Here is a 72,089-nt window from a genome sequence, read left to right on the forward strand (position 1 = left end):
AAGCTTTTTAAAGGGAAACAAGAAATCAATGTATTTAATTTTAAAGCAGCCATAATAAAAGTAGACTTGATAAATAAAACCCAAAACTACTTCTTTGAAAAGACCGTTAAAATAAAAAAACCTCTGGGAAGTCAAGCAAAAGAGAAAGAAAAGCCACAAATTTTAAAACATTAGAGGTAGAAAAATGGCATAATAACTGATGTGGAGAAGCTGCTTCAAATTAAGGAGACAGGAGACCAGCTTCATTCCACGGAAGGCCAGCTGCATTCCAGTAGGTTCTGTTTCACCTGTGACATGGATCAGTGGGAATCTCCTCACTGTCATTGACTCTACATTTCCCCAAAGCAGGCTGGGGCCTATATGGTAAACCAAATTAAGGGTACCATGGACTGAACTGGAATGTTCACATAGGATCAAAAGTTTCCTTACATAATAACCCAAATCTCCAGAATATATTTGAAATTATTTGTCATATCAGGAAACATAAAAAGCAACTTGAAGCCAGGTGAGGGGGCTCACACCTGTAATTCCAGCACTTCGGAAGGTCAATCAGGAGGATGGCTTGAGCCCAGGAGTTTGAGATCAGCCTGGGCAACACAGCATGACCCTGTCTCTACAAAAAATTTAAAAATTAGCCAGCTGTGGTGGCACACACCTGTGGTGCCGGCTACTTAGGAGGCTGAAGCAGGAGGATCGCTTGAGCCCAGCAGTTTGAGGCTGCAGTGAGCCGAGATCATGCTACTGTACTCCAGTCTGAGCAACAGAGTAAGACTCTGTCTCAAAAACATAACAGAACAAACAAAAAAACAACTTAAATAGCAAAATAAGATTAACCAAGACAAATCAGATGTTGGAACTTTAAAGCAGCCATCAAAAAAATGCTTCAGAAAACAATGGTGAATTTTCTTGAAACAAGAACAAAATGAAAATCATACGACTGAAAAATGCAATAACTAAATGAAAAAATGTGCAGTTGGGTTCAATAGCAGAGTGGGGATGACAGAGAACAGAGTCTGTTGATTCAAGGACGATTAATAGAGCGGACCCATAGGAACGATGGAGAGATAGGAGACTCAGAAATAAACATCTCCTTGCGGACGGGCGGGCAGTGACAAAAGGCCCAGCGTTCCTGTCACCAGAGTCCCAGGAGCAGAGGAAGGAATGTGTAGTGAAAAAGTATTCAAAGGCACAATGGTTGAAGACTTCCCAAATTCGGTGAAAGAAATAAACCTGCAGATTCAAGAATCTGAGCAAACCCCAAATAGGATTAACACATCATAACGGACTTCAGGAAAGGAAAAACAAAGAAAAAAATCTTTTGAACCACCAGAGAAAAACGATGCATTAAGGGACACTGGTTCTGAGGATGGTGGGCTTCTCTAAAACCACAAGGCAGAGGGGGTGGCACACGATCGCCACGTGCTGAGAAAAACTGTCTGCCCAGAACCCTATTCAGTGAACATATCCTTCAGGGATGAGGGGAAAATAAAGATATTCTAAGAGGAAGGACAACTAGGATAATTTGTTACCAGAAAACCTACCCTTAATAAATGGCTAAAGGAAGCTCTCCTAACAAAAAGGAAATAAGGAAATCAGAAATAGCAACAACAGAAGGGGTAATCATATGATAAATATAATTGACTACGATGAGTTTCTTAAATTTTATTTTATGGTTGAAGCAAAAAATAATAACATCATCTGCTGTGGCGCTCTACATCTGAAGAGGAAATATTTATGATAATTACATGTTTAAGTGGGGGAGGCAAAGGGGAGGTAAATAAAAGAAAGCTTTTTGATATTTCTCATGAAGTGGTGAAACACTGATGGCAGCAGGCTGTGATAAGTTACATGTGTGTATTATAATCAATCCTAGAGCAGCCACTTAGAAAACGATACAAAGCAATGCACCCAAAAGTATAAATAATTCAAAATGAAATGCTAAAAACGGTTCAACTAATCCATGACAAGTGAAACGAAACAGGTTAAAGGAAACATAAGAAACATGTAGAAAGCAAATACAAATGGCACATTTGAGTCCTAACTGTAATTTCTGTGTGGTAAAGAATTCGGCCTAGCCCAAAGAGAGGTCTAGCCTTTGTCCTGGCTCCTGGTAAGTAGTCCTGCAGCCATGTGACAGGAGGGTCTCTGTTATTCATGGTGGGCCCCTCAGACCATACTGAAGTTTCTGCCACCAGCTGGCCCATGGTGGGCCCTCCCAGGAATGTGCTGTCAGCCCCAGATTCCGGGAAAGGGAGCGGTGACCACAGAGTTCCAACCAGTCTGCAACAGATCAGTCAATTATGGCGGCACAGTGCAGCTCCAGGAAACACTCTGGACACCAAAGCCTGGGTGAGGTTCCTAGATCTTAAAACAAACCTTAACAAATTTTTAGAAACTGAAATCATACGAAGTATGCCCTCTGACCACAGTGGAATCAAACTAGAAATAAATTGCAGAAAGACAACAGGAAAATCTGCAAACACTTGAAAATGAAGCAGTAAACATTTATATAAAATGTGGACAAGAAGAAGTCTTAAAGGGAATTTTTAAAAAGCAAATAGCAAAATGAAAATACAGCATATCAAAATTTGTGGATGCAGCTGCATGCAGTGGCTTACGCCTGTCATCCCAGGACTTTGGGAGGCTGAGGCGGGTGGATCGCTTGAGCCCAGGAGTTCAAGACTAGCATGGGCAACATGGTGAAACCCCTATCTCTACAAAAAACTAACCAGGTGTGGTGGCATGCACCTGTAGTCCCAGGTACTTGGGAGGCTGTGGTGGGAGGACTGCTTGAGCCCAGGAGGTTGAGGATGCAGTGAATGGAGATTGTGCCACTGCACTCCAGCCTCAGTGACAGAATGAGACCCTGTCTTAAAAAAAAAAAAAAAATGTGGGATTCAGCTATAGCAGACCTGAGAGAGAAATTTATAGCACTAAATCCTTATATTAATAATAGGGAAAGTTCTCAAACCAATAGTCAAAGAAAAGAAACTAAAAGAAGAATAGTAAAATAAAGTTAAGGCAAATAGGATGGAAAGTTAAGAGCAGAAATTAATGAAATTAAAAACAGGAAAGCAATGCAGAAGAAGCAAAACACAGGTTCTTCAAAAAATTGATAAAACTGATAATCCTCTAGCATGATGAACAAAGATAAAAGGAGATAACACACAAATCACCAATATCAGGAATGAAACAAATATCACAAAAGAGCCTGCATCCAGGAAAAATGCTATAAAAATTATATGCTGACAAATTTGACAGCCTAGGAAAAAATGGATCAATGCCGTGAAAATCACAAATTACCATAACTCAGAAAAGATGAAATATATAACCTGAATAGTCCTATAACCGTTATATAAATTGGATTTGTAACTAAAAATCTCCTGAACACAACATATCCAGACCCAAATGGTTTCACTGGAGAATTTACCAAATATTTAAAGAAGAATCAACGAGAGTTTTACACAATCTCTTCCAGAAAATAGAATAGAAAGGAACATGATATCATTATCCTGACATCAAAACAAAGCAAAGACAGCACAAAGGAAAGAAGGGAGAGAGGGAGGGAGGGAGGGAGGGAGAGAGGAGGAAGGTACAGAAGAAAGAACACTGCAGGCTGATTTTGCTCATAAGCCTAGATGGAAAAATCCTCAAGACAGTGTTAGCAAATCAAATTTAGCAATGCATAAAAAAGAATAGTAGACCATCTCTACTAAAAATTCCAAATTAGCCAGGCATGGTGGTACATGCCTGTAACCAGCTACTCGGGAGGCTGAGGCAGGAGAATTGCTTGAACCCAGGAGGTGGAGGTTGCAGTGAGTCGAGATCACACCAATGAACTCCAGCCTGGGAGATGGAGACTCCAGCTAAAAAACTTTAAAAAATATTTTTTTAAAAAATAGTGAATAACAGCAAATCCTGGCAAGGATGCAGAGACACCAGAGCACCCACACTTGCTGGTGAAAATGTAAAATGGTACAGCCACTCTGGAAAAAATTTGGCAGTTCCTTATCAAACTGAAAATGTACTTATCATAGGACCAAGAAAACGCAACCATGGGCATTTCCAGGACACAAACAAAAACTTGTTTTTAGACAGAATTTTATATACAAATGTTCATAGCAGCTTTATTTGTAATAACCCCAAACAGAAAACTACCCAGATGTCCTTTAATGGTGAATGGTTGGATACATTGCGGTACATCCATATTATAGAATACTACCCAGCATTACAAAGAACAATCTACTGACACATGAAACAACTTGAAAGAAACTCAAATAAATTATCAATTTTAAAAAGTAAGTCAATCTTTAAAAGGTACATACTATATGATTCCATGTATATAACATTTGTGAAATAACAAAATTACTAGCAAAAGTTTTGCTCCTCATCCCCACCACCTTATGCTCTACTGGCCTAGAGGTCTTAGTTCCAGAGGGAGGAATGCTGCCGCCAGGAGACACAGAGATGATCCATTGCACTGGAAGTTTAGGCTGCCACCCGGCAGCGCCAAGCTCCTCATGCCTCTGGATCAACAGGTAAAGAAGGAGTTCCTGCGCTGGTGGGGGTGGCTGGTCCAGACCACCAAGGAGAAACTGCCCTGCTGCTTCACAACGGACTGGGGAAGAGCATGTGTGGGGTATAGGAGGGCTCTTGGGGAATGTGCTGTGATTAAGATCAATGGAAAAGCACAACAACCCAATCTAGGCAGGATTAATAATGGTCCAGAACCTTTGGGAATGAGGGTTCCCCACCAGGTTAAAAACCACAACCAGCAGAGGCTTCCTGAAAGCAAAGGGAATACATACTGGGGAGTGGAAGAACGTAGTTATAGGACCATGTGACCAGCTACAGAAACCAGGACTGCAATTGTCATGAGTGTCTCCTCTTTATTTGGTACCAGAGAGAGAGAGAGGGAGAGAGTGTGTGTTTAAAGTTTTGGAAGAAAACATAGGAAGAAATCTTCATCACTTGAGGTTAGGGAAATTGTTCTTAGACATGACGCCAAATGCATGTAAAAGCAAAAATCCATCAATTAGACGTAATCAAAATAAAAAACATAGCCTGGAAAAAGACACTATTAAAAAACACTGAAAAGACAGCTAAAGGCTGGGAGAGAATATTTGCAAACCACATATCCAACAAAGAAAGTAGTCCGGCATATATAAAGAACTCTCAAAATCAATAGTTAGAAAACCATCCAAACAAAAGTGGGTAAAAGACTTGGATCCTCACTGAAGAGGACGCTCTATGTGGAAGACAGCAAGCCTATGAGAGACCATCAACACTAGTCATTAGGGAAATGCAAATCAAAACAACAGTGCGGTGACACTGGAAAGCACTTTGACAGTTCTGTTAAACCACATAGCCCAGCAGTCCCACAACGATTTTCCCTGCAATAAGGAAAAATTGTGTTCACATGAAAACCTCTGCACAAATATTTATAGCAACTCTATCCATAATCGCCCAAATCTGGACACAACCACATGTCCTCCCATGGATGAAGGGGTAACCACCCGTGTCTCCCTGTGCAGGCAAACACCATTCCACAATAGAAAGGAACATGCCACTGACACACAGAGCACTGGGGTGGATCTCAAAAACATGATGCTTAGCAAAAGCAGCCAGTTACAGAGATCCCATGCTGCGTGTCTCCACTCACGTGACCTTCCCGAGACAACAGTGTGACAGGGATGGAAGGTGCATCAGCACTCAGCAGGGTTGGGTGGGGAGGGCTGGACTCCAGCAAGAGGGGTGCAGTTCCTCGGCATCCTTGAGTGGAACTTTGTACATGTGAAAATTCTCAGACCTAAACAGCTCTTTTAAATGGGACCAGATGGGGAAATAAAACTAACATTTTTGGTCATCTGTTTCATATCAGTCACCACAGGTACAGTTGTGACCTTTGAACAACAAGTGTCCAAACTACATGGGTCTACCTACATACAGATTTTTTTCTTAAAAAAAAATTTTTTTTTTTTTGAGACGGAGTCTCTCTCTATCGCCCAGGCTGGAGTACAGTGGCGTGATCTCGGATTACTGCAAGCTCCACCTCCCCGGTTCACGCCATTCTCCTGCCTCAGCCTCCCGAGTAGCTGGGACTACAGGCACCCGCCACGACGCCCGGCTAATTTTTTGTATTTTTTAGTAGAGACGGGGTTTCACCATGTTAGCCAGGATGGTCTCGATCTCCTGACCTTGTGATCCACCCGCCTTGGCCTCCCAAAGTGCTGGGATTACAGGCGTGAGCCACCACACCCGGCCTTAAAATTTTTTTTTTTAATTTTTTAATTAAATCTTCTTAAATAGACATGGGGTCAGCCAGGTGTGAAATGGCAAGCATGTCACCAAATGATAATACTTAAAGCAAGTTCACAGGTTTTGTTTAAAAAAAGAAACAATCTAGTACATCCACAAATAGGAAACCAAACACACCTGAACACATCTATGATTAAATAAGAATATTTAATGGCATGGAATGATATGTACACTGTAGGTTCAATATGTTTTCAAAACATACCCAGCACCTATGGCTGCCTGTGCATAGTGAAAGCATAGAAAGGTATAACAGAGTAATTTTTACAATTAATAAAGTTCAATGCAATTGAGAAAGGTTTCTATAAAAATTGTTGAAATATTTTAGAGGGCAAATGCTTACTTTGCATAGCAATGCTTCAGTTACCTGGAATGCCCTCCCTTCTTTCTTCCAAGCAATTTTATGCAGTGCTAAGCTCAGTGGCTCTTAAGACTCCAAGTGCCAGCAAGGTGAACAACCCAGTTCCTGCTCTCAGGGAACTCACATTCTGGTGGAATTTATTTTTGCAACATACTTGCTGACAATATCAAATGAATAAGCTATTAGTATTGAAAAGTAATTTACACACTCTCCAGTGTGGTCCTCATTGTGACATATGTCTTCCTATGAGATGGATGCAAACTCACAGCAAAAACTCTGTGTATACATACAGCCACATGCCGCATGACTTTCAGTCGATGACGGACCACATATATGGCGGTGGTTCCACCATATCCTATTTTTGCTACGCCTCTTCTATGTTTCGATACATAAATGTTTACCACTGTGTTACAACTGGCTACAGTAGTCAGTACAGTCACATGCTGTCCAGGTTTGTAGCCTAGAAGCAATAGGCCATACCATAGAGCCCAGGTGCACAGTAGGCTGTACCATCTAGGCTTGCGTGTCACTCTATGATGTTTGCACAATGACAAAATTGCCTAATGATACATATCTCAGAATGTATCCCCATGCTTAATTGATGTGTGACTGTATTTTACTAACCTGGCCAGGTGGGACCTTCACCAATAAAAATTCTACATAGAAAATGCTATTTATTATTTCTTTCAGACATTAGAGATTCCTTAACTTTAGTTTTAAATAATCTTGATATACAAACTTTTTATTTCCCTTGTTCTCCAAATATGGTAAACCAAGATTTTTCATATTAACAGGTACGACTTCTACCTACATATATTGCCTTTGGAAAAGACAATTATCTGCAACTGTAATTAAACATTCTTTTATTTCTCCCATTGCTTAAAGGAGTTCACTCTTCTGGCTGAAATATAAAACTATACAATTATAAATACTTATTTGCAAGGCTTCTCTTTGAACAAATTTGCTTGTTGTATAAGCCACTTGTTGATCACTTTATAAGCTACTTAATTATAAAACATGGTATGACAGAGTGTCTTGTATAGTTTAATTGAATTATAGTTTTGCATTTTAAAATGTACAGATTATGCTATATAACATATTAGTTTTAAATTGTTTTATAATTGTTATGGACTTACTATGTGTCAGTCCCCAGATCTATCAGCATGCTGGATGATGAAATTCATAATAGCTCTTGAGAAATAGAAGAAAATTTACACCCAGAGTTGCTCAGAAAGGTCTGGGCATGTTCCAACTATCACATCCCAGATGGACCCAGCCCTGATGGGATCCTCACATCCCCTTCCCTTCTTATGGAGACACAAAGCTGAGCACCTGTCTATTGACAGCTTTTGGCTTTTAGACAGCCTCTCAGACTAGGCCAACTGCTCACAATCCTGCTGACCCTCTTTGGCCCCTATGATGTTGTAAAGGCAATGCGGTACTCATGTCAGCAGCACACATACTATAACTGGCACAACACAGAGGTCAGCATGGGCCCCGTGCACAGATGACATATAAATTCATGAAGTGTTCTACATATATATATGTATATATATATGTTCTACATATATATGTGTGTATATATATGTTCTCCGTATATATATGTGTATATATATTTTTATATAGGTATATATAAATATACATTTTTTTTTTGAAACTGGGTCTTGCTCTGTCATCCAGGCTGGAGTGCAGTGGTGCTATCACGGCTTACTGCAGCCTCGACCTCTTGAGCTCAAGTGATCCTCCTGCTTCAGCCTCCCAAGCAGCTGGAACTGCAGGTGTGCACCACCACATCTGGCAAATTTTTGTATTTTTTGTAGAGATGAGGTTTCACCATGTTGCCCAAGCTGGTCTCAAATTCCTGAGCTCAAGTGATCCTCCTGCCTTAGCATCCCAAAGTGCTGGGATTACAGGCGTGAGTCACTGTGCCCAGCTGCATTCCATATTTCTACACACACATGCACACATGGAGGAGTATACGTTGGGGAAAGTAAAGCTGGGGAAATGTGAATAAAATCAGTGGGTTGTATTGATATCAATATCCTGATTGTGATATGTGTGAAATGTTACCGCTGAAAGAAATTGGGCAAAGTATACAACTATGTGTGACTCTATGATTACATTGTATAGGATTAGATTGCATATAATTATATCAACATATAATCATAAAATACATTCATTGCCTTTATAATAGTATGATTATATCAATATAATGTTTAATTTTTTAAAAAGGCAATGAGCTGGGCGCCGTGGCTCACACCTGTAATCCCAGCACTTTGGGAGGCTGAGGCGGGTGGATCACAAGGTCAAGAGTTTGAGACCATCCTGGCCAACATGGTGAAACCCCGTCTCTACAAAAAATACAAAAATTAGCTGGATGTGGTGGCGTGTGCTTGTAATTTCAGCTATTCGGGAGGCTGAGGCAGGAGAATTGCTTAAACCTGGGAGGCGGAGATTGCACTGAGCCCAGATTGCACCACTGCACTCCAGCCTGGTGATAGAGTGAGATTCTGTCTGGAACAAAAAAAAAAAGTCAATGCAGCTAGGCAGGTATAATGCATGAGCATAATATGGGCATAACATATGAGCATAATATAGGAAGCCTATGTCATCGATATATACGATTTACTTGGTCTCTGCACCTGACAATCTCCTGGTCTAAAGCTTTAAAAATGTACTTACTGTTACCTTGTCACTATACTAATGTGCAAACATATGAAATAAGATAGAAAATGTCCACAAGGGCCAGTGATCAAAGGAAATAACAGACAACAAAAACACTACACACCCTTCTCTAAAATTTTCCATGAGAGCTGAGGGTTCAAGTGAATATTTCTTTCTCTTCTGGAAGACTCCTCATGAAGGTGGTAGCATAAATAATTATCCACAAAGGATTGTCAGGCATTCATCCCTAATGAAAACTACTAAGCCAAAACTAACAAAAAAAAAAATTGTAATGATAGTTTTGTAGCACAAAATAATTAAACTGAGGCAGGCAGAGGAAAGTAAGAGAATCCACATAACCACAGCTTACATCACTTTAAATCTCGACAGCCCCAGGTGGTGAGAACGAACCCAGTCCCAGCAGTCCAGGCTTCTCCGTTCCTCCTCTTGCAGGCACAGTTTGGGTAGAGACATCTCTTGGGCTCTTGCCCACTGACTTGTCATTCACAGGCATTCAAACTGTGATGTTTGAAACTGTCCACCTCCACAGATCCAGGGACAGTCCCTCCAGTCCAAAGGCTTACTGCAACTGGCCCTCAGCCCCCTTCAAACTGGACTTCTGGTTGCTTCTTTCCTTCTCCCCCTGAATTTGGAAGAGCTTCTTCCTGAGGTCCTTCTGCCACTTCAGCTTCTCCTCCTCCTCCTTCTGCTTGGCTCTGAAGTGCTCCTTATTGTGCAGGTGCTGCTGCTCCTTGGCCTTCTTCATCTTCTGACTGTGCACCGTACTCAGAGCATCCAGCAGCGCGAGGATCTGACCAGGACAAAAGCCAGTGAGTATCAGAATGCTCTCAGCCACCTGACACACTCGCATCCTAAACACTAAGACTAGAGGCAACCCACGATCCAAATGAATATTAACTGCATGAAAATGCATCCTGCGCTAGGAAGTCATTGTTGGCATGGAGACACAGGTGTGATCGCATTTTACCTTTACCACCTGTGTTCATCATTCTGTGGACACTGTGTGCAGCTAACCAAGACAGAGGAGTTCCCCAGCCATGTGCCTGTTATCCCCATCAAAAGCACAGGACAGAGCAGGACCAGGCAAAGGAAGGGAAACGGACTCTGGCTCTTCCTCTGACTTTAGTTCCAGTGCCCTGAATAACTGAGACTGCAGTAGAAACAGGAAGTGTGCTGCTGAGAGCGTTCTTTTCCTATTTAAACGCAGCATGCAGTACAGCATGGGCAACAGTACCTGTCTTTCATGAGGCTCGAGTATGACGGCCGGTCTCCACCTGTTCTTCGGCACCTTGCCTGCCTTTGCTTGGTTCTTGGGCTTGTTCTTAAATGTCAGGGCCTTCTGCGAGGCTTTTGGAATCTGCAGTGAATTTTTGCCTCAGGATTGCCTTAGGACTGGCTAAAAAGAAAAATAAAGACCGTGACATATTCAAATTATGACCAATGTGTATTTAAAACTTCTGCATAAAATCTTCTCATTGGGTTGACTTTTCCACAAGATCAGCAACACCAGAGTACACTGGCCCTGAGAAATCAGGTCTCAGTCATCCGCCAAATATGAACTGCCTCAGTGGACCCCCACAATTCTTAGTAAACAGAGGAACAGAGAGCTTATACTTACAACTCTCCCCCCAAAACCCTCTGTGCCCATTTCTATGGTATGGAACTATGGGGTCTCAACAGAGCAGATGAATAGATCCCAGTTTCTTTTCATGGAAATTTTAGGCCTTGTCTTTAGGCCACTGAGGTGGTTATTTCCCAGCCTAACAAAAATAATTTAGTTTTTCATCTTGACTATCAACCAGTCTAGATATTGGGTTTTTCGTTTGTTTGTTTGTTTGCTTGTTTGTTTGAGATGGAGTCTCGCCCTGTCACCCAGGCTAGAGTGCAGTGGCACAATCTCAGCTCACACAACCTCCACCTCCCGAGTTCAAGCAATTCTCCTGTCTCAGCCTCGCAAGTATCTGGGACTACAGGCACACACCACCATGCCCAGCTAATTTTTGTATTTTCAGTAGAGATGGGGTTTCACCATGTTGGTCATGCTGGTCTAGAACTCCTGACCTCAGGGGATCCACCTGCCTTGGCCTCCCAAAGTGCTCGGATTACAGGCATGAGCCACCACGCCTGGCCCACTCTGGATTTAAGGACAGTTCTTCCTTCAGTCAGCAGCCAAAGAGTCCTGATTCCTGATTCTAATTAAGAAGTTTAACTTTATTCTATTTCTGATGGAAGGCTGGCTGAAAGAAGGGAGACTCAAAAACAGATGAAGGCAAAATACTCTGTACTGAATTTTCAAGGTAATTTTAAATTCTATGTTTAATCAAGATGGCACAAATTCTTAATTGCCTCATAAATACTATGAATAAATTGAAAGTTTTGCCCTAGGCTTTTATTAAAGTCAATCATATAGAAAAAGTTTCTCCTATGTCTTGAAATGTATTATTAAAGACATCATCCCCAATAATATTCCCTATTCTCTGTTTAGGAACCCCAATTGTTTTCGAATTCAAGAATTCAGAGAAATCTGCTTCTCACAGAAGAGTAGAATGGATAATGGGCACCACATCTTGAAGTATATTTTAACAAAAATTCATGTAAGATGGTTCAAAATTTCATTAACTACTTTATATAAAAAGAAATGCCTGGGAGACTTCTGTTTCTAGCAGAGTGGCAGACTGATGCCTTGAACAACCCTCTTATTACAAAACTGAATACTCCACATGAAAACAAATCTTTTCAAATACGTTGTTAAGCTATGAAGAGAATAATGAAATTTCTAAGAAACCAAAAATCTAAATGAAAATAGAAGTCCAGACAGGCACTGAAAACCAAAAAAAAAAAAAAAAGAAAAACAAAACAAAACAAAACTTGAATTGTCTTCAAGCATGTGGAACAGCAGGAACTCTTTAAGCTGCTGCTGCTGGTGGAGGCCAAGCCACTGTGCTCCCAGAACACGACACAGAAGCCTCCACACTGAGGCAGAGCACAGGTGCCCTGGAGTCTCCACCCCACCCAGGGATCCTCCAGCAGAAGTGTGTGTGCCCCTGCATACCCGCAAGTCCCATATCCAGACCTAGCGTTCAGGGCCATGGGATAACAGCCAAAAATAGGAAACCATTTTACTCATCAGTAGATAAATGGTGACACAGTCATATAATGGAACTCAACAATGACAATAAATCAATGTCTGCCATAGACAAGAACATGGATGTGTCCTGTAATACTGAACCAAAGAAGCCAGGCTAAATAGAATGTGTTGTATTTTATAAAAGTCAAAACCAGGCAGAACAAATCTACGTGAGGAACTGGGAAAGTAGCTATTTTGTGGGTTGGGGTGGCAGTGCCTGGGAGAGGCCACAGGGCGAGGCTACTGCTTGGTCCAGGGTGTGGCAGCCTGGTGTGCTACAGTTCATCTAGCTGCACACCTGCGATTTGGGCATTCTTCTGTATGTACATTAACATTTCAATAAAAAGCTTATTAAAACATTAAAACTTTCAGAGAAATCCACATTGCTTCAATAGAAATTAGCACATTGATGCTTTAAAATACATGTATATGGTGGGGGAAAAAGTGGTTCAAAAGAGTACCCAGTGAAAAGTTTAAGAGGGAGGGACACCAGCAAGGGGCCAATCAATAGCCCCTTGCGTCCGTCCTCTGACAAAGACAGCCAAAGCAGCAAACAACTATATTTTGATGAAGGTTCTAAAGGAGAGCCCCAGAGTGCATCAAGGAGTAGCAGAAATCCGGTAGAGCACAGAAAACTAGGACGGTCACATAAAGGAGAGAAGGAAACATCTGTCCCCTACCACCCATCCCCAGAGGGATCAGCCTTAAGCAGAGGAGATGTCTCCCTGCGGCGATAAGGAAGCAAAAGGGGCCCAGCAGCCCCAGCACTCCCCTCAGAGAAGGAACTGACGTTGCGCCCCACCCCCATGGACCAGCTGCTGCTGCAGCGTGACCTCCTGGACCCGGAACCACTTCGGGAGCATGTCCCGCCCAGGGTGAGCAGCCACCACACCCTTCTACCATCCTCAGGGTTTGTTGCTCTGTATCACCCCCGCCTAGTGGCCCACCACCCCTGAGCTGCTGTTACACTGTCTTAGGCCATTTAGTATGGCTGTAACAGAATACCTGAGACTCGGTAACTTATTTTATAAAAAAGGTTTATTTGGCTCACTCTGCTTGTGTCTGAAGTCTGAGATAGGGCAGCACATCTGGTGAGGGTCTTGTGCTGCTTCATCTCATGGGGAAAGTGGAAGGGGAAACAGGTGTATGCAAAGGGCTCACATGGCAAGAGAGGAAACACGAGAGTCTAGGAAGCTGAACTCACTCTGATAATCCACTCCTGGTAACTAATCCAGTCCCATGAAAAGGCCTAACCTATTCATAAAGGATCTGCCCCAGTGACCCAAATACCTCCCACTAGGCCCCACCTCCCACACCACCACATTTGGAATCAAATTTGAACATGAGTGCTGGTGGGAACAAACGAAGTCCACATCACAGCATACACCCTACCCTGTGGGGCCAGGCTGCTGTGACCCTCCCCTCCCAGCTGCAATTGCACCCTGCCCCTTGGGCCCTGAGCTGACTTGGTGCCCTGCTTTCCAGGGAATCAGTGCCTTGGCTACCCAGAGCAGACAACCTCTCATTGCATGAGAGCTGAAGCACTGCCCCGCTTCACAGGGAATCAGTCTTGGCTGAGCTGAGCAGCCACACCTGACAGGGATGAGACAACATGGCACCCCCACATCCCAGGAAAATAGCATTGGCTGAACTGGGATATCTTGCCTTTCAGGACAAACAACTGTGGAACCCTGCTTTCTTGAAACTGGACTATCCCTGGATAATCTGAGTTGCCCAGGCACCTGCCTCTCCAGGGAGAGAAGTAGTTGTTGCGCTGGTCCCTGCCCCCGAGGGCCCAAGCCACAGCAGTGCTCCACTATTCTGGGGTCCTTGCTGGTGCTGTACTTGGCCTCATGGAGACTGGGATGCTGCTGTGTTCCACCACTCCAGGGTCCAGAGTCACTACCACGTAACTCCCATGTCCAGAGTCACTCCCATCCCCTGGGAGTTTACTTCTTAAACTCCTCCCAAAAATAGAGCGAGAGGAAATAATTCCAAACACATTTCACCAGGCCAGTGTCACCTTAATACCTAAGCCAAACCAAAACACACACATACACACACAAGAAAAACTACAAGTCAACTTCTCCAATAAATTAAACACTGATGCAAAAATCCTAAAAAAATTTTAGCAAATAGAATTCAACAACACATCAAAAAGATTATACATAATGATTAAGTGGGATTTTTCCCTGGTGTGCAAGCCTGGTTTAACATATGCAAATCAATGTGATATATCACATTAACAAAATAAAATGTAAAACCACATGGTCACCTCAATTGATGCAGAAAAAGCATTTAACAAAGTTTAGCAACATTTCTTCATAAAACCTCTTAATAGTTTATGTATAGAAGGAAAGTTTCTCAACATAATAAAGATCATTTATGAAAAACCCACAGTCTACATCATAGTTAGTGGGGAACAACTGAAAGCTTTTCCACTAAGATTGAGTACAAGATAGAGATGCCCAGTCTTGTCACTTGTATTCAACATAGTACTAGCAAGAGCAATCAGATGAGGAAAAAAAAAAAAGGCAACTAAATTAAAGAAGTAAAATTATCTCTATTTGCAGATGACAAGATCCTTTATCTAAAAAACCCCAAGGATTCCACAAAAAAACTGTGAGAACTACTAAATTGATTCAGTTAAGCTGCAAGGTATAAACTCAACATATAAAAATCAGTCGCATTTCTATATACAAATAACCTAGCTGACAAAGAAATCAAGAAAATAATCTCATTTACAACAGCATCAAAGAAAAACAAAAACTTAGGAATAAATTTAACCAAGAAGGTGAAAGATGTGTGCACTTGAAAACCATAAAACATTGATGAAAGAAATTTAGACATGAACAAAGGGAAAGATATCCTATGTTCATGGTCAGAAGAATTAATATTGTTAAAATGTTCACACTGCCCAAAGCAAATATACAGATTTAAAACAATTCTCATCAAAGTTCTGATGGCATTCTTCACAGAACAGAAAAAAAACAATTCTGGCCGGACGTGGTGGTTCACACCTGTAATCCCAGCACTTTGGGAGGCCGAGGCAGGTGAATCATGAGGTCAGGAGTTGGAGACCAGCCTGGCCAACATAGTGAAACCCTGTCTCTACTAAAACCACAAAAATTAGCCAGACATGGTGGCACGTGCCTGTAGTCTCAGCTACCTGGGGGACAGAGGCAGGAGAATTGCTTGAATCCAGGAGGTGGAGGTTGCAGTGAGCCAAGATCATGCCACTGCACTCCAGCTTGGGTGACAGAGTGAGACTTCATCTCAAAAAAAAACAGAAAAAACAATCCTGAAACTCATATGGAACCACAACAAACCCCAAACAGCCAACAGATTACTGTTAGAGAAAAAGTTGGAGACATCACATCTCCTGATTTAAAATTGTATTACAAAACTATAGTAATCAAAACAGTATGGTACTGGCATAAAAACAAACAAACAAAAAATAGACCAATGGAACAGAACAGAAACCTTTGAAATAAAGGTCATATACTGCCAACTAATTTTTGACAAGGGCAAACAAGACAATGCAATGGAAAAAAGATATTCTCTTCAATAATAGTGCTGGGAAAACTGGATTTTCACATGCAAAAGAATAAAACTGGACCCTGATCATACACCACACACAAAACTTAACTCAAAACAGATGCAAGACCTAAAGAAGACCTGAAACCATAAAACTCCTAGAAGAGAACATAGGGGGAAAGTCTCTTGATATTGGCCTTAGCAATAATTTTTTGGATATTGCACCAGAAGCCAGGCTAACGCAAATATAAACAAGGAGGACTGCATCAAACTAAAAAGCTTCTGCACAGCGAAAGAAACAACCAATAAAATGAAAAGGGAACCTACAGACTGGAAGAAATATTTGCAAATCACATATCTGATAAAGTGTTAATATCCAAAAATCAGTAAAGAACTCTTACAACTTAAGAGCAGAAAAACAACCCAGTTGAAAAATGGGCCAAATAGGAAATGACCAATAGTAAATGGGGAGACATACATTAAAATAATACAAAGTAGCAGACATGCAGGATGAAAAACTTAAAGATCTAATGTACAACATGAGGGCTGTAGTTAATAAAAATGTGTTGTCTTTGGGATTTTTGTTAAATAAGATTTTAGCTGTTCCTGTCAAACACAAAAAAATGAAACTATGTGAAATGGTAGATACATTAATTTGCTTCACTGTAGTAACCAGTTTACTATATGTATCCTTTAAGATCATGTGGTCAACCTCAAATATATAAAATAAATTTTATTTTAAAAAAGAAAAGTTTGTCTTCAATCCAGAAAGAACCACTATTACCATTTTTTGGTGTTCCGTTACAAAATATTCCGGGAATATACAACTGTTCAATCAAATTTAACATTAGACTTTATACTTGAACATTCAAAGCATGTAAGAAATTATAGAAAAGTGTCTGTGTGACTCCCTGTCTGCAGGGCACAGACTGCATCTCCACTAACACACACGCGACCGGTACCTTACACAGAGAGTCCTTGTTCGCCTTTAGTCTGACGCCATGGGTAAGCCCGAGTTGGCTGGTGGTCCACATTCCTGACCAGGTGTCTTTCTTACCCACTGGGTTTCAACAAAGATGCTACTGGGTTATAGAAGGCTGGGATGGAAACAGGATACCAAGTTTGCATGAAAACAAGGTCTGAAAAGAGAGGTAATTTACTTTAACGTTTTCAAAAGGAGATTCATATCCACATTGTGAAGAAACAAAGAACAAAACTTTCACTCCAAACTTCTCTGCCTGGCTGCAAAGTATTTGAAGGGAAAGCTCGCTAAGGAAACTATTCTCATAGATCACAGAACTGTTACTGGGTGTGGCCAGGAGACTGCAGACACAAGGCGAATGGGCACACCGCATAAGACTGGGAGATCTAAGGCTGGAGCTGATCAACTCTCTAGAGACCTGACTCCAGCCTCTCGTCACACTGGCTAGAAGTCAAGCATGAATGGTAACACCCTGCCCTGAACACTACTCAGGACACTCACCACTCATCAGCAGCTTATCCTGAAAGCTGGCCCGGAAAGCTCCTTCTGGAGCTCGGAGCGCTTTCTTGATCTGCCCCCTTATCCCACTGACAGTTCGAATCACAGCACCTTCAAATTTGGCTACTTCCAAGGCAGAATTAAACATTCCCTACAGGTATAGCAAGATAAAAACACACACAAAATCATATACTTTATGCTTTACTTCTTCCCTCAAACATATATCCTTGGTTAAAGAAAAAAAAACAACTCACTGAAGGGTGATACAATAATCAAAATGTATTTGCCCCTGAAAGTGGAATTACTACCTCAAAAATACAACCCTTTCATTTCCCCCAAAATAATCATGTGGGTTCGTGGGCATGCTCATCACCACTGTCTGTGTGGAAGAGAAGATCGAAGAGGGATTTACTGGACTGAACTGGCCTAGGCAGCCTTTGCTGGCGTCTTTCAGACTGGACTGCAGCTCAGATCCTTTTACTCAGGTGCATGCACTTAGAACATGAAAACAGTAAGATAAACGCCGGTGGTATTATTACCTTATATTGCAAGAACAATTTTATGATCTTCCTAACTCTGTGTTTCTAATGGAAACATCCCCACTAATGAAATTGTCAATAAATGCTGCTCAAACCACCCTCCCCAAATACTGAAAAACAGTACATCTGTTTCTCTGTACCCTTGCCAAGTTGTCTGCAAATGCTTTGTCTATTTTTCTACTGAATGGTTAGACAAACTTGTGATTTTTTCCCTTTCTTAACACAAATTTAAAAAGTAGGAAACAAAAGCCAGTGGATAAAATGATATATTTTCATTATGAGTTCTGTGGCAGTCTCACATGAAAGTCATGAGTAACAGCTTCAATTCCTAAATAGCTGTTTACTTTTTTAAAAAAATAGCTTTTTTGAGCATATTTAAGTAACACAGAATATAAAGGAGCAAACAAACAAAATATGAAGTTTATAAAAGATTTCAAATACTTTTCTAAAAACTTGAGGCCCATATTTTAGAAGTATTTCATTCCTTTTCTCAAACAATATGGACATTTATAAATATGAGAATATATAGATATACAGACCTTAATAAATGAAGTGTTCTTGAAAATTTTATATGGAAAACCAGTTAGCTTTAATTTCTTCACAATTTTTATGGATTTATCCAGATCAAGGACAACTCCTGTGGCAGATATCCGAAAATCAGGATAATGGAAACCCCAAAATTTGAAAATAGTAATAATATCAGCTAGAGAAAAACTTCAATTCTATGTGACACAATACATTACCAAAGTGAATTTTACTTACAATTAGCTAAGAAAAATAAGGGAGACCATTTGAACTGGCAACCCAGTGGTTTGACAAAAGCAATCCAAAACTTTAAAATTGGTAAGCCAAGCTAACAAGGGTGACTTGAGGCTGAGCGCAGGTAATCCCAGCACTTTGGGAGGCTGAGACGGGTGGATCACTTGAGGTCAGGAGTTCGAAACCAGTCTGGCCAACATAGTGAAACCCCATCTCTACTAAAAATACAAACATTAGCTGGGTGTGGTGGTGCAACCTGTAATTCCAGCTACTCAGGAGGCTGAGGCAGGACAGTCACTTGAACCCAGGAGGCGGAGGTTGTGGTGAGCCAAGATAGCACCATTGCACTCCAGCCTGGACAACAGAGTGAGACTCTGACTCAAAAAAAGGTGGTGGGGGGGCAACTTGAGTACTCTCCCGAGAGTGATTTCAGAGGAACGTAATTCACTATAATGATCTATTTAGAATGAAATGGAAAATAAAAATACAGTTGCAATGTTTAGGAAATCAAAATTTGGACCTCCAGGGCAGGTTCCATCTGCTCATTATTCTGCTTTCTTCTCTGTTAAATGGGACCGATAAACCCTGCCCTGCCTGACTGGTCAAATGAAAATGGTGTGAACAGACTGCTACCCCAGCACGGCTGCAGGGAGTCTCGTGTCTGGCTGGTCTCTGATGGCTCCTCACAACCTCATGTAGTGCTTATCACATGGTGAACACTGTTTTAAGTACTTGCTTAGATAAATAAATCCAAAAGATGCACAAAAGTAGAATATGTCTTCAGGACCATTATAATTCTTCCACCTCACCTCCCCTACTCCCACACCCTACTGAAAAGGATGTAGGAAGATTAAAAGCAAACGGAAATTTACTTTATAATACTAAAAATGAATAATTTTCAACTTAAAGTCTCATGTACATAATAACCCACATTCAGGATATATTTCTCAAACCAATCTGTAAAAGAAATCATCCAAGATAGTTACCATTATGCCACTGACAGACTGTATTGCCAAGAAACCAGTTCCCTGTGGAGTGATAGGGCCTTATAGGAAACGGAAAAAAAGAAATATAGCAAACCACAAATTTTAGATTCCAGTTTTAAATATTGGATATGGATATTTACATTTGGATATAGATTTACATATATACTCCAAACCACCTCCCCGCTCCCAGAAAAGAGAAAAATCTTAGGAGTGAAATTTTATGACAGGAAAAGCACAAAGCTGTAATGATGCAGCCTATAAGGTGTAATCTTGGCAATAGGCAAGTTATTGTCATCATATTTTTCCCCAAAAGGCTGCTCCGCAATGCATGTGCTGTGGGGTATACTTTAGAAGCCTTTGTCTTCCATTGTGGTCTTCGATATAATAGAGTGGGATGGTCTGAAACCTCCTCCACCCTACAGAAAATATGATTGGATCTCAGGACTTGAGGATTTTCTTATACCAGCGATGTTTCTTCAGACACATCTGAGGGGACAAGAGGGTAAGATAATTGATGGAGGGAAAATCCACAGAGCCTCAGGCACCAAATACCCAGCAAAGGGACCCACCTGCACGTATCCAACATTTCCCTCACTGTTGCCCAAGCCACCCAGGATAATGGGGTAATGGGGGTCAAAGTTCTGCACAAATTCACAGGGAACATTTTCAATCTCGACGCGGACGTACATCCCAGGTCGAAAACCCTCATACTGAACTCTGGCTTCATCATCTTGATCTTCAAATTCTGCGCGATTCAGCTACACATGACAGGAAAAAAAACCCATATGCCGTTATCTGTAATAAACATAAGATTAACATGAACAAAGGAGCAATTTCTAAGTAAAGGAACTGTGGACTGAATTATGTAGGCTTTATCCTATTAAAAATACTACACATTTGGCAGGGCACGGTGGCCCACGCCTGTAATCCCAGCACTTTGGGAGGCTGAGGCCGGCAGATCATATGAGGTTAGGAGTTTGAGACCAACCTGGCCAACATGGTGAAACCCTGTCTCTAATAAAAATACAAAAATTAGCTGGGCATGGTGGTGCATGCCTGTAGTCCCAGCTACTCAGGAGGCAGAGGTGAGAGAATCGTCTGAACCCGGGAAATGGAGGTTGCAGTGAGTTGAGGTCATGCCATTGCACTCCAGCCTGGGTGACAGAGTGAGATTCCGTCTCAAAACAAAACAAACAAAACCACACATTTTACCTCTGCAGTCTGCTCAGAATATGTCCCGTTTTCTTCTCTGCTGCTCCAAGGGACAGCAAATGTAGATAACTCTGTGGAGCCCTGCGTGCCTGAACACTGGAAACGTCCCCAGTCCACACCTTCTTTCCTTCCTCTCCAAACAATTCTTTCACACTTTTCCCGTCTTCAAACACCCAACACCACCCTCACCTCCACTCAGCTGATGGCTGTTTCCTGATTCACTCCAAAACCAAAAGAACCTCCATGGTCAACCCTCTACCAGGGTTTCCTCCCATATCCAGCCTTATTAGAGCTCCAACCTGGCCCGTAGGGGAGCTATGTGTGGCTATTTAAATTAAAATTAATTACAATTACATAATATTTAAAACGCAGTTCCTCAATCACACTAGCCACACTGGAAGTGGTCCATATCAACCTGTGGCCAGGGTTACAATATTGGGAAGAATACACGTGCATCTCCATGATCACAGAAAGTTCTACAGGCAGCTCAGGCACAGATGATTTGTCCAGGCCTCTACTCAGGGCCACACATCACTGGCTCACTAGACACCATCCACTCTTCCTGGACTTTATTCCAACAGCTCTTCCCTCTGTTCTCTCTCTTATCTCAAAACCTTTTGATTCCACTTCTTCCACCACCAACTGCTCCATTTTTCTGCTTCTCTCTGCAGCAAAACCCCTCAAAAGTTTTCTGCAATCGCAGCCTCCAATTCCTCTGTTCCCATTCTCCTACATCCATGAAAATTGGTGCTTGCTAAGATTGCTGAAGGCTTCCACACCCCTGCTCCAGTGGTCAACTCTGCCTTCACCGCAGTTAACATGGCAGCAGGGTCCGAACAGCACGTCATCTCCGTGTACAGCTGGCCTCCCGCATGTGTGCATGCTTACACTGCTTCTCCCTCCCGGGCACTGCTCAGGCCTCACGACCACAGTCGCCCCATCTCGCCCACACCAGTGCTGCTCCTCCAACTCACTCTACCCTCACTCCCCGGCCACCTCACAGCTTTAAGTAGCATCTACATATTGAGGGCTGTACATCTAAGTCCCTGGCCAGACCTCTCTCTCTAGACCTGACACTCCGCTTGTCTGCATGACACTCAGCCGACTCAAACATCATCTTCCCAAAGCTGCATCTACAGAGGGTTTCCTGTCTAACTTACAACAACCCATCCTTCCAGGAACTTCCAGTCACCATCCTCATTTCCTCTTACACACCCCACATTCAGTCCACCAGGAAATCCTACTGACCCAGCTTCTAAATAAAGTCTATCCGGGTTTGACTCTGTCTCATTTCCACTGCCAGCTCTCTGGTTTGTGCCACCCGACTGATCTCTTGGCAGAGTGATCCGATTACCTGAATGTCTCTCCTCTGCTCAAAACCCTCCAAGGACTCCCATTTCGGAGTGAAACATTCAGTCTTTTCCAATGGCCCACAAGGCTCTAGGTAATTTTAAATTGTAAATGGTGTGAAGCAAAAACTTCAGAGTTAACCTAGTCATGCCTGTCAAAGGTCAACACAGACTTGCAACCACTAAGCTAATGTCTAATGAGGAGATAGTTCTTTGACTAAATGAAGACCTAAGATGAAACTCTGTTTCACAAATCATATACCTAATCTGTTCCAGCTTACACAGGCACTCCTGGCCTCACTAACAAGGCGCAACTCAGATGCTCACCATCAACTGTACACACTTTTCTGTGTCTGTCTCCTTCAGAGTGAGATCACTGCCTCCAGCAACCTGCTCAGCACCCCCAGGCAGGAGGGCCACACCATATCCCTTTATCTCTGCATCAGACCTTACACTCCACATGTCCTTGTGAACTCTGACCAGGATGAGTTTTCAGAACACTCTTCCTGGGAGCTCTGGTGTGTCCATAAGCCACACGGGCCACTGATCACCTATCATTCAAATCAGGGAGCAGCGATCGGAATAGGCAGCCAATGCTTGCACTGAAATGAACACACTGTCTCAGATCACTACATTGTAAAAGTCTCAAAAGTAGAGACCATGCCTCAGTCATTTCTGTTTCCTAATTCTTGTTAGAAAATAGGTATGGATCTTTTTCTGGTGACCTTCTGACTGCAGACACAATGAGCTCACTGCATGAATAAACACACTCACATGCATCTCTACCCAGGAGTCCAAATGAAAGGCACAGAAGCAGGATAGGAAGCAGGGACCCAAAAAAAGTCAGGGATTCCTGTGCTATGATAGTCTTGACAAGGGGCTGAGAGGAACTGAGGCTTCTCACCTGTGCTTGTTTCTGCATTTCTCCTTTAAGATCATCAAAATATGTGCTTTTTGCTTCATCATAGTCTGCATCAAACATCTCCTTCAATTTACTCTTCTTATCCAAATGCTTTTTCGTGGCACTTTCCTCTTTGTTGGGGTCAATTTCTTCCTTAACTTCTTTCTCTACATCTTCATTCTTAAATTTCCAGAAGAAAAGTTTTGTGTACAGTTATGAAGGTCTTTTCTTTAAACATTAGACTTTTTAAAGTTCTATTTAAACAAAAATCTTAGCAAAAATCTGTTATCATTATCAATAAAACAAAACATAACACGACCTTTGTCTCTGAATAACATGGTACTGCTACAGGGAATGGTTACATCTGCATTACAATTAGCTGCCATTCCTTAAGCTGGCTGGGAACACAAACTAGAATAAAAATAACAGATGTGTCCCTCACTGAGATGCTCCCAGACCCTGTTCTAAAGAAATATTAGGGAGAACAGGGACTTCGTTCTTTTAAATGACACTTACATTTAAGAGGAGGAGAATGATGGCAACAGTGGAATGTAAGCCCGAGGAGCTAAGACTTCTGTGAATGAAAATTCACAGCAGACTTGGCAAATGACTATGGCAAGAAGCGGTAGTAATTGTCATCCAAAACTTAACAAGTAAACAAGGAAGCTTCTCTCTGGCCCCCATATCCCCACCACCCTTTAGTAAGAAATCTATCCATCCAGTCTGCAATCTTCACACATCACAAGTAAGATTTGCATTTCTCAATGTGGGCCTCTCTCAGAACACAATGACCAAGAACAGCCAGCCACAATAAAGTCACACCTGAGTATCGGGGTCTGATTTTCCCTTGTGCACGTCCCCTGTTTCCAAGTCTTCAAAACCACCATAGAACTCCTCTGGGAAAAGCACACCCAAAGGCTGCTCTGTGAGCCAGGCATGCATGTGCTGCTGGCCTCACCCACCACAGGCCCACAGTGTGCTCCGCGTTCCAAGCCTCATTCACATCATTCTCGTCACTACACACACAGACACAGGCAAAACTTTGCTCTAGGGAATGCTTCGTAAAACAGTTAGTATTTCATCATCTGTTTAGGTAAGCTAAATGGACCCAATCCACATTCATGTCAAACTTCATGTCAAAATCAGTTTCAATTTTTCCAGTATAGATAATGGACACTCTTTTTCTTTTTTTTTTTTTTTGAAACAGTCTCACTCTGTCACTCAGGCTGGAGTGCAGCGGCGCGATCTTGGCTCACTGCAACCTCCGCATCCCAGGTTCAAGTAATTCTCCCTCAGCCTCCCGAGTAGCTGGGATTATAGGCGCCCACCACCAGGCCTGGCTAATTTTTGTATTTTTAGTAGAGATGGGATTTCACCATATTGGCCAGGCTGGTCTTGAACTCCTGACCTCATGATCCTCCTGTTGCAGTCTCCCAAAGCTCTGGGATTACAGGCATGAGCCAATACATCCAGCCAATGGACACTCTTTATGAGAGACATAGAGGTCTATCTATGTCCCCCAAACGAATAGTTCAAAGAGTGAATAGAAAAGCCCCACGCTGATACCAGCACATGTTAAAAGGAGTCTCAATATAAGTTCAACACAACACTATCATGTAACACACCTAGGGAAATCTTAGATTATATAAAACATAGCATTTAGATTAAGAGTAGAGCACCAAACCCATGGGAAGAGCTTATTCACTCATTCATTCCTTCATTTGTTTTTGCAGCTCTGGGCTCAATTATAGGTCCCATTTTTAAAAGAAATAGATAAGTAAGGCTGGGTACAGTGGCCCACGCCTATAAACTCAGCACTTTGGGAGCCCGGGAGACAGAGGTTGCAGTGAGCCATAATTGCGTCACTGAACTCCAGCCTGGGTGACAGAGTGTCAAAAAAAAAAAAAAAAAAAAAAAAAAAGGAAAAGAAAAAAGAATGAAAGAAATAGACAAGTTAAAACTCATTTGGGAGAGCAACTTTTTTTTTTAGTTGTAATATTCTGTATTCTCTTCAAGATACAAGTTTTTAAAATTTTAAATCACACAAATAATTGCTGGTATCAAATTCCAGTTATCTAAAAATCAATCAACCAACCACCAAACAAATGCATCAGGGAAGTGTGTTTTGCCCACAGGCAGGCAGTTAATACCCTTTCCAGATGTTAGACCAATGGTTTCCAATAGAACTTTTGTGCTGATGGAAATGCTATATATCTGCTTTGCCCAACTCCATAGCAAATTACAATATTTCAAGTGGCTATTAAGCATTTGAAATGTGGCTAGCAAGACTGAAGATTAAATTTTAAATTAAAATTTAAAATTTTATGTTATTTTAAAAAGGTTTAAATTTACTTACAGGTGGCTAATGCCCACCATATTAGATGGCACAGTTCTAGGTCATTGTAAGAATTTTGGGTTTACTTGAGAGAGATGAGAAGTTGAGGAGGATTTTGAGCAAGGCAGTGGAATGATCTGACTTACTTTTCTTATTTTAAGAGATGGTAGTGTTTTTGCTCTGTTGCCCAGGTTGGAGGGCAGTGGCTATCATAGTGCATTACAGCCTTAACCTCCTGGGCTCAAGCAACCCTTCTGCCTCAGCCTGGGAGAGCAACATTTAGAAGGCTATTAAAACATTTTCACATAAGGACCAAAGAACCAGGTAGAAGTTATAATAGATAGGAAGCTCCTATTTGTAATAAAAGCAAAAAAGGATAAAACAGGAATAAACCTAACAAGAAATGCACTGGAAATTTATTTTTAAAAAAAGAAGAAAAGCTTTAATATGCCACCAAAGGACAAAAGAAATAGCATCACCACCAACACTCGTAAGTGTTCTCCACACCAGGCACTGCATTAAGTACTTTCCTTGCCTTAACCACATTCTTCAACCCAAGGAAGTAGGTGTTGTAAATATCATCTACTGAATGATGATATGTCCTCATTTGAAAAGAAAGACTTGACATCACAAATATGCCAATTCTCCCTTTAGCACAGTTACAACCCAAAACCACCACTAAGGATTTCTGGTCTAGAGAAGACAACACATTATTTCCTCTTGACTAAGAAGTGTAACCTAAACTCTAGAAATAATAGACAGGAGATGACCAATGGAGAATTCCTAAAGGTGGAAAGAAAAAGGCTGCTGAGGGATTCTAGGACTAGGGAATACATAGTGGCCAGGTGTCTCCCTGGATCCATCCAGCAGGAAGGTGACCCAGACCCAGTGTTTCCCAACTCCCAACCTAGAATAGAAGGCAACCCAGGCAGGCTCAATCCCCCCAGATCAAAGGAGATCTTCCCCACAACAAGAAAACCAGCTCCACACACCAAGACAACCACCATTCCCCACCCACCTAGCTGCAGCAGGTGGCCCAGCCTGGGGCAGCTCCCCTGTTCCCTCAGGTGGGCATCAGCAGGGACTGGTGGGAGAGCCCCAGTGATACCAGATACGCCAAACAGACCAAAATAACACCATGAAGGCTCTGAAATTAAATTGTCATTGGAATTACAGCCCACAATGTAGACCAGGACCTACAGACTAAACTTAAACAGGAGGACTGCCTGCAAAAATAAAAAATTTACATAGGCCTCCTAACAGAATAACCAAAATATGGCCTGTCATACCACTGAGAAAATCATAATTTTAATGTGAAAGGACAAGTGAAGACATCAACACTGAAATGAGTCAGATGTTGGAATCATCTGACTCATCACTTATAACAGCCAGTATAAAAATGCTTCAACAAGCAACTACAAATCCTATGGCAACAAACAAAGAACTGAAAACTTCAGCAAAGAAACTGAAGAAGAATCAAATGGAAATTACAGAAATATAAAATACAGTAACAGAAATTTGAAAAAATCTCTCTGGATGGCCTCTATTGAGTAAAAGTGGAGATGACAGAGGAGAGAATGGGAGAAGCTGAAACCTGATCAACAGAATTCACCCAGTCTGAACAATAGAGAGAAAATAACCTGAAAACAAATGAACAGAGCTGCACGGACCCGTGAGACAATAACAAAAGACCCCGCATTTATGTTATCTGAGTCCTACAGGAGACCAGAGCTGTGAAAGCATGCAAATAATTGATTCCTGATGCTTCCCACATTTGGCGAAAGATATAAACTTACAGATTCAAGAAGCTGGGCAAACCTCAAAGTATACCAAAAGAAAGCAACACTGATTAAACTTTCAAAACTAAAAACAAAGACCAAAAGAGGCAGAATGCCTGTAGGGACACGCCAACTCAAATGCCATTGTATTTCTCCTCTAAAATCATGGAGGCCAGAAAGAAGTGGCACAACATTTTCAATTGCCAAAAAACAGACAAACAAACAAAAACAAACAAACAAACAAACAAAAACTGTTGGCTACAAATTCTATATCCCATGAAACTACCCTTCAGAAATGAAGAGAGAAATAAAGACATTCTCAGAGGAAGAGAATACAGGAATTTGTCACTGGTAAATTTAGAAATGTTAAAGAAAAGGGCTACAGAGATATGTTCTGTCATTTCTACAATACAAAATATTAAAACAAAAAAATCAAAATAAAAAAACGGCTACAAAATGTTCTTATGCAGAAGGGATGAACATGGGATCACGGGAGGGACCAGAAATGTGGATACATACACTAGACAATTCACAGTTCTTAAAATCACATTTGATAACTGAAACAAAAACGATACCACCACCTGATACTCAAGCCAGTGATTTACAAAAGTAGAAAAGTAAAGAGGCCTAAATGGAAGGAAGGTTTCCACAGTTTGAAGTGGTAAATACTGGTACCAGTGGACTACTATATTACAACGCATATTGTAACATCCAGAACAAACACTGTAAGACTATACAAAGAGATACATGCAACTACATTATACAGAAATAGATGAAGATGGAAGGAAAGAAAAAGGAAACAAAGAAAATAATAAAAACATCAGACTTGAGCAATTACATAACAATAAGCACCTTAAATGTAAATGGTCTAAATAAACCAAAAGATGGATTGATGGAGAGCCTAAAATAAACACATGGCCCAATTAGATACTGTTCATAAGAAACTTCAAATTCACTTAAGGACCTAAGTAGGTTGAAAGTAAAAGAATGGAGAAAGATATCTTATATAATCATTAATTTTTTAAGGAAGCAGGAATGAATATATTAATATCTCATGAGGTAGACTTCAAGCAAAATAATTTACCAGAGCTGGAGGGGGTCTTCGCTGAATTTTAAGATCTAAAATTTCCTATGCTGCCTTGACATCTTTGAGCCTTACAGGGCCCCAAAGGCCTAGCCATGGGTTTTCCTGTTTCTGTCAGACAGCTCCTACCCTGCCACCCAGCAGGAAAGGCTCCCCACCTGGCTAGTTCTTTTATCAGCCAGAGCAGCTGCACCTCAGCCTAAGAAGTTTCACTTCACCTGTCTGCCAGCCCATGAATTTATTCAAACAAGCCAATTGCATTCCCCCTTAGGAACCATTAGTCATTGTGCGCTCTTGTTACTACCAAGCCTGCCTGCCTCCTCAGACCCCAGCCCTCACTCCGCTACAGAGTACGGTGCCCATCTGACCCTGTGTGGCATTCAGTGTCCTCCTCTGAGCTGTGGGTATATGTGACTAAAACACTGCTGTCAATCTCATCCATCCACACCAGGTGTTGTGTTCAGCCATCTCCTACACTTTAGGGCAGGGACCCCTCCTTCACCAATGGCGTGAAAAGGAAGTGACCATAACAACTGCTTAATGACAAAAGGATTAACCCACCAAGAAGACATCTACTTCAACATCCTCCTCTCAGCAACTGTTAAAACTAGGCAGAGGCCGGGCGCAGTGGGTCATGCCTGTAATCCCAGCACTCTGGGAGGCCAAGACAAAGGATCGCTTGAGGCCAGGAGTTCAAGCCTGGGCAACATAGCAAGGCTTCGTTTCTCCAAAGCATTTTAAATTTAGCCAGGTGTGGCGGCACACACCTGTAGTCCCAGCTACTCAGGAGGTTAAGCCAGGGGAACAGCTTGAGCCGAGGAGGTCAAGGCTTCAATGAGCCATATTCATGCCACTACACTCTATCTAGCATAAGTGACAGAATGAAACTAGGCAGAAAAGGAGCAAAGATTTATAAGAGATCTGAACAGTCAACCAGCAAAATCTGACATCCGTACCACACTCCACTCCCCAACAGCAAAATACACACATTTTTAAGGACAACAGAACATCTACTAAGAAAAAGTACATTTGGGGCAGTAAAAGAAATCACAGCAAATCTAAAAGAATTCAAATCATAAGAATATGTTCTCAGAACATAATGTAATCAAGCTAGAAATCTATAACAGAAAGCCAGGAAACTCTCTAAATACTTGATAATTAAAACAACATATTTATAAATAATGCATGGGCCAAAAAGAAGTGGTAAAGGAAATATGAATGAAAACACAACATTTGAACATTTGTGGGGTGCAGCTCAGCAGTGCTGAGAAGGAAATTTAAGCACTAAATGCTCGCTTTAGAAATGATAAAAGATAAACCAATAATCTAAGAAATTTCAAAAGGAACAAAATAAACCCCAAACAAGCAGAAGAACAGAAATAATAAAGGGCAGAAATCAATAAAATTGAAAACAAAAAAACAGAAAAAAAATCAATGGAAGAAAAAGCTGGTTATTTGAATAGAATCAACAAAACTAATAAATTTTATGACAAAGATAAAAACAGAGAAGACACAAACCAACAACATCACAGATAAAACAGGGGTTACCAAAAAGGCTCCCGCAGCCGTTAAAGAGTATTAGGCAGATACTCTAAACATCACCCTCAGACTACTCAAGCTGGTCTCTTCGAGAAGGCACTCAGTGCAACTTCCACTCCCCTAACGGGCCTTGAAATACCTTGAAAATAATAAACTACCAAAATTCAGGCAAGATGAAATAGATAACCTGAATCATCCTACACCATTAAAGAACCAAAATTTGTAATTAAGAACTTCTGAATGAGAAATCTCCAGGCCCAGATGGTTTCACTGGAGAATTACACCAAATATTTAAGAATTCATACCAATTCCATGCAAACTCTTCCAGAAAACAGAATAAGGAACACTTTGCAACTCATTTTATGAGGCTAGTATTATCCCGATGCCAAAACCAGATGAAGACAGAACACCACAAAAAGAAAACAAACAACAACAAAAAAAACCCACGGACCAATATTCCTCATGAATGCAAAAAGTCCTCAACAAAATACTATCAAATGGAATCCAACAACACATAAAAAGATTTGTATAAAAATTTTCACATGGCGATCTTTTCGTAGTTCATAAGTGTGATGAGTGGGTATTCATGCATGTATGTGGGATATGCCACCCTTGACCCTTGTTACAACATTAGCACATTAACCATCTGACATGAAAAGAAAAAACAAAAAAACACACACATTTCCATATGTTGTATTTTTATTTTTATTTATGACCAAGTGAGAGTTATTCCAGGAATGCAAATCTGGTTCAGCATTCAAAAAATGAATCAGGCCAGATGCAGTGACTCCTGCCTATAAACCGAACACTGGGAGGCCGAAGTGGGAGGATAGCTTGAAGCCAGGAGTTGAAGACCAGCCTGCGCAACACAGTACGACCTGGCTCTACAAAACAAACAAACAACAACAACAACAAATTAGCCAGGCATGATGGCACACACTTGTAGTCCCAACTACTGGGAGGCTGAGGCAGGAGGATCACTGGAACCTAGAAGGTCGAAGTTGCAGTGAGCCATGATCGCACCACTGCACTCCAGCCTGGGTGATGGAGGAAGACTGTGTCTCAAAAAATAAAATTGAAAAGATCAACGTAATTTATATCAAAAGAGTAAAGAGTGAAACCCATATCCAGATGACTGTAGCAACTGACACCAAAAGGCATTAGACAAAATTCTACACCCTATCATGATAGTAAACAGAAAGCAGTGAAAAGATTGGGAACAACATAGGAAGTCCACTCTCAGCACTCCTACTCCACATTGTACTAAAAGTCCAGTCACTGAATTAAGGCAGAAAATTTTAAAACAGAAAGAAGGCCAGGAGAGGTCGCTCACACCTGTAATCTCATCACTCTGGGAGGCTGAGGCAGGCAGATCACTGCAGCTCAGGAATTTGAGACCAGCCTGGGTAACATAGCAAGACCCCATCTCTATTCCCAATTTAATTAACAAAAAAAAAAAAAAAAAAGAAGAAGGAAAAGCCATACAGGTTGAAAAGAAAGAAATAACACTGTCCCTATGTTTTCTACGCAATTTTCTGTGCAGATGATCCCAGGCAATCTACAAAAACACAACAAAACGAAAACCTCCTACAACTAATAAGCGAGTTTAGCAGGATAAAAGACAAATGAAAATCAATCAAAATGAAATACTTAGGGCTAAATTTATCAAAACATATTTCCAACCAGTGTGCTGAAAATCATAATACTGACGAAAGAAATAAAAAAGCTAAAATAAATAAGTATACGGTGTTCATATATTTTAATACTCAAACTAGAAAAATATTCTCCGCCAAACTGATCTATAGGTTTAATGCAATTCCTATCAAAATCTCAGCTAAGTTGCTGTAGACATAAACAAGTTTATTCTAAAATTTATATGGAAAGTCACAAGCCCTGGGATAGCTTAACCAATTTTGAAAAAGAAGAATAAAGTAAGAGTAGACACTCTAACTCAACATTAACACTCACTATAAAGCTACAGGAACCTACATGGCAAGGGTGGTACTGGCCAAGGGATTGACACATGAAGTCAATGGAACACAAGATAACAGAGAAACAGATCCACACAAAGATCCTCAACTATTTTTTTACAAAAGTCAAAAACAATTCAATGGAACATATGGTGCTAAAAAAATTATACACCCACATGCAAAAATATAAACCTTGACCTAAGCCTTATCTCTCATAAAATCAAAATAGATCATGGGTGTAAAGAGAAAACAAAAAATACTACAAAACTTTTAGGGTCAGGTGCGGTGGCTCATGCCTGTAATCTCAGCACTTTGGGAGGCAGAGGTGGGCAGATCACAAGGTCAGGAGATCGAGACCATCCTGGCTAACATGGTGAAACCCCATCTCCACTAAAAATACAAAAAATTAGCCAGATGTGGTGGCACACGCCTGTAGTCCCAGCTACTCAGGAGGCCAAGGCAGGAGAATCCCTTGAACCCAGGAGGCAGAGGTTGCAGTGGGCTGAGATGACGCCACTGTACTTCAGCCTGGGCAATAGAGCGAGACTCCCTCTCAAAAAAAAAAAAAACTTTTAGAAAACAACATAGGAGAAAAGCTTCAGGATCAAAGAATAGGAAATAGTTCCTCCACTTGAAACAAATTTGATATTCCCTATAACAAACAAACAAAAACTAGTAAATTGGATTTCATCAAAAATAAAAACTTTTGCTCTGTGAAAGGCCCTGTTAAGAAAGTGAAAACTACAGACTAGGAGAAAATATCTGCAAATCACACATCTGACAATGGAGTTAAATATATAATGAACTCGCAGTACCCAACCCAACTCAATTTTTAAAAGTGCAAAAAAAAACCCAAAGACATCCCCAGATATTTTATATCTGTATATAAGATATAAAAATGCAAATAAACACATGAAAAAATGCTCACCATTATTAGTCATCAGGGAAGTTAAAACCTCAGTGAAATATCACATACCTATTAGAATAGCTAGAATAAACAACAGTGAGAACACCACACATTGGCAAGGATGTAAAGAAACTGGATCACTCACATAATTGCTAGTAGAAACATCAAATGGCCCAACTACTCTGGCAGTCTCCTATGAAACTGTGCAATTATCATATGACCCAGCAATTGCATTATTGGGCATTTATTTCCCAGAAAAGTGGGAAGTGCATATTTACACAAAAACTTGTATACAAGTGTGCATAGTAGCTCAATTCTAATAGTCAAAAATTGAAAATAGGCCAGGAGTTCAAGACCAGCCTGAGCAACACAGCAAGATCCTGTCTCTACAAAAAATATGAATATTAGCCAGGTGCAGTAGTCCATGCCTGTGGTACCAGATCCTTGGCGGGCTGATGTGGGAAGATCACTTAAGCCTAGGAGGTCGAGGCTGCAGAGAGCCAAGATCGCACCATTGCACCCCAGACTGGGCATCAGAGCAAGACCCTTTCTTTAAAAACACAGAACAAAACAAACTGAAAACAACCCAGCTTGATCTCAGATGAATGGTTAAACAAACCAGTACATCCATACAATGCAGCACTATTCAGCAATAAAAAGGAATGAACTATGGTACATACACTAACATGAGTGGATCTCCAGGAAATTTTTAAAAAGCCCCTCCCAAAAGGTTATAGACTGTATAATTCTGTTTATTTAACATTCTCGAGGATGACAAAATTGTAGAAACAGAAAACACATTATGGTTCATAAGGGAAGGAACTGGGGGCTGGGGAACAGCAGGGGCATGGGTGTGTTTATAAAACAGCAATACAAGCGATCCTTGTGATGGAACTGCTCTGTATCTTAACTGTTGGTAGACACACAAACCTACACATGTGATAAAAGACCACGGAAGTACACACACACACACACACACACACACACACAAGTAAAACTGGAAAAATCTACATAGCAGATTGTATCAATGTTGGCATCCAGGCTGTGACCTTGCACTACAGTACACATAGTATATATGGTACATATATACACAGATAGTGCTATAGTACAAGATACGGGAGATCTCTCTGTATTCGTTCTTACAAGTGCATGTCAAACTACAATTACCTCAAAATTAAAAGTTTTCTTAGGAAAAAAGAATACCAGAAAGTTTTCTTTTGGAAATAGGAAAGGTGATTCTTAAGTTCACTTGGAAAATAAGCAAAATCAGGACAAAGCAAGGATTTTTACTTTGACTTCTTATCCACACTGTCCTGGAAGTTTAAGCCAGGGCAGTAAGGCAAGAAAAGTTAAGTCATCCAGATAGGAAAGAAAGAAAGTAAAACCACTGGCATCTATCTTAGCCTCTCTGTAGAGAAAGAGGGCTCCTGCTAGACTCCCAGAACCATCCCGCACAGAAATTGGGAGAACCATATGAGATTAGACCAGAGTGAAAGGTCAAAGCAGAAGTTGGAACCCCAGGCTTTATTGTGCAGAACAGGAGAAAAAGCAGCATAAAAGAAAACAATCCTTAGGATAGGAAGAAGTATTTACTTAGAAAACCATCAACACTCTTTAGTCAAAGTTTACCCCTCCCCTCCAAATACACACTTGAGGTCAGGAGTTCAAGACAATCCTGGCCAACATGGTGAAACCCCATCTCTACTAAAAATACAAAAATTACCCAGGCATGGTGGTGGCTGCCTGTAATTCCAGCTACTTGGGAAGCTGAGACATGAGAATTGCTTGAACCTGGGAGGCAGAGGCTGCCGTGAGCCAAGATCACGCCACTGCACTCCAACCTGGGTGACAAAGAGAGAGAGACTCTGTCCCAAACAAACAAACAAACAAACAAATACAAACTAATGAGTAATTTAGCAACATTGCAGGATACAGAGCAATGTAAAAAATAAACTGTATTTCTTACATGTTAGCCATACACAAATACGAGTTGATATGAAAATAAATTGTTGAGAGTTGTATAAGACCTGTATCCTGAAAACCTTGCTGAGAGAAATTAAAGAACAAGAAAAATGGAGAATTACTATGTTCATAGATCAGAAAAGTCAACGTGGTTAATATGTCAATTTTCCCAAATTGTTTTACAAGTTTCATGAAATCCCAATCAAAATTGCAGTGGACTTTTTGGTAGCAATTGACATGCTCATCTTAAAATTTATATGAAAATGCAAAGAACCTAGATTAACCAAAACCACTTTGAAAAAGAGACTAAAGTTTGCAAAACTACCTAAAGTTGAAAACTACCTAATTCCAAGACTAAGTATAAAGCTGTAAGCCACTGAGACAATGTTGGTATTGGTATAAAAATAAACAAATATATCAAAGGAACAGAACAGAGAGCCCAGAAATATTCATCCATATATGGCCAACCAATACAGGCTAATTCAATGGGGAAAAAATGGTCTTTCAACAGATGGTGCTGGGAAAAGTGGATATCAATATGTCAAAAGGAACCTAAATCCATACCCAACACCATAAAAAAAAATTAACTCAAAAAGGATTATAGGGCTAAATGTAAAACCTGAAACTGTAAGACTTATAGAATATAAAAGACAATTTGTGACATTAGATGAAGCAAAGATTTCTTACATACAGTATCAAAAGCATAGTTCATAAAAGAAAATTTTGGGTAGGGCACAGTGACTCATGCCTGTAATCCCAGCACTTTGGGAGGCCGAGGCATGTGGATCACCTGAAGTCAGGAGTTCAAGACCAGCCTAGCCAACATGGTGAAACCCCATCTCTACTAAAAATACAAAAATTAGCTGGGTGTGGTGGTGGGTGCCTGTAATCCCAGCTACTAGGGAGGCTGAGGCAGGAGAATGGCTTGAACCCAGGGGGCAGAGGTTGCAGTGAGCTGAGATCCCATCGCACTCTGGGAGACAGAGCAAGACTCCATCTCAAGAAAAGAAAAAGAAAATTTTGATAAATTGACCTACACCAAAATTAAATACTTTGCTTTGTGAAAATCTATTAAAAATATGAAAAGACAAGGCACACACTAGGCACAAATAATCGCATATCACATGTGATACAGAATTTGTATCAAAAATACATAAAATTTCTTGGAATGTAACCAAATTAAAATAATGTGCAAAAGATTTGAACAGATGCTTCATCAAAGAAGACACAGATGGCAAATAAGCACATGAAAAAATGCCCAATACCATTAGTCACTAAAACTTCAAGATACCACTCTATGCCTAAAAGAAGGTTCTACAATTTAAAAAGACTGACACTACCAGGTACTGGCAAAGATGTAGAGTGAAGCAACCGGAAGTCACATAAAGTTATGGTGGCAATGAAAAATGGTGTAAACACTTTGGAAAACAGTTGGATAATTTCTTAAAAACTTAAATGTGTACCTATCATATGACCCATTTAGTCCATTCTGAACTACTTATTTACCCAAAAGAAATAAAAGTGGTGGTTCATATAAAGATTTCTACAAAAATGTTCACAGCAACCTTACTCATAATAGCCAAAACCTGGAAATAATTGTTTAACAGGTTAACAGATAATAAATTGCTACACATCATACAACGGACTACCCACTAGCCAACAAAAAGAAATGAAGATGCAACAGCATGGATGAATCTTGAAATAATCATGCTGAGAAAAAGAAGTTAGACAGAAAAGAGTACATACTGTAGGATCCCATTTTGGTTAAATTCTAAAGGGAATACCTACTGAATAGTGACACAAGGCAGCTGAATGTACCTGGCGATGGAAGAGGACAGGATGGAGGGTTACAAAGTGGCGTAAGAAAACTGTGAGGGTGATAAATGTGTTCATTATTTTGATTGTGGCGATGGTATATTCACATATTAAAGCTTATCAAATTGTACACTTTAAACACTGTAGTTTACCATCAATTATACCTCACTAAAGTGATTAAAAAAGAAACCCACCACACTTTCTTTTGAAAACAAAAGACTATTCTTAAGTTCCTACGGAAAAAACCCTAAGGAAGTGAGAATAGTCAGGAGAATCCTTTAAAAAGCCCCCCAGCAGAACAAAAAGAGAAAGAAACTGTTGAGACACAGTTTTAATAACTGATGTCTTAATAACGTGATAAAGCTACATAGGGTTCTAAATTATAGTAATAATAAATGAACCAACAGAGATCAATGATATAAACTAGAAAGTCCAGAAAAAAAATTGTATATATGTAAAGAATACATTAAAATACTACAGACTAGGCACAGTGGCTCATGTCTGTAATCCCAGCACTTTGGAAGGCTAAGGCGGGAGGATTGCTTAAGCCCAGGAATTCAAGACCAGCCTAGGCAACATGGCAAGACCCCCATCTGTACAAAAAAATTAAAAATTAGCCAGGCATGGTGGTATACATTTGTGGTCCAAGCTACTCGGGAGGCTGAGGCAGGAGGATCTCTTAAGCCTAGGAGTTTGAGACCAACCTGGGCAACAGAAAATGACTGTCGGTACAAAAAAATTAAAAAATTAGCTGGGTATAGTGATGCAAGCCTGTGGTCCTAGCTACTCAGGAGACTTGGGTCTGCAAGGCTGAGGCTGCAGTGGGCCGTGACCACACCAAAGCACTCCAGCCTGGGTAACAGAGCGTAAAAAGTGTGAGCCAAGAATTATTTCAAAGTTGTTCAGTGTGGAGTTCTTTATAAAATGAGCAAAGTACAAAACTACTTAGATGTTGAAAAAATTGTGACTTGAATTATGGTATGATATTCAAATAATAAAAATGAAACCTTTGAAAAAATTTGATGACAAAATTTATATAATGTACATCACTTAAGCAATCCTCCTGTCAAAAGTTATATAAAGTACAACTAAAAAGGTTTATACACATGATTTTTAAGTGACTAGAAGTAAATACTTCAAGAAGTTAACAAAGGTTTCCTTATAGGTTGATAGAATTCCGGTATGTTCTGTATTTTTCATTCTAAATTTTCCACAATGCATACTACCTTTATTATCAAAAGAAAAATATAAATACTATTTGTGTATATTTTTCACATCACACGAAATCTATTTTTAACAAACACATGATAAAATTTATGGAAAGTTTCTCACTTTTAAGGTCTATATGTAGTAAATCAGTTAGCCAACTGAGAAAATAAGATCATCATAAAAGGAAAATCCGGAATATTACCTGGCTCATTACTCCTGTCTGAATTCCCCAAAGCATTTCACAAGTGACTATGATTTTCAATTTCACTATTGTCTAAGATTCAGAAGAAAATGAAGTTTGAGAAGCCAGTCTTCCTGAAGAACCCAGCTCTTTACTTACCATCTTCTGCTAAGACCTTTGCTGCATCTTTATCGTCTTCCCACTTTCTAGTCACGAAACAATCTCTGAGACTGTTCATGGCCTTATGCAGAAAAGTGAGTACTTAGGTGAGATGTTCCAATCACTCAGCAAAACAACTCTAAGAAATGGCAGTAAGCAACAACTTGCCTTTAAATATTTCCCACTTTCATGGATATTCTCATTCCAAATGAGTCTAGGAAATAACTTTACCTTTGATGGAGACAGTGTAACTGCAGAGATGAAACACGTTAAGCAGCAGATAGGGAAAGTATTAAATACTACTAGTCTACTAACCTCATAAGTAAACAAACAGATAATTACTAACTCAACTAATTTTCAATTTTATTAAGGTTTCTAAGGTGATGCAATGAAACAGTCGTTTACAAAGTTGGTCTTGATACTTGTTAATCTAAACCCGTCTGTTTGAAAACTTAATTCCTATAAAATGGGTGCAGATATTTGAGAATTATGTATCTGATAAAGGACTTATATCCAGGATATATAAACAACACATACAACTAAGTAATCCAACTTTTGAAATGGGCAAACAATATGAAGAATATATACAAATAGTCAATAAACACATGAAAAGATGTTCAACATCATTATCTATCAGGGAGATGCAAGTCAATACTGCAATGAGATACAACTTCATCCCCTCTAGGATGGCTATAATCAAAAAGACAGATAATAACAAGTGCTGGTGAAGAAGTGGTGAAACTGGAACCCACATACAGTGCCAGTGGGTAAGTAAAATGGCACAGTCACTTTTGAAAAGAGAAATGAGTGAGTATATGAGGGAAAATATTATTTAACTGTTTTCAGTAATCATATTATTCTGACACTATTTTGTGTGTAATACGGGATAAAGCAAATGAGTAATTATGTGATTCTCTAATTTCATCATCTTCTGATTCAACCAGGGAATAATTGTCCAGTGGAAGAATGAATAAGATGTAGTCCTGAATGTGAACTGGAAATATCTATAAGAACTCTCCTGGTTTGGGTAGCTGAGAAGGCCTAGAAGTAATGACCAACTCATGGCAGTAAGCATTCCTATGCCTAGGCTGTCATGTTGAAATACCATTTTCTACTAAAAGAAATCAGGACTTCTTATGGCTGATTCCAAGAGCTCTCTGACATCACAGAGCAAGAACTGATCAAGGATGACTATGATCGTCACATAAGAACCCAGGAGTTGGCATGCAGAGACTCCCACAGGCCACAGGTGGGATAAAGAGGAGTTTCAATAAGGATAACAGGTGCAGCAGCACCAGGCACATCAACTACATTTATATCCATGACACCACAGTGAAACTTACTAACAAGTGTCCTTTGGAAAACCTGATTAAAAAATCAAGTATGGGCTGGACGCGTTGGCTCACTCCTGTAATCCTAGCACTTTGGGAGGCTGAGGTGGGCGGATCACAAGATCAGGAGTTTGAGACCAGCCTGACCAACATGGTGAAACACCATCTCTACTAAAAATACAAAAATTAGCCGGGCACGGTGGCGGGCACCTGTAAACCCAGCTACTCAGGAGGCTGAGGCAGGAGAATTGCTTGAACCCATGAGGCAGAGGTTGCAGTGAGCTGAGATTGCACCATTACACTCCAGGCTGGGTGACAGAGCAAGACTCTGTCTCCAAAAAAAAAAAAAATCAAGCATTTACCTTATATATATATAGAAGTGGATAACCGAATAGTAGAAGAAAAAAAGTTTCTCTTTAAATAAGTATTACAGCTAATAAATAAAGAGAAATTATTGAACAGAACATCATCACTCCATGTTCTTAAGAAATGGATGGTTCTGGGCATTGAGCACCAACAACTGATAACATCTAACATGATTAAAAGGACACAATCAGTCTTTATGCGCCTCCTAATGAGAAAACACCATCCACCACCTGGGAAGCAGTTTTGCCGAAAAATAAAAATCAAATTTAAATCCTATCCAACGGTTAGATGTTTTGTCTATAAGGTAACTAGAAACATGTGGCTATTTAAATTAATTAAGATTAAATAAAATTTAAAATTTAGTTCTCTAGTCTCGCTGGCCACATTTAAAGAGCTCAGTAGCCACAAGAAGCCACAACCCACAGCTCAGATACACATTGCGCTCATCACAGAAGTTCTATTAGTATTGCTCCATACCCATTCACAGGAAATACAGGAGGGCCTGTGAAACTGCAGAGGGATGCAAAGCAATCCACAAAGTCCAGAATGCAAGAAATTCTGCAGACCAAAGACTTGGTTTCTTAAATAAAATGTAACCAAAAAAAAAGAAATGGGAAGGAAAGATTGTTGACTAAAAGTGTTAAAAGATAGAGTGAAAAACAGTAATGAAAATCAGGTAAAAGTAAACTATGATGCTTATGGAAGCATGGACGAGGAAACCAGGAAGAAAAGGAAAGAGTCCCCGTAAGAAGCTGGACCACACCTCCTTCTACAGGGAGGAAGGGGACGGTGACCGGTGTCGCAATTGAGCAGCAAAGCTTGATTTTCCAGCCTGAGTGCTGGGGTCTTCACCTTCTGGCAACCCATTAAGTTAAACAATTGTTTTCATGTGGTTTTCTACATCTGTATTAAATTTCACCATAAAGAACGGTTAAATAAAATCTCATAAAGTTCATTATGTGGTACCTGGTGAATTACAATAGGCAGTATGATAGCAATTGGGCCTCTGTGAGAAGCGACATCTAAGCCAAACAGAATTGACAAAAAAGAAGACAACCTTTGGAAGATCAGAACATTGCAGAAAAGAATATAGAGAAAGGGGCTGGCACGATGGCTCACTCCTGTAATCCCAGCAGGCTGGGACGCCAAGGCAGGAAGATCACTCGAGCCCAGAGATTGAGACTAGCTCAATATGGTGAAACATTTTCTCTACAAAAAAATGCAAAAATTAGCCAGGCCTGGTGGCTCATGCCTATAGTCCCAGCTACTCTGAAGGCTGAGGTGGGAAGATCCCTTGACCCCAAGAGGTCGAGTCTGCATTGAGCCATACACTCATGCCACTGCACTCCAGTCCAAGATGCAGAGCAAGACGATGTCTCAAAAAAAAAAAAACAAAAACAAAAACAAAAAGAGAATTTGAGAGGCTGAGGCAGATGGATCATGAGGTCAGGAGTTCAAGACCAGCCTGGCCAACATGGTGAAACCCCATCTCTACTAAAAATACAAAAATTAGCCGGGTATGGTGGCACATGCCTATAATCCCAGCTACTCCTGAGGCTGAGGCAGGAGAATTGCTTGAACCGGGACCCGGGACATGGAGGTTGCAGTGAGCCGAGATGGCACCACTGCACTCCAGCCTGGGCAACAGAGTGAGACTTCATCTCAAAAAAAAAAAAAAAAAAAAAAGAGAGAGAGAGAAAGAGAAGACGTCTAAGAGGAGGGTAAGCTGTAGTGAGTTTGAGTACTGAATGAATTCCAGTGTGATTACAAAGTGGTGAGCTGCAGGAAGAACATTTACAGGTATCACAGATTTCTCTATGCTTACAAATAGCAAAAACTATAAATGTTAACTCAGGAGTGTTACGTATATCCTAGTGATAAGACACAAAATACATCTGATGTATAAAAACTTACGTGCGCCACTTCAAAATGAAAATGCACACTACTGTCCACACTGGAAGCTGAACCTGTCCTCCGTGGGCCACGTACATGGTCTAACTAAACTCAGAACATGTTACTGCTTAGGATGCATGAAGTGCCCACTGTAATATCTGGGAGAATGACCTGTAATCCTGTAAAAATAAGAAGCCAACAACAGGTAAGCAATATTGACATCAGATAATCTTATTCTAGAACAATCCTCTAATAAATCAAATGTACTACCGAGCCTTACTTCCTCTAAATCCCAGTCATGGGGGGCCTCCACAAGAAATCTGGAGTGGTCCAAAGAGTCAGCCTTGTGCTTCCACTCTCTGTCAGGCTGGTTGACGTGAAACAATCCTGTAAGCTCTTCTTGGGTATCATGATCTTCTTCTTCATTATCTTCTGCCACTAAAGAGGACGCCACGGCAGAAAAGTGAGAACAAAAACTACAGCCCTGGAGGACTCATTGTTTTCGACAAGTTAGGCCATGAGTCTTCGAACTCAGGAACTGAGGGCCCCTGTCTGTGGTGGGTATAGCAATGGCCACATATGAGTTAGGCACTAAGAGGGCAGGGCAGTCACAGGTTAAGAGAGCCAGGAAGCTATTGCTCTACATGTGTGGGCCTCCTGCGCTCCTGCACGGCAGCAGCTAAGAGGCTGAGGAACGAGACTATTAGGGCTCAAGGGAGGGAAGGGACATTTAAAAGCAGAGCTTTAGATGATTAAAGAAGAGCTCTAAAGAGTGTTGAGCCTCTCATCACTAAGCGTACTTAGACAAAACCTGAATGAAAATCAGTTCACAGCAACCCTCCCAATTCAGTGTGCTGAGCCCAAATGTCTCACCATGTGGCCTTGATCTCATCGTGCAGTAACCAGGGAGCACAATGTAAAGTTCACCACTATCTATTTACTTTTGCATTAATTCTACCAGAAAGTACATATAGGTAAGTTTAATAAAGCATGAAATCAGAAGAGAAGGGCAAAAGGGAGAACAAACTGTGTTATACAGGGTTCTCATTCTCAGAAAGGAAAAAATAAATATTTTTATGGTCAGAAGTATTTTTCTAGCACCAAATTCTCAAAAAGTTTCTCATGAAGGACTTTTAAATAGGGGACATAACATGATGCAATGGACAGTATTTGCATCAAGTTTTACAACAAACCCATAAGTCTACTTCATAAGACCAAAGTGTGATCCTCATAAGTTGATGATTAATCTGCCAAATATGAAATGTGATGGCCAGCAATTATGGATGTCAACAACACCAGCCCAATCAACCAATTCCCTCATCTCCTTTTCAGAAAACAATCAGAGAAACTAAAACGTTTCCAGCTCTGAACCAGAATTCTTTACCTGTCCCGTAAACAAGCTTTCGGAGGTTGGGAGCTGCTTGCTGCTGCCTCAGAAAGGCCTCAGCTGCCCTTCTGGAAAGGTCTTCCTTCCACTTGAGGGCACCTGAAATGACCAAAGCCAACCTCCAGCTAGGCTTGTTCACGTGTCTCCCCTCCCTTGAGATCTATCCACAATGCAGCATTTCAACAGTTAATCTCAAAATCAGCAGACCCCCAAATGGAGACATTTCACTGGGTACCACTTCGAGAGCCAAGTTCATAGCAGCAACCAACTAAATTTAAGCTTATCTGAGGTTTCTTTGGAATCATTATTTTCTGCCTTGTAATCTTCTTCCTCTTTGAGTAAATCTTCTATATCACTGGTCTCATCAATTAAGTTCCTTGGCCCCAGTTTCTGACCACTGCTCACTTGAGAAGGCTTTGAAAACTTTTTTCTAATATCCTCGTCATTTTCTGAGTCCTCTTCCTCTGCACTGAACGAGGAGCTTTCTTTAGATTTATCTTCCAATGCAAACGCCCCTTCAGCTGTGTAATGCCCAGAATCGGAAGTCATGAGGGCTGCTTTCTTCATCGGCAAAGACTTCTCCAGATTCACATGGTCACTCTGGTGATTAGCTGGCAACAGCCCTGCTTTACTACCTTCTCCAACAGCCTTTGATCCTGAAATGCCCCCCTCTCCTGCAGTGCAGTCCTCTTGTTCACTGCTTTCATCAGCTTCCTCTGCTTCCCCTTCTTCCGCTGAGCTCCTCTCAAGGTCATCGTCACTGTCAGCAAATGCTGGCAAATCCATTTCACTGTCTTCTTCCAACTCTTTAAGTTTCCATCGTTTGACGCCCTTACCAGCCATATACTGATCAGTCATCTCAGCATTTTCCTCCTCTTCTGCTTCCTCATCACTAGAGCCATTTTCCAACCCATCATCTTCAGATATTTCATCATCGTCTTCATTATCACTATCTCCAGATTCATCTTCATCTCCAAAACCGGCTTTCCGACGCATTCGCCCAGTTTTTAAGTCCGTTTGTTTTCCCTCCTTTGACATCAACAGCCTATGTTGCCAAGGAAATGCAAAATAATTTAACTTGTACATTAATCAGTTAATCTAGAAATGGCAATGTAGTCAACGAAAATATAAAGAAATAGAAAATGTCAAGGAATTGTTTAAGATGACATAGCATAGGGAAAAAATGATCTGATAAAAATTGGAACACTTAATAAACAAACTCAGGCATGGTTCCCTAACACCATACTTCAAAAGAACTTATAGGGAGAATAAAGAAATAAGCCTTTAAAAAAAAATCTAATTTTAGAAAAAAATTGCTTAACAAGGAAGTTAGTGTTTTGTAGATCTTTTGGAAAGCTGATTTATTTCTAAGCTAAAAACACATGATCCTTAAGAGAAATGGCCGAGTCCAGGCCCAAGGCAGGAAAAGGGCAAAATGAGCCTGGATCCTCTTGTTTTGTCAGAAAGTAAGAAATGCTCAAAGACTAACAGAGACAGTTGAAAGGACACAGGAGACAGGCTGAAGGCTCCCGTGGCCAAATCTGGGACAGCATAGGCATCAGGAAGAATAATGATAGTGATGGAAGATAAACCATGGAACAAAATGGAAGTACATTAGTCAGCAGTGATACCAACATAAAGGGGAGAAGTGAAAGCTCTTTGTTAAAAATGCCGGCTAAAAAATGTAGGAGGAATGACAGAGGAAGAACATCCATTTTAAGTCACCAGTGCCATAACTGACAGACAAGAATCATCAGGAGGCTAAAATCACTGGATGAAAGAAAACTGTATAAAGCTAATTAACATAGCAAGATATGTAAAATTATGAAAACACAAATTAGAAAAAAACTAAAAATCATACCATAAGAGATGGATAAGTTAGAATACAGCAATAATAAGCCAGGTATAGTGGCAGGATACAGAAATAATAGGCCAGGCATAGTGGCTCACATCTGTAATCCCAGGACTTTGGGAGGCCAAGGTGGGAGGATTGCTTGAGCCCAGGAGTTCAAGACCAGCCTGGGCAACATAGTGAGACCTCGTCTCTAGAAAAAAAGTAAAAAATTAGCCGTGTGTGGTGGCACACTCCTATAGACCCAGCTACTTGTGGAGCTGGAGTGGGAGGATCACTTGAGCCTGAGAGTTCAAGGCTGCAGTGAGCCAAGATCACGCCACTGCACTCCGGCCTGGGAGACAAAGTGAGACTTTGTCTCAAAAAAAAAAGAATACCCCAATAATAACAACATGATGACTACATGAAGACTGTATAGAAAAAGGAAGTGCTCAGAATATAGAAATAAAATTATGCATTTTAACTATAACTGTATTAGAAGAGAGTATTCTTGTAGACAAGGATGACTAAAAGGATATGGAAAAATGAAAGTAGATAACAACACTCATTATAAAAGAGTGATCTTTCGGCTAACACTTCGTATCCGTCAGGCATCGTGCTAGGTAGCTTATGCACACTGTAACATATTACATACTAGGTAATCTCAAAATTTTCAGATAAATTTTACTGGGAATCATCAATCAATCCAACAAAACCAATGTTTTGCAAACATCCACTATGTATAAAGGTATATAAATTCCCAACCCAGACTGAGAAATAATTCACATAAGCCACACATCCATGGAAACCTACCCATGGGAGATAATACAACATAAAACTTTCAGAGACAAGGCATGTGGCTTCTGGACAGCCACAAACTCCCTGACTGTTCTAGTGTTTTGGCCACCAAAAGAAAGCGGAGTGCCCTTAGGTCTCTTAAAAAAAAAAACAAAAAGTAACCTATGGAAGATGGTGTGGTATTCGAAGAATATTTGGGGTCTGTTGAAAAATGCATCCTGTATTTTATTTCAAGAAAAGACTCCCTCGTAATGTCAGGTAAGTGAAAAGCCCTCAGAGACACATACACACACACCCACAAAACCAAAACAACCTAGAATGAATTCCACCAAAATGTGTTATGATAGCAGAATTACACATCTTCTATAATGTATCTTTTTATTAAAAAGAGAAAAAAAGCAGACTTCTCCTTGATTATCTATATCCTCTGACCCAAGTGGCTTGGAACCAGCAAACAGCGTCACCCGACTTGAAGCCATCTTGGCATCAATGGTGGAGATGGTGGAGATGAGACTCTGGACCAGCTCATGGATGGGCCCCACCTCGTCCTGTCAAGGCCACCAAGAAAAGGCACGTGAGGAAAGCACAAAGATCCTGGAGAGACACTGGTTTCACTCAGTTTCTCAAAATTATCTTAGACACATTTCCTGAGAACCTTTCTTAATGCCTCAAAAAGCAGAGAAGAAAATCCTTAGTGCAAAGCTTGAAATGGATCCCCATCTCCATTAAACTTTTCCAAACTTCAGTGAGTATGTAACCTGATAACCTAAACACCTAGCTAGAAAAATCTCAGTTCCAGTGCTACAACAGTGCTAGCTTTTCTAACATCTTTATATAACCCTGATTTTAACTCAATAAAATTCAACTACAGAACTAAGAAATCAACATTTAAAATCCACTTTAAAATACAGAATGAGGAGACCATTGTGAATGAGAACGGACCAATGAGAGCTGGCAAGCACACTGATTTTGTAGAAACGGGGATGGGCTGTGCAGGCGTCACATGGCAGCAGGGCCCGCACTGGGGCCATGGATCAAGGAGGCCTGGAGGACAGGACTCTTCTGTTTGGTAAAATGAAAAAAAAAAAAGGTATTATTTTTATCCTATATATTTACAATATGCATTTGGGCCTTTATTATAAGTACAAAAGAAAAATCTTCAATAAGTAAAAGTTGAGTATCTTACTTTTTGTGATTAAAAAACAGATTCAGAAAGAGTAATGAGAGTTCAGAACAATGACTCCCGTCTCACTGAAGCCTGAAAACCGTGGCTGCCACCAAGGCAACATAGACAGCGTCTTTGTCATACAGCACACCCCAATCCCAGAAAGAGGCACATAAACCAGCTTCTCCTTCTCATTTAAACAGCGCTTCTTTTGTTGTTCAGGAAGAGCAAAAGGGTCTGAGAGGAAACCGATGTCACCCATGGCAAAATCTTCTACCCCTGGAAGACAGGATCCAAAAAGCCAGCTTCAGCTGACAAGAAGTCAGAAGTATCCACTGTTGACTGGGGGGTTAAAAACGAGCCATAGTCCAAGGGCTTAACCCATGACACTAAAGAAGGGCATTGTGCCACACTGAAACAGTGGCCCTCTAGTTACAAGACAAGAGGTCAGAGAAGAGGGGATTCGATAACACCTTTGCAGGCCTACACACAGCTGGGTTACTTTTAAAACCTCCAGCAAGGCCATCTTCCCTTGTTTGGTCACTTTTCAGTTTTTCTGAGAAATAACGCCATCCCAAGAATCCTATGTGTAATTCTAGTATGTTCTACAACAAGAGAATACCTGGCATATGAATTTGGCTTTTATTTTTCAAGTGTGCTCCTCTTAAATAACCATAAAGTGACACCTGCCGGTCACATTTGATGTTTGTTTGGATATCCTCTGGGTTTGTCAAATCTTCCATCCTAGAAAAATAAACTCAATCATACAGTAGAAATGAATGCCAAAAGTTCGTATACCTCCTTTCATGTGTCAGTGACTCATCACACTCTTGTCCACTAAGCACGTCATTTAGAAAACTAGAAAATGAAGAAATAAGGAAGCACCGTTCACCATCCAGCAGAGGAAAAGGGACAGGCACACAACTGTGTCTCTAGGCTGAAAGTGACATTCATTCCATAAGACACCAGACAGGGAGATGACATCCATCTGGGGTCAGGGAAGAGTGAAGAACACATTCAGAAAATCCGTTTCTGGAAGAGGGTGAGCCTGTGCTCTGGGATTTTTGCTGTGGTTTGGATTCTGGCAGGTGGAGAAAGGATATCCCAGGCTGAGAAAAATCACAGCACAAAGAAGAGCACAAAGGAAGGAAACTGAAGGCACACACAAGGACTCAAGCACCCGGGCACGAAGGCAGCATCACTGAAAACTGAGGATGAACGTAGGATGGGGCCACATCCTGTAGCCTTAAATGCTTCCAAGTCCTCCCATTTTCCTAAACATCTCATAATTAATTTACTCCCAAAGGCACAGCATCTTTGAGCAATGATATAAGTAGACATTTTCCATCAACTACACTTCTACCCCCACTATTCAAATAGGCACAAAATAAATCCTATCACTCTTCTTTTTCCAGACTGTTTAGCTTTGAAATATATGGCCCGGGAAGAAACAGTTTACAGTCACTTTTTACCTGTCTGCCAGGACATAAGGGTGAGAAGTTTGCCATGTGAGAGGCCTAAACTTCATAACTGTAATAAAACGGCCCAGATTGTGGATTTCTTGGTTTTGATATTCTCCATGCACCATTCCAGAAAGGGAGAACAGCTTGGCACCCTAAACATTAAAGGAAAATTAAAAATTAAATTCCAATTAAATTCTCATCAATACTGCAACAAAATAAAAGCTCTTCTTGTTTACAAGAAGCAACCCTAAGAAGGGAGTTTGCAGCTGCAGCAAAGCCACTGTTCTGAGGCTTCCAGAGCCTTGCTGGCTTCTTTCAGGACTTATTAGAACCCCACAGAGGCAGAATGCTCTGCAGCTGAGCAGGTTCATCTGTCTAAGTACGGTGAGAAGAGCGAGGTGAGGCATCTGAGCACAGAAATGTTTCTGTGGCTGATGGACCAAAGCAGCATGGAAAGGAAGGGGCAGTGCCTGGTCCTGTAACTGGCAGAAACTTCTGATGTACTCTATTAAGTCCCGACCCCAAAACAGCCAGACACTGCCTGGTGCAGCAGTGAGATACACCAAGAGACCCAGAATAAGCACCCTCTTGAGGGAAACCTTCCAGAGAATGTGAACACATACACAAAGGGAATTCAGGAGCCGAATCCAAATCCTAGAGAGACTTAGCAATGCCTCTTTAGTCTTTTTTTTTTTTTTTTTTTTTTTGTGAGATGGAGTCTCACTCTGTCACCCATGCTGGAGTGCAGTGGCACGATCTCAGCTCACTGCACGTTCTCCCTCCCAGGTTCAAGCAATTCCATGTCTCAGCCTCCTGAGTAGCTGGGATTACAGGTGCATGCCACCACACCTGATTAATTTTTGCATTTTCAGTAGAGACAGGGTTTGGTCATTTTGCGCTGAGCTCAAAACTCCTGGCCTCAAGTGATCCACCTGCCTCTGCTTACCACAGTGCTGGGATTACAGGCATAAACCACTGCATCGGGCCTCTTCAGTCTGTTTTAGTAGGATTATACTTTAGTATCCAACAATTATTTCTCTTCCTACAGGGTAAACTTCTATCCAGAACCTGTGTTTTAATTGCTTATTCGTCTTGTTCAGTTGTTTATTATGCTTGAAGGAGTCAAGGTGGGTGAGGACTCCCATAATTTTAGGAAAACCATATACTTGACAGATGTTTAGAAACTCAAACATTTCCATTTCAAACCCAAAGCTGCCATCTGTAAGCATCAGTACCTACAAACAGAATACATCATTTCTCAAAGAAACTACCAAAACAGACCACTTACACTAGGGGTTGGCAACTGGCCACAGGCCAAATCCAGTCCATCACCTGTGTTTGTAACTAAAGTTTTATTGGAACACAGCCACATTAATTCATTTATACATTGTCTGTGGCTGCCTGTGCACTACAACTGCAGAGCTAAGTAGCTGCAAGAGATATGATCCACAAAGCTGAAAATATTTACTATCTGGTCCTTGACAGAAAAGTCGCACTCCAGACTAAGTCAAATGACTACACAGGCATCACCCAGACAGAGAAACCACCACCCTCTTACTTGCTCTAAAAGGCAACCATAAGACAATGTCCACTAGGATATAAACTTCCATTTTAAGAATTTTAATGCATGAGAAGTAACTCAGAAAAGGCTGGGTCTAACCTGGCCCTTACCTAAGAAATCCTAATTTAAAGAAATGAAGTTTTCTGTAATGTACTTTTAAGCCAAATAACAGGTCTTTGACACCCAAAGAATGGGAGGCAAGTGATAATCAATGAAATATATTAAATATGTACAGAAAACCAACTTCTTGTTTCAATATCCTCATAGAAAAAAAAAACAGTCTTTTTTTTTTTTTGAGAAGCATGCAGTGGAAACCTCTATCTTGCATGTTAACTTGTATAACTCAATTGCTCAGAAGTATTTTTTAAATAGGTACCAGTTTAAAATTAAGTCAAAAAACCGTAAGATTATAATGAATGGTAGTCTATAAGAAAATATAAACAGATAAGACCAATTTTTAAAATTTAAGACACTTCAAAGATGCAAAATAATTTCAGAATTGATTCCTGGAAACTTGTAATTTTAATATTAAATACACTTTTGTTCTTATCTTTCCATAGATAAACTAAAAATAACAAAATATGGAAACAGAAATGCCCATCTTTGATTAAACTAAGTAGTTAATAGAATATCAGAAATAGTGAACATTATCATTTCCATAAATGCAAGAGCGTGTACATTTTCCGTACACTGAGTACTGTATTTTCTATTGATAAATTCTGACCACTTCTTCAGGCAATTCATGTACTCTAGCATTATCATTAAGGATGAAGATTCTGGAACCATCGAGAAGAAAGGTCCCATCTTCACACAAGTTACTTAACTGCTGGGAGCCTCTATTTCATCTTTTGTAAGCTACAGATAATGCCTACTCACCTGACGGGTGTATCAAGGGTCTATGTAAGCCAAGTTTGTAGAAAGCAGTCAGCACGGTGACAGGAAGGGTCCAAGAAGAAATGACAATTACTATGATATATTTTTACATATCTATGTACACATATTAATGAGCTCTTATTAGCTGTGTTCATTAAAGGTTTTCTCCATCCTGTGATGTGCTCTAAGATTTTGGAATACATGTCATTGTGCACATTCATGTTTATTATTAATATAATAACATTTATTACTATTATTATCATCAATTCAATCACATCTACTGTATCCCTGATGATGATCATGTTTCCTTTAATAATCATAAAACTCTCTTCCCTTCATCACAGGGTAAATAACCTATCACAGTGCTGTAAGTCTCCATCAGCACCCCAGGATGCCCCTGCTGACTTACCAGATCTGCTGCTTTAGCCAGATCAACTATCACGTTAATGTCACACCCACATTCAATAATGGTGAGTCTGCACTTTTTACCTGTAAGTGAAAAGATGAAAACTTTACTTTAAAAAGACCCTGAAAAAACTGTAACCATCAATGCTAATTTTCATTTTTGTAATTGCATCCAGTAAAACACCATATATGTTTATAGGAGTGTACCAGAAGTTCATTTTTATAAGCAAAAACTGGTAAAATAAAATAAATTCCATCCTGTTTTCCTTGCTGTGTTCTAAATTTAAATAATATCAAAAGTCTACCCAGATGAATAAAAGTGCTCAAACAGAGAAAATTCTGACTTAACAGGCTCCATGATAACCATGATCTTGCTGTTCAGCTGCAGGCCAATGTCTTCACCTCTATCAAAACTTCCCGTATTCCCACTATAGCTACAAATATCCTCAAACATAATGTAACAGAATATTCATAACGATAATCATTTCTAAATTAAGGTTATAAGAAAATGGTCAAGAAAATATGGGCTGGGCGCAGTGGGAGGCCAAGGCAGGCAGATCCCTTGAGCCCAGGAGTTTTGAAACCAGCCTGAGCCACATGGGGAAACCCCATCTCCCCAAAAAAAACAAAAACAAAAAGGAGGACGGGCGCAGTGCAGCAGGTCATGCCTGTAATCCCAGCAGTTTGGGAGGCCAAGGCAGGTGGATCACTTGAAGTCAGGAGTTCGGGACCAGCCTAGCCAACATGGTGAAACCTCATCTCTACTAAAAGTACAAACATCAGCCAGGCGTGGTGGTGCATGCCTGTAATGCCAGCTACTCAGGAGGCTGAGGCAGGAGAATTGCTTGAAGCCAGGAGACAGAGGTTGCAGTGAGCTGACATCGTGCCACTGCACTCCAGCCTGGGCAACAGAGCAAGATTCTGTCTCAAAAAAAAGGAGGAGGGTGAAGAAAAATTAGTCAGATATGGTGGCATACACTACTCAGGAGGCTAAGGTAGGAGGATTGCCTGAGCCTGGGAGGTTGAGGCTGCAGTGAGCTGTAATCACACCACTGCACTCCGGTCTGTGCCACAGTGTAAGACTGTCTCAAAAAAAAGGAAAAGAAAATATGGATGCTCCAAAGATAAAGAAAAGCCTCAATCCAACTATATTACTGCAATAACAAGAGATTTCAGAGTGCGCATTGCCATTCCACCACTGGAAGTTTGTTTCATCTTCCCTCAAACTTGGAAAGGTCACCATCTCCCAAAGCAGACAATTCTTACAGGAAAAAGAGAAAAAGCGCATTTCCACCAGCATGTGGCTTCATAAGGGCAAGCATGTGCACCTGGCACATAGGAGGTACGTGCTCTCTGTTAAATGATGTGCTCACAGTGACCAGGCCTGCTAGGCCCTTCCAAGGAACATGCTTGGTAAAGCCATAGAGCAGTCAGGATAAGATATGTATCATATCCTTATCTCTGGGAACTTACCCTTTTCTGAAGCTATAGCCAACAGTAAAAGTATAAGAGAGGTAACATAATATAACAATATTTAACATGCTCCACTCAAGAAAACAACAAACACACGCATGTCCCTCAGATGACAACAGCCACGCCAACTCTGTGTCTGGCATCTTTTACCTGACACGATCGTCACAAGGCCTCTGATCTCGGTCAACTTCTACCAGGTGAAGTTCGGAATGAGGCATTATATCAAAGTGCTCTTTCCAACTTTGGAGGCCCCGTCACCACTGCCACTATTGATGGGGGCTCTAGTGGAGTTCTATCAACCACTGGAATATGATGTTTTTTGTCTTCAAATCCTGAGTCCTATTCATTTAAAAAAAAAAAAAAAAAGTAAACTCACTTTCAAAATAGAGTAAAAGGTATCAACCTTGTAAGTAGACTTTTTTTAGTATACTTATAGATATGAGTACTTTAGTGTATTTTGTAGAGAGTACAACAGACAATATATAAATATAATTAACTTGTCAGTTATTAACTTGTTAATTTCTGGCCCCTATCCAAACAATTACTGTTTAATAAAGATGTAACAAGATGACTTCAATAGTATAGAGAGTTGAAAATTAAACACTTCTTAAATCTGACTGTTTTATGAGTGATTTTAATAATTTTTAAAAAATCAAAAAGTAAATACCAAAGCAGTGCATCATAACAGACAAGAGCAGAGGCTCTGGAGTTAAATTTGGCTCTCCTACTTACTGGTTATATGATTGGAGGGAACTCGTTTTCTTGACCTCAGTTTTCTTATCCATAAAATGAGGACAAGAATGATTCCTACTCCGGTGAGGCTGCTGGAAGGATTTAGTTGAATAACGTTTAAAGTACACTGCTAAGAATATCACAAGACTCACTAAATAAAGCTATGTTAGTATTAGATATTGTAATTTTTGTATTTTATATTACAACTACATAAAACATATCCAAGGGGGAAAGCACACTTATCACCATAGAAACAGTTTAAAGTTTAGGAACAAACAAATTCTGTAAATTCTTTTATCCTGGGCAAGAAACACCAAGCAGTGTGCAGATGCTGGAGGCAAGGCAGCTTCTATGGGAAAGGCTTCTCACATTTTAGTAAAAGTCACATACCATGCATCTCCTTGTCCTTTGGAGCTGGACTAGACTTGTGAATACAAATGTCACCTGTGAAAGGCTCCTACTATTTAAAAAGAATCAACGGAAGAAGCACCAGACTGCAGCTAAACACACCTGTGAAAGGATTGAGCCATCTGCACAGCGGACTGAACTGCAACAGCTTTGGGATTTCTCTTCACAGCATCTTCTTCATCCCCTACCTGGAGATTCTGCAGATGCCACTTCTTTTTCTTTTCAGCTTTGGACCCACTATTTTTCTTTCTGTGTTTCTTCTAGTCTCCATAGTTGCCATTTGCCAATAACAAGTAACTAACCTACAAGGAAGAAGGTTGGGATAAGGAGGTGGGAGAAGCATTTACAATCCAGGCAATACCCAGAAAAAAAAACAATAAATCTCATTTATTTCTTTATGAAGAGATGATGTATTTGTTCACCGAACAAGGGTAGAAACTGATTAATCATCCCCAATTTCTTTTCTCTCTGTTATGCTATAAATTAGATGACTTACTTCTGCTAAATTTACATTTCATAGTTAAGTTACTTTTTATTCATCTTAAGTGTCAACATCAACAGCATGAATTTTTGCAAGGATGGAAATATTATATATCTGCACTTTTTGGTCATTTAGCCATTAGCCTCATGTGGTTACTTAAAATGTACTTAAGGAAACTAAAGAAAGTGAATTTTTAATTAATTTCATTCTAACTCTAAATAGTCACATGTGGCTACCATACTGGATGACTCAGACCTAGATAACAACTGGACTAATGAAGTGGTTTCCTAACTTAATCTACATTTTAATAAAAAATTATAAACATTTTTATAAACCTCCAATATGATTGAAGTATTACTTTTAGTACCTGTTGACTCTGTAAAACTCCTAAATGACAACTCATCTACATACATTTGAAAAATAGCAATATCTGTATGTGTGAGATATGACTGTTTCTAGATGACGCCTGGAGACCCCATGGACTTACAGAGACCCTTTCAGTGATTTCTGAGGTACCTGGGAATCTGTGGCCAATGAATTGGTAATCACTGAATTAGTGAGCTGTTTTAGGAAATCAGGCTCCATAAAATCTGCATAAAATCAACCGTCCTGGCTGCTTTTATGGGCTGGCATTGAGTATCTGCAGCTTTTCCAGGTGCATGCTACAAGCTGTATGTGGATCTATCATTCTGGGGTCTGGAGGATGGTGGCCCTCTTCTCATAGCTCCACTAGGCAGTATGCCAGTGGGGACTCTGTGTGGGGGCTTCCACCCCAAATTTCCCTTCCACACTGCCCTAGCAGAGATTCTCCATGAGGGCCGCACCCCTGCAGCAAACTTCTGCCTAGACAACCAGCTCTTTCCATACATCCTCTGAAATCTAGGCAGAGGTTCCCAAACCTCAATTCTTGGCTTCTGTGCACCCACAGGCTCAACACCACATGGAAGCTGCCAAGACTTTGGGCTTGCACCCTCTGAAGCCATGGCCCGAGCTATACCTTGGCTCTCTTTAGCCACAACTGGAGCAGCTGGGATACAGGGCATTGAGCCCATAAGCTGCACATAGCAGTGGGGGCCTGAACCTGGCACAGGAAAGCATTTTCCCTCCTAGGCCTCCATGCTTGTGATGGGAGGGTCTGCTATGAAAGTCTCTGATGTACTCTGGAAACATTTTCCCTATTGTCTTGGTGATTGACATTCAGCACCTCATTGCTTGTGCAAGTTTCTCCAGCAGGCCTGAATTTCTCCCCAGAAAATGTTTTTTTTTTTTTCAATTGCCTCATCAGGCTGCACATTTGCCAAACTTTTATGCTCTGCTTTCTCTTGAATGCTTTGCTGCTTAGAAATTTCTTCTACCAGATACTCTAAATTATCTCTTTCAAGTTCAAAGTTTCACAGATCTCTAGGGCAGGGACAAACTGCCATCGGTCCCTTTGCTAAAGCATAACAAGAGTCACTTTTGCTTCAGTTTCCAAGAATTTCCTCATCTCCATCTGAGACCACCTCAGCCTGGACTTTATTGTCCATATCACTATCAGCCTTTTGGTCAAAGCCATGTAACAAGTCTCCAGAAAGTTTCAAACTTTCCCACATTGTCCTGTCTTCTGAAGGTCAACTTCTGCGGGATTTCAGGAGCCAGAGGAGATACACTGGACTATCTGAATTCTTGAGTTTTTCAATCTGTTTATATGATTAGACTACTCAACCTCTGGTAGAGATATCTCTCTGTCTTGCCTTCCTTACTGAGGCCACCTGCAAGACAGAGAAGGAAAGGGACCAGTGCAGCTACAGTGGAGGAGCCTTTGCTTAGGCTGATTGAGAAAGTCACTGCCAGAGTGAGCATTCGCTGGATGGCAGAGGCTGGCTGCTTCTTGTAGTGTGCCTCACCTCTGTACAACATGTCTACTGATGAGAAAAGACACATCCAGCCAAACACAGAGGAGCTGGGAAGGCTCATCTCTGCTTTCTCCTCACATCTGTCTTAGTTTGACTCTTCATTTTGAAGCCAATAGAAGTTCAGTCAACCTTGGCCAAGAGGGAGTTTTATTTTCACAGGTGGTAGCTCATTCATAATAACCTTGAAACACGAGTAAAAACAAAAACAAGGGTCAAAAAAGGTCTGGTCCTCATGGACACTGAAGGTGGAGAGTGGTTCTAGATTCAAAGCAGCTCTAGGACCTAGTATGTAGTATCTGAGTTGGACCATCCTTCTGCTGCTCTCCCATTCATTTAGCCCCATTCTTCATGGCTACAACTATATGTCCTTTAACCAAATGACAATCTTTGTAGCCTCAATTTCTATCCTCCCTTTACTTAGAATCCATAGTGGTTGTGACTATTTCTGGTGGTACATCTCAGTGTCTCATTTAATTAAGAAATAATAAAAATCATATGAAATGCTGAAAATTTCACTCTGCATTTTACCTCAAGTCAGTAGCAACATTTAAATTGGAATTTTAAAATCCTCAGGAAAGTAAGCTGTGTAATTTCTTTGAAAGATCTTAGCAGAAAACATCGTGCCCTGCTGTCACCTAGAGCAGAAGCTGAGGCTCCTTCAAGGTGCTCTGTGGGCCCTGTGGCTTGGGGGTGAGAGCTTTGGTGGTCTGAGCAGCACATTCAGAGAATGTTTATCCAAAGCAGGTTAGCAGAGTTGCATTCCAGACTGCAGACCTTAGCTTAGTATTGAGGTACTAGAGGCCAATGAGGTTGCTGAGACCAGCTCGGTTGGGTAAACCCTAACCCAGTGGCGTTAGAGGAATTAAAGACACACACAGATAAATATAGAAGTGTGAAGTGGGAAATCAGGGGTCTCACAGCCTTCAGAGCTGAGAGCCCCGAACAGAGATTTACCCACATATTTATTAACAGCCAACCAGTCATTAGCATTGTTTCTATAGATATTAAATTAAAGTATCCCTTATGGGAAATGAAGGGATGGGCTGCATTAAAGAAATAGGTTGGGCTAGTTAACTGCAGCAGGAACATACCCTTAAGGCATAAATCGCTCATGCTGTTGTTTGTGGCTTAAGAATGCCTTTAAGTGGTTTTCCACCCTGGGTGGGCCAGGTGTTCCTTGCCCTCATTCCCGTAAACCCACAACCTTCCAGCTTGGGCATTAGGGCCATTATGAACATGTCACAGTGCTGCAGAGATTTTGTTTATGGCCAGTTTGGGGCCAGTTTATGGCCAGATTTTGGGGGGCTTGCTCTCAATAGCCATCATGAAAGAAACACTCTATTAAGGGGACTAAAGAGGGAAGAAGGTTCATTGAACTTTGATGTATAAGAGGGGTGGTGCCAGCTCCCTGGAATGTCCTTCCTAACTGGGCTAATCCTGTGAACTCCCCATCCCTGATATGCCAGCATGCAGCCTCAGAACACCACACAGTTAATCCTAGATTTACAGTTCATACCATGTCAGGGAGCTACCCACCTCCCTTGAACCCCTACCATGTCTCAGATGATCTCAGATTGCTTCTGTAACATGGTTGTGCTAAAATAGATAATCTCTAAAATCTGTGTTATTCGTAGGTCAGTAATTCATCCATAATATTATCTAAACTAGGCACAGTGGCTTGCACCTGTCATCCCAGCTACTCGGGAGGCTGAGGCAGGAGAATGGCGTAAACCTGGGAGGTGGAACTTGCAGTGAGCTGAGATCCAGCCACTGCACTCCAGCCCCGGCAACAGAGCGAGACTCCGTCTCAAAAAAAAAAATATTGTCTGAGGGATGGGTAAAAGTAAAATAAATTAAGTTTAACTGTCATTTAAGTTTGAGAGAATGTCAACAATAGATTTGTTCCTATTAAAAATATTTTGACCAGCCATGGTGATGTGTGCCTGTAGTCGCAGCTACACAGGGGGCTGAGGGAGGAGGACTGCTTGAACCCGGGAGGTTGAGGCTGCATTGAGCCATGATTGTGCCACTGAACTCCAGCCTGGGCACTGTTGAAAAAAAAAATTGCCATAGCGTTTGGAAATAGCAGGGGCTTTGGATGTGAGCAGGCTTGGCCAAATCCAAGCTCTGTATTTCCTGGCTGTGTAACTTAACTTTTTTGATACTCTCTAAGCCTCAGTTTCCACTTCTGTGGAAGAAGGGGTAGGTGCAACCTGACATTCATGATTATGGTGGAGAGTGATAGAAATACTGAATTTAGGTCACCAGCTTTCTACTAAACATTAGTAAACTCTTCAAGAAGTCATGTTGATAAGGATTTGGACCAAAGAATTATTGTACAATTTAAAAAGTATTGTTCAAGAGAATATTAATAAAATTGCTGTTATGTTTTATTTACAAACTGATTGCATGTAAACACAATAAAATGTTTTATAACTATGCAGATGTTGATAACCCTGTCTACTGAATACACTATACTTAGCAATATGACAATGATCATAATATTACAGTAGACTTTGAGGATCACGTAGATAACATTGATATCACTTTTCAAATAGTTACATGCTTTAATACTCACAATATGAGCATTTAGGTCCTATCATTGTCTTCATTTTACAGAGGGTGAAGTTGACACAGGCTAACTTTCCAAAGATTACCCAGCTCTCAGGAGGTAGAACTAGTGTTGAACTCAGGTCTTTCTGATGTGTGCACCAACTTGCTGGTCCACTCTGCTATTCTCTCCAGTCTTCTCCTCAGGCAGTTAAATGACTTGATCTTGTGCTCCCCTAGAAACTCCATGTTCCCTATATCTCTTTCTTGTAGGTTAAGACCAGTGGGTGTTGCTGCTGTGGAAAGAGATGCCCATACAAGTGAGAAATGGGACAACTGTCCAGGAATTCACCAAGGTTGGGTCCCCTGCTGTCCAGCACCAGGGGAAGGTCCTCTGGTCCTTCAGCATTTTCTTCTTCTTTGAGTGTTGCTTCAGGAGTGCTGTTATTCCAAAGTTGCTGGTCATCTTTCTTTTAGTCAGGCAAACAATTTCCTTTGCTGCCTGTTCCATACAAGCCTTGGTTTTTGTGCTTCTGGGAGCAACAGGCTTCCTCCTCATAGCTGTGATGTCTCTGGATCAGTGCCTGACCATTTGCAAGCCTCTGCATGACCCCACCATCATGAGCCTGAGGACTTGCTTCCTCCTGCTCACTGCCTGCTTTGTCATGGACTTCACTCTCATCACTGGTCTCGTGGTGAAGGTTTCCCAGTGGTCTTTCTGCGGACCCCATGTCATCCCTCACTTCTTCTGTGACCTCGGCCCTCTGATCCAACTCTCCTGTTCTGACACCAGATCTATTGAGATGTTGGCCTTTGGCTTCATTTTGTTCATTCTTTTTACTCCCTCATTATAACCACCACTGCATATGGTAACATAGTAGACATAATTGTATGGCTCCCATCAGCCAAGGAGTGGCAGAAAGCTTTCTCCACCTGCTCCTCTCACCTCATTGTCCTCTCTCTAGTGTATGGCAGCTATGCCTTCATATATGTGAAGCCAAAGTAAATGGACAGGTTAGACTCCAACAGAGAGGCTGCTCTTGTGAACACGATGGTGACCCCGCTGCTGAACCTGCTCATCTCCACTGTGTGGAACAAGCACGTCCACCAGGACCCAAGGGAGACTATGTGCAGAATGAGGATACCATGATCTTTTAAAAAGTGCATTGCATAGCCTTGGAACAGAAGGCTTTAGAGAACCATTTTTCCCCAGTCCAGTGGTGTGCGGTCAACAGAATTTCCAGTGGAGAGTCTCTAGTGGAGCTCACTTAACTTCTCTGCACGTCTCCAGCAAGATGGAAACCTCTGTTTTCTCAAGGTCACATTTTGTTTGGTATGCATAACTATCTTCTCCCTCAGTATCCCATGTGTTGGTAACAATCTATTTTAATTATAAAATCACTTACTGAATTTTTATTCTTTCTCCTGATAAAACCCATGTGCTTGAATTTATCAAAATATATTCATTTACACTCTTTTCATTTCACTTCATCCCTAGCTATAAAAAGGATTCAGCAGAATTAATTACTATTTACCAAAATGCATTTAATAATTAAATGATGGAAGATTGTATATTGGGCCGTATATACTATGCAAGGGGTGAATGTATCAGGAGAGGAAGATATCAAACCACATTTGTGTGATTTCTTCCAAAAAATCAAGAAGATAGGATCTAAGTTATTTGCTTACCTACTTCCTATTGTTAATGAAAATAACATAAACAATTAAGCATTTTTTTCTGGTGGACTTATGTTATCAACTACTTGGCTATTTTCTGATTGATAACCTATTTTAAAGATTACTTTTTTAATTATTTAATCCTTAACCATTATGTGCCTTCAGCTCCTATTTCCAGGTTAGAAATGCATCTGTTTTAACTTCAGAGGAAATACTTCCAAAAAGATTGATATCATTTTGTTGTTGTTTTAATTTAAACTCTAAAGTTAGATAATCACAAGTAAAAATTGTTTCCATATGCTGATATTTATTTCTACTTAATATTTTAATAGATATAAAGGAGATTTCCTAAGAATGGTATTTTTTATTTTAATTTTTTATTTCCATAGGTTTTGGGGGAACAGGTGGTGTTTTGTTACACAGATAGATTCTTAGTGGTGATTTCTGAGATTTTGATGCACCCACCTCACCCATGCAGTGTACATTGTACCCAGTGTGTAGTCTTTTATCCCTCAACCCCTCTCACACTTCCCCCCAAGTACCCAAAGCCCATTGTGTCATTCTTATGCCTTTGTGTCCTCATAGCTCAGCTCCCACCTATGGGTGAGAACATACAATGTTTGGTTTTTCATTCCTGAGTTACTTCACTTAGAATAATGGTCTCCAATCACACCCAGGTAGCTGGGAATGCCATTATTTCATTAGCTTTTTATGGCTGAGCAGTATCCCATGGTATATATGTAACACATCTTTTTATTCACTTGCTGATTGATGGGCATTTGGGCAGATTCTATATTTTTGCAGTTACGAATTGTGCTGCTATCAACATGAGTATGCAAGTGTGTTTTTCATACAATGACTTCTTTTTCTTTGGGTAGATACCCAGTAGTGGGATTGCTGGATCAAATGCTAGATGTACTTGTAGTTCTTTAAGGAATCTCCACACTGCTTTCCACAGTGGTTGTACTAATTTACATTTCCCCAGCAGTATAAAAATGTTCCCTTTTCACCACATCCACACCAGCATCTATTTTTTTTTAATTTTTTTGGTTAGTGCCACTCTTGCAGGAGTAAGGTGGTTTTGATTTGCATTCCCCTGATCATTGGTGATGTCAAGCATTTTTCATATATTTGTTGGTCATTTGCGTATCTTCTTTTGAGAATTGTCTATGCATGTCCTTAGCCCACTTTTTGATGAGATCGTTTGTTTGTTTTCTTGTTGATTTGATTGAGTTGCTTGTAGATTCTGGATATTAGTCTTTCGTTGGATGCATAGTTTGTGAAGATTTTCTCCCACTCTGTGTGTTGTCTTTTTACTGATTATTTCTTTTGCTGTGCAGAAGCTTTTTAGTTTAAGTCCCATCAATTTATCTTTGTTTTTGTTGCATTTGCTTTTGAGTTCTTGCTCATAAAGTGTTTGCCTAAGCCAATGTCTCGAAGGGTTTTTCTGATGTTACCTTCTAGGATTTTTATGGTTTCAGATCTTAAATTTAAGTCTTTGATCCATTTTGAGTTGATATTTGTATAAGGTGAGAGATGAGGATCCAGTTTCATTCATCTACATGTGGCTTGCCAATTATCCTAGCACTGTTTGTTGAATAGAGTGTTCTTTCCCCACTTTATGTTTTTGTTTGTTTTGTAGACGATTACTTGGCTGTAATTATTTGGCTTTATTTCTGTGTTCTCTATTCTGTTCCATTGGTCTATGTGCCTGTTTTTATACCAGTACCAAGCTGTTTGGGTGACTATGGCCTTATAGTATAGTTTGAAGTCAGGTAATGCAATGCCTCCAGATTTGTTCTTTTTGCTTAGTCTTGCTTTGGCTATATGGGCTGTTTTTTCATTCCATATGAATTTCAGGATTGCTTTTTCTAGTTCTGTGAAGGATGATGGTGTTATCGTGATGGGAATTGCATTGAATTTGTAGATTGCTTTTGGCAGTGTGGTCATTTTGGCAATATTAATTCTACCCATCCATGAGCATGGGATGTGTTTCCATCTGTTTGTGTCATCTGTGATTTCTTTTAGCAGTGCTTTGTAGTTATCCTTGTAGAGGTTTTTCACCTCCTTGGTTAGGTATATTCCTAAGTATTTTATTTTTTTCACAGCTACTGTAAAAGGAGTTTACTTCTTGATTTGCTTATCCACCTGGTTGCTGTTGGTGTATAGCAATGCTACTGATATGTGTACATTAATTTTATATTCTGAAACTTTACCGATTTCATTTATCAGTTCTCAAAGCTTTTTGGATAAGTCTTTAGGATTTTCTAGATATACAATCATATCATCAGCAAACAGCAACAGTTTAACTTCCTCTTTACCAATTTGAATGTCCTTTATTTCCTTCTCTTTTCTGATTGCTCTGGCTAGGACTGGAGTACAATGTTGAATAGAAATGGTGAGAGTGGGCATCCTTGTCTTTTTCCAGTTCTTAGGGGGAATGCTTTCAACTTTCCTCCATTCAGTATAATGTTGGTTGTGGGTTTGTCATAGATGGCTTTTATTACCAAAGGTATGTCCCTTCTATGTCAATTTTGCTGAAGGTTTTAATTATGAAAGGATACTGGGTTTTGTCAATTTTTTTTTTCTGCATCTATTGAGATGATCATGCAATTTTTGTTTCTAATCCTCTTTATGTAGTGTATCACATTTATTGACTTGCATATGTTAAGTCATCCCTGCATCCCTGGTATGAAACCCACTGGACCATGGTGGATTATTTTTTCGATAGGCTGTTGGATTTTATTAGCTAGTATTTTGTTGATGATTTTTCATCTATGTTCATCAAGGATATTGGTCTGTAGTTTTCTTTTCTTGTTATGTCCCTTCTTGATTTTGGTATTAGGGTGATACTGGCTTCATAGAATGATTTAGGGAGAATTTCTTCTTTCTCTATCTTTTAGAATAGTGTCAATAGGATTGGTACCAATTCTTCTTTGAATATCTGATAGAACTCAGCTGTGAATCTCTCTGCTTCTGGGTTTTCTTTTTGTTGGCAATTTTTAAATTACCATTTAAATCTCGCTACTTGTTATTGGTCTGTTCAGAGTTTCTATTTCTTCCTGGTTTAATTTAGGGGTGTTTTATATTTCCAGGAATTTATCCATCTCCTCTAGGTTTTTTAGTTGGTGCACACAAAGGTGTTCATAGTAGCCTTGAGTGATCTTTTGTATTTCTATGGTATCGATTGTAATATGTCGTGTAGTTTTTAATTGAGGTTATGTGGATATTCTCTCTTTTCTTGGTAAATCTTGCTAATGATCTATCAATTTTGGTTTGTTGTTTTTTTTCACATAATCAGCTTTTTGTTTCATTTTTCTTTTGTAAATTTTTTGTTTCAATTTCATTTAGTTCTGCTCTAATCTTTGTTATTTCTTTCCTTCTGCTGGGTTTGGGTTTCATTTGTTCTCGTTTCTCTTGTTCCTTAAGGTGTGACCTTAGATTGTCTATTTGTGCTCTGTCAGACTTTTTGACCTAGGCATTCAATGCTATGAACTTTCCTCTTAGCACTACTTTTGCTGTACCCCAGAAGTTTTGGTAGGTTGTGTCACTATTACCATTCAGTTCAAAGAATTTTTTAATTTCCATCTTGATTTCATTGTTGACCCAATGATCATTCAGGAGCAGGTTACTTAATTACCATGTATTTGCATGGTTTTGAGGGTTTCCTTTGGAGTTGATTTCCAATTTTATTCCACTGCAGTCTGAGAGAGTACTTGATATAATTTCAACTTTCTTAAGTTTATTGAGACTTGTTTTGTGACCTATCATATGGTCTGTCTTGGAGAAAGTTCCTTGTCCTGATGAATAGAATGTATAGTCTGCAGTTGTTGAGTAGAATATTCTATAAATATCTGTTAAGTTCATTTGTTCTAGATTATAGTTTAAGTCCATTGTTTCTTTGTTTACTTCTGTCTTGATGACCTGTCTAGTGCTGTCAGTGGAGTATTGAAGTCCCCTACTATTATTGTATTGCTAATTTCTTAGGTCTAATAGTAACTGTTTTATAAATTTGGGAGCTCTGGTGTTAGGTGCACATATATTTTCCTGCTGGACTATTCACTATATAAGGTCCCTCTTTGTTGTTGTTTGTTGTTTTTTCATTTGTTTTTTGTTTTGTTTTTGAGATGGAGTCTCACTTTGTCACCCAGGCTGGAATGTAGTGGCCCAGTGTCGGCTCACTACAACCTCTGCTTCCCACGTTCAAGAGGTTCTCCTGCCTCAGCCTCCCAAATAGCTGGGACTATAGGTGCGTGCCACCATTCCTGGCTAATTATTTGTATTTTTAGTAGAAATGGGGTTTCACTGAGTTAGCCAGGACAGTCTCGATCTCCTGACCTCATGATCCACCTGCCTCGGCCTCTCAAAGTACTGGGATTACAGGCATAAGCCACTGCCCAGTCTCTTTGTTGTTTTTAACTGTTGTTGCTTTTTTGTATGTGATATAAGAATAGCTACTATTGCTTGCTTTTGGTGTCCATTTGCATGGAATATCTTTTCCCATCCCTTTACCTTGAGTTTATATAAATCCTTATGTGTTAGGAAAGTCTCTTGAAGACAGTAGACACTTGGTTTGTAAAATTCTTATCCATTCTGCTATTCTGTATCTCTTAAGTGGAGCATGCAGGCCATTTACATTCAGCCTTAGTATTGAGAAGTGAGGTATTCCCTTTATTGTGCTAGTTGTTTCCTGAATACCTTGTTGTTCTTGGTGAGTTTATTATTGTGTTATTGTTTTGTAGGTCCCATTGTGTCTGGAATTGGTGGGTTCTTGGTCTCACTGACTTCAAGAATGAAGCCATGGATCCTCATGGTGAGTGTTACAGCTTTTTTTTTTTTGAGACGGAGTCTCGCTCTGTCACCCAGGCTGGAGTGCAGTGGCCGGATCTCAGCTCACTGCAAGCTCCGCCTCCCGGGTTCACGCCATTCTCCTGCCTCAGCCTCCCGAGTAGCTGGGACTACAGGCGCCCGCCACCTCGCCCGGCTAGTGTTTTTTTTGTATTTTTTAGTAGAGACAGGGTTTCACCGTGTTAGCCAGGATGGTCTCGATCTCCTGACCTCGTGATCCACCCGTCTTGGCCTCCCCAAGTGCTGGGATTACAGGCTTGAGCCACCGTGCCCGGCCTTGTTACAGCTCTTAAAGATGGTGTGTCCAGAGTTTGTTCCGTCAGACATTCAGATGTACCTGGAGCTTCTTCCTTCTGGTGGGTTCATGATCTCGCTGTCAGGAGAGAAGACACAGACCTTCGTGGTGAGTGTTACAGCTCTTAAAGGCAGCACGTCTGGAGTTGTTCGTTCTTCCCGGTGGGTTCATGGTCTCGTTGGCTTCAGGAGTGAAGCTGCAGACCTTTGCAGTGAGTGTTACAGCTCATAAAGGCAGCATGGACCCAAAGAGCGAGCTACAGCAAGATTTATCACAAAGAACAAAAGAACAAAGCTTCCACAGCCTGGAATAGGAACCCAGTGGGTTGCCATGGTTGGCTTCGGCAGCCTGCTTTTATTCCCTTATCTGACCCCACCCACATCCTGTTGATTGGTCAATTTTACAGAGAGCTGACTGGTCCGTTTTAACAGAGTTCTGATTGGTGCGTTTACAATCCTTGAGCTAGACACAGAGTGCTAGACAGACAAGTTCTCCAAGTCCCCACTAGGTTAGCTAGACACAGAGTTAGCTAGATACAGAGTACTGATTGGTGTATTTACAAACCTTGAACTAGACGCAGAGTACTGATTGATGTATTTACAAACCCTGAGCTAGACACAGAGTGCTGATTGGTGTGTTTACAATCCTTGTGCTAGACACAGAGTGCTAGACGGAAAAGTTCTCCAAGTCCCCACTAGGTTAGCTAGACACAGAGTTAACTAGATACAGAGTACCAGTTGGTGTATTTACAAACCTTGAGCTAGACACAGAGTACTGATTGGTGTATTTACAAATCTTGAGCTAGACACAGAGTGCTGATTGGCGTAGTTACGATTCTCTAGGTAGACATAAAAGTTCTCCAAGTCCCCACCAGATTAGCTAGATACAGAGTGCTGATTGGTGCACATACAATCCTCCAGCTAGATATAAAAGTTCTGCAAGTCTCCATCCAGCTCAGGAGCCCAGCTGGCTTCACCTAGTGGATCCTGCACCAGGGCTGCAGGTGGAGCAGCCCGCCAGTCCCCAGCTAATCCTGCACTCCTTAGCCCTTGGGCTGTGGGTGGAACCTGGTGCCATGGAGCAGGGGGCAGCACCCCTCAGGGAGGCTTCAGCCACGTGGGAGCCCAGGGCCAGTGAGGGAGCTCAGACATGGCCCGCTGCAGGTCCGGAGCCCTGCCCCGTGGGGAGGCAGCTAAGGCCCGGCCAGAATTTGAGTGCAGCATGAGTGCAGCGCTGGCGGGCCAGCACTGCTGGGGGACCCCGCACAACCTCGGCAGCTGCTGGCCCAGGTGCTAAGCCCCTCACTGCCCTGGGCCAGGGGCGCAGGCCTGCTGCTCCGTGTGTGGCCCTGGAGCCTTTCCCTCCACACCTCCCGGCAAGCAGAGGGAGGCAGCTCCGGCCTCAGCCAGCCCAGAGAGGGGCTCCCATGGTGCGGTGGCAGGCTGAAGGGCTCCTCAAGTGCCACCAGAGTGGACACCGAGGCAGAGAAGGCATCGAGAGTGCGGGCTGCTAGTGCATTGTCACCTCTCACCGTGAGATTTATGCCTTAAGGAAGTTCTATTTTGGTGTGTTTCAAGGATTTGTTTCAAGACTTAGAGTTCCTTTTAGCAATTCTTGTAATGCTAGCTTGGTAGTGGCAAATTCTCTCAGCATTTATTTGTCTGAAAAACACTACATCTTTCCTTGATTTATGAAGCTTAGTTTCACTGGATTCAAAATTCTTGGCTGGTACCTGTATAAGGAAGCTAAAGATAGGACATCAATCCCTTTTAGTTGGTAGGGCTTCTGCTGAGAAATCTGATGTTAATCTGATAGGTTTTCCTTTATAGGTTACCTGATGCTTTTGCCTCACAGCTCTTAAGATTCTTTCCTTTGTCTTAACTTTAGATACCTGTTGACTACGCGCGTAGATGATGGTCTTTTTGTGATTAATTTCTCGGGTGTTCTTTGAGCTTCTTGTGTTTGGATGTCTAGATCTCTAGCAAGGCCAGGGAAATTTCTCTAAATTATTCCCTCAAATATATTTTCCAAACTTTAGATTTCTCTTCTTCCTTGGGAACACACATCATTCTTAGGTTTGATTGTTTAACATAATCCCAAACTTCCTGGAGATGCTGTTCATTTTTAAAATTATTTTTTCTTTATGGGTTAATTTGAAAGTCTTATCTTCAAGATCTGAAGTTCTTTCTTCTACCTGTTTGATTCTATTGTTGAGACTTTCCAGTGTATGTTGCACTCTCTAAGTGTGTCCTTCATTTCCAGAAGCAGTGATTGTTTTTTATTTATCCTCTTTATTTCTCTGGAGATTTTTCTGTCTCTATCCTGTAACATGTTTTGTTTGTTTGTTTGTTTGTTTGTTTGTGACAGAATCTTGCACTGTTTCCCAGGCTGGAGTGCAAGGGCACGATCTCTGCTCACTTCAAGCACCGCCTCTCAGGTTCACACCATTCTCCTGCGTCAGCCTCGTGAGTAGCTGGGACTATAGGTGGCCCACCACCTCTCCCAGCTAATTTTTTGTATTGTTAGTAGAGACAGGATTTAACAGTGTTATCCAGGATGGTCTTGATCTCCTGACCTCGTGATCCACCTGCCTCGACCTCTCAAAGTGCTGGAATTACAGGCATGAGCCACCGCGCCAGGCCCCTGTAACATGTTTTTTATTTGTTTATGTTGGCATTCGTCTTTCCCTGGTTGATCTTCTGAATTCCTTTTTTGGCAATTCAGAGATTTTTTTTTCTTGGTTTGGAACCATTGCTGGTGAGCTAGTGTGGTCTTTTGGTAGTGTTAAAGAACCTTATTTTATCAGATTACCAGAATTGTTTATCTGGTTCCTTCTCATTTGGGTAGACTACATCAAAGGGAAGATCTGGGACACAGGGCTGCTGTTCAGATTCTTTTGTCCTACAAGGGTGTTCCCTTGATGTGCTCCTCTCCCTTTTCCCCTAGGAATGGGACTTCCTGTAAGCCAAACTCCGGTGATTGTTATTTATCTTCTGGGTCTAGCCACCCAGCGAGGCTAGCAGGTTCTGGACTCCTACTGGGGTGTGTCTGCAAAGGGTTCTGTGATGTGATCGTCTTCAAGTCTCTTAGCCATGGGTACCAGCACCTGCTCCAGTGGAGGCAGCAGGGAAGTGGGGTGGACTCTGTGTGGGACCTTGGTTATAGTTTTGTTTAGTGCTATAGTTTTGTATTTTTTGGCCTGCAGCCAAGAGATGTCACTTTCAACAGAGCATCAACTGCAGCAGTAAAGGGAGGATACAAGCCTCCCTAGGGTCACCTAGATAAATATTCAGGTTTCTCAGGTGGTAGGTGGAGCCACAGAGCTCCCAAAATATTATGTCCTTTGTCTTCAGCTACCAGGGAGGATAGAGAAAGACCATCAGGTGGGGGCAGAGTTAGGCGTGTCTGAGCTCAGAATCTCCTTGTGTTGGGCTTGCTGCAGCTTCTGTGGGGAGTTGGGGGTGTGGTTTTCAGGCCAATGGAGTTCCATTCCCAGGGAAATTACGGGTGTTTCTGCTATGTCATACAGGTCGCTAGGGAACTGGGGGAAAGCCAGCAGTGACAGGCCTTCCCCAGCTCCCACGCAGCCCAAAAGGCCAGTCTTACTTGCAAAGTGCCCCCACAAATAGCACTGAATTTACATCCAGGCAACTGGTGAGCAGGGCTGAGATCTTGCCCTAGACGACCTCCCTGCTGAGAAAGTAAGCAGGGCTTTCGGGTTTCGTGCCTCCCCACTTGCCCATGGTTTCTGTGCTACTATCCGCACTCCCTGTTCACCCCTCTCCTACATTCTGTCCAAGAAACTTCAAATTCAGTTGAAACTGTTACTAAGTTTAGCTGGAAGTTTCCTTCTCCCTGTGATCTTTCCCCAGTTCACTGGCAGCTCTTCCCAAGGACCCCTGTGAGACAAAGTCAGGAATGGTTTCCCTGGGGACTGAGAGTGCCCACAGGGCCCTTCCCACTGCTTTCTCTACCCCTATATTTCACTCAGCTCTCTAAATTCGTCTCAGTTCCAAGTAAGGTTAAATCTTTCTCTTGTGAACTGGACCTTCAGGTTCTCCAGTGATGATGTGTGTTTGGGGGGGCAGTCGTTCGCCCTCATACTTTGGGCATTCACAGTTTTTTGGCTGTCTCACAGGGCCTGCAGGGGTAAACCACTTCCTTCAAAGGGTCCATGGATTGTCTTGTCTTTCCTGGTATGTTCCTGTGGTAGTTCTTGGAGCAATAGCTCACAATGTGAGTCTCCACAAGCTGCTCTGTGCATCTGAGTGGGAGCTGCAAGTTAGTCCTGCTTCCCATCTGCCATTTGTTTTTCCTTTCCCATAGATAAGTGTTTGTTTGTTTGTTTGTTTTTATCAAATGGATGTTTAATTTTTTAATTGTAATGAAACAAAAATAGTAATACCAAATGCTACCAAGAATGTGAAGAAACTGAATCACTCATGCATTGCTGGTGGAAATGTAAATTGTTGCAGCCACTTTGGAAGACAGCTTGTCATTTTTTAATAAAACTAAACATTCAACTACCATACAACTCAGCAATTGAATTCTTAGGCGTTTATCCAAGAGAAACAAAATCTTATGTTCATACAAAGACCTGTATGTAAATGCTTAGAGATTTATTTATAATAGCTAACTACTCAAAATAGCCCATATATCTTCAACAGGTAAATTATTAAACAAAATATGGTCCATACATACAATGGAATAATATTCAGCTGTTAAAAAGGAGTGAACTATTGACACATGCAACTGTAACAGCCCAAGGAGAGTTTTTTGTTTTGTTTTTGCCTGGTGTGAAAATAAAGACCACAGTATTGTAGTAAAGAGAGAGTTTAATAAACATGAGACCAGTCACACAATGTGGAAGTTGGAGTTAGTACTCAAATTAGTCTCATCCAAAACTCCTAGGTTAGGAGTTTTCAAAAGCAGTTTGGGGGAAGGGATGGTAGTAGCTAGGCTTGCTGCTGATTGATTGGAGCAGAGATGAAATCACAGGGGTCAAAGCCATTTTCCTGCATGCTAAATTGCTAAATTGCTTCTAGGTGGGGTCACAGGTGCAGGGTTGGTGGGTCCAGGTGGAGTAATGGGGTCCAGGTAAAGCTGTGGAGTTTCAGACATGTTAAAAAAAACAAAACAAAACAAAACCTGAAAATGTATCTTGAAAGGTCAATCTACAACAATGGTGTAATCTGAAGGAACGGCTGGCAACTTATGTTTATACCTTAAACAGATTCAGGTTCCTCTCCACCCCCTAGCCTGATGACTTTTCATTAGCTTTATAGAGATGGTTGAGTTTGGGGAAAGGGATATTACTACTTAAACTATAAATGTCTTTCAAAGTCAGCTTGGCCCAAAAGCCCAGGAATAATTAAGGGAAAGGCAAGATGAAGGGTGGGTTAGCTTGCTCACTGTTATTTTTTTTCACTGATATAATTTTTGCAAAGGTAGTTTCACAACAACTTGGAAGAATCTCCAGAGAATTGCATTATGTGAAAAAAGCCAACCCGAATGACTACATCTTATGTAGTTATATGTATACATATATATACCCCCACACGTATACATATACATATATGTATATGTATATTTCTTAAAATGGAAAAGTTCTAGAAATGGAGAATGGATTAGCAGTTGCAGCAGGAGGGAACTGGATGTGGATATAAAAGATCAACAAGAGGGATCTTTGTGGTGATGGGAATGTTCTGTATCTTGACCTTCTCAGTGTCAATATCCTGGCTGTGATATTATATTTTATAAGATGTTACCATTGTGGGAAACAGGGTAAAGGGGCCAGGGATTTCTCTGTATTATTTCTTAAAACTGCATGTGAATCTACAGTTATCCCAAAATAAACAGTTTAATTTTTTTTAAAGAATTTCTCTCTGGATTTGTTTTCTTTCAGTGCAAATTAAGGAAAGCCCACCCTCTGGGAGCCACACTTTGCTCACTGGGATACTGGTTATGACTTAGGCTCAGAATTCCATCTTGCTAGAACGGCCGAATCTTCTTCCCTTATGGGTTCTTATGGTCACTTCTTCCAGCTGGATTGTGGGTTTACTAGAATGTGGCTCAGAGTTCTGACATCCAGAGATGAAGGTTCCCATTGTCAGCACTCTCAGAAATTCCCTATTTTTAGGAAGTTTTAAAATTATCTAGCTTCTTTTTTGGAAACATGAGAGACACAGACATACCTGTCTTTAACAGACCATAACCCCTAGAGTAGCTTATAGTCAAGCCTTCTCAGACATAACAACCTAAATCACTCAATACTCTTTGAAAGTCTAGAATCCTTTCTGAGGGCTGAGGTCACAGAAAAACTAAGGGATGATGTGGGGTCCCCAGGAAGACAACTGGGAAACCTTCACCACCAGGCCGGTGATGACAGTGAAGCCCACAGCAGAGCAGGCAGTAACCAGGGGGAAGCAAGTCTTTAGCCTCATGATGGTGGGGTAATGCAGAGGCTT

General features: G+C 40.9%; 1 protein-coding gene, 2 non-coding genes and 1 pseudogene across 3 annotated transcripts; 3 read left to right on the plus strand and 1 right to left on the minus strand.

The window, feature by feature from the left end:
* Nucleotides 1-6,448: 6,448 nt before the first annotated feature.
* On the minus strand, nt 6,449-56,256 carry LOC102146256 (ribosome biogenesis protein BMS1 homolog). The gene is given in 28 exon segments (XM_074000848.1): nt 6,449-10,151; nt 10,596-10,757; nt 16,988-17,089; nt 17,091-17,164; nt 17,509-17,656; nt 18,584-18,706; nt 19,790-19,849; nt 20,096-20,275; nt 20,359-20,547; nt 23,255-23,431; nt 24,074-24,147; nt 38,191-38,272; nt 42,061-42,218; nt 43,165-43,271; nt 43,457-44,213; nt 46,206-46,344; nt 47,055-47,080; nt 47,083-47,115; nt 47,118-47,240; nt 47,584-47,705; nt 48,434-48,576; nt 49,471-49,659; nt 51,268-51,347; nt 52,887-52,976; nt 52,979-53,059; nt 53,341-53,353; nt 53,975-54,136; nt 56,146-56,256. Coding segments are annotated over 28 exon segments (3,936 nt in total). The 3' UTR covers nt 6,449-9,920.
* On the plus strand, nt 8,115-8,218 carry LOC123571600 (U6 spliceosomal RNA). The gene has a single exon (XR_006695752.1). It is a non-coding gene; the product is annotated as a U6 spliceosomal RNA (small nuclear RNA).
* LOC123567012 (small nucleolar RNA U13) lies at nt 30,536-30,639 on the plus strand. Its single transcript, XR_006689721.1, has one exon. It is a non-coding gene; the product is annotated as a small nucleolar RNA U13 (small nucleolar RNA).
* Nucleotides 56,257-59,110: 2,854 nt separating the features above from the next.
* Nucleotides 59,111-59,952, plus strand: LOC102146627 (olfactory receptor 6C74-like; annotated as a pseudogene).
* Nucleotides 59,953-72,089: the final 12,137 nt, after the last annotated feature.

This window comes from Macaca fascicularis, chromosome 9 (genome assembly GCF_037993035.2).
Source record: "Macaca fascicularis isolate 582-1 chromosome 9, T2T-MFA8v1.1".
In the NCBI taxonomy this organism is placed as follows: domain Eukaryota; kingdom Metazoa; phylum Chordata; class Mammalia; order Primates; family Cercopithecidae; genus Macaca; species Macaca fascicularis.